Source organism: Amblyomma americanum, chromosome 5 (assembly GCF_052857255.1).
Source record: "Amblyomma americanum isolate KBUSLIRL-KWMA chromosome 5, ASM5285725v1, whole genome shotgun sequence".
In the NCBI taxonomy this organism is placed as follows: Eukaryota; Metazoa; Arthropoda; class Arachnida; order Ixodida; family Ixodidae; genus Amblyomma; species Amblyomma americanum.
The window spans coordinates 41850672-41922760 of record NC_135501.1 but is presented as its reverse complement, the minus strand read 5'-3'; the positions used below and the strand labels follow the sequence as shown (position 1 = coordinate 41922760).

General features: G+C 46.9%; 2 protein-coding genes across 2 annotated transcripts; one reads left to right on the top strand and one right to left on the bottom strand.

Moving 5' to 3' along the window:
- Positions 1 to 10461: 10461 nt before the first annotated feature.
- LOC144134647 (peroxiredoxin 2-like) lies at positions 10462 to 17807 on the top strand. The gene is made up of 5 exons (XM_077667511.1): positions 10462 to 10595; positions 10762 to 10878; positions 11497 to 11619; positions 17441 to 17571; positions 17667 to 17807. Exons 1-5 carry the CDS (start codon positions 10462 to 10464, stop codon positions 17750 to 17752), a joined length of 591 nt encoding a protein of 196 aa, XP_077523637.1. The 3' UTR covers positions 17753 to 17807.
- An 11160-nt stretch (positions 17808 to 28967) lies between these two features.
- Positions 28968 to 60582, bottom strand: LOC144133798 (xaa-Arg dipeptidase-like). Its single transcript, XM_077666895.1, has 6 exons — positions 60474 to 60582; positions 51489 to 51634; positions 51207 to 51356; positions 46217 to 46358; positions 29706 to 29948; positions 28968 to 29332 (listed from the first exon to the last, which is right to left on the bottom strand). The coding sequence occupies exons 1-6, from the start codon at positions 60580 to 60582 to the stop codon at positions 29001 to 29003; spliced, it is 1122 nt and encodes a 373-aa protein (XP_077523021.1). The 3' UTR covers positions 28968 to 29000.
- Positions 60583 to 72089: the final 11507 nt, after the last annotated feature.

The window sequence follows — 72089 nt, the reverse complement described above, 5'->3', positions numbered from 1 at the left end:
CGGCGGACACCTGATCCGCGCCGTAAGGTTAGAGATAAAGGGGGAAGTGAAAGAAGAAAGGAAGAAAGAGGTGTTGTAGTGGAGGGCTCCGGAATAATTTCGACCACCGGGCGATCTGTAACGTGCACGAACGGACGCCTTTGCGTTTTGCTTCCCTCGAAACGCGGCCGCCGAAGCCAGGTTTTAATGGAGGCAAAATGCACAGGCGCCCGCGTGTTGTGGGATGTCGGTGAACGTTAAACTTAGCCTGACTTGCACGTAAAAACACAAGCGAACATAAAACCGCCACATTGGACCGTTTACCCTCCCCCTGCCCGGACTAGTGCTCATATGTGATCATTCTTGTCCGCACCGCTAAGGACTGGAATGGCTTGCCCAACGCCGTCGTACTTCCCTCCGACCCATCATCATTCAAACAACCCATCGAATCATCTAAGTGCCCTGAATTCCACTCTCTCATGCAATACCCCTTTAATAGGGTCTTTGAGGTCGTAATAAATGAATAAATGAATAAATAAATAAATAAATAAATAAATAAATAAACAAATTCAGCGATGTGACCGATCTGAGATGTTTGTAAGTCGAGCAAAAATGCGTCAAACTTGCGCATGACGTTGGAATAGCCCTGAGATACAGAAAGCAATAATGGGGAGTAGCTGTTAGTTTTATGCCAAGGTTCACGGTAACGCCCACCTGGCTGCTATGTCTTTTTGACCCAAGTTTCGAGCAGGTCTTTCCTCTCGGAGCGAGATTCCCACGGCAATGCGTCTCTGTCTGCGCTGCGCAGTGCGGTCTCTTAGTACTCAAAAGAGGTTGACTCCCGCTATTCTGACGACGCTGTCCCCGCCCCTTCTCATAGGGCAGTAGTAAGATCAACACGGACTCTTTGTGTTTCCTGTTTGACGCTGACTCCGGTGTTTTTTAATACAATCGGAAACGAATGTCCATTCGCCCCGAAGTGTCTCGACACGGAGCAAGACAAGCCATGCTGACCACAACACTAAGGCGCCAGTCGGCACCCAGAGGGTTCGAACATAGGCCTGTACAGAAGGAGGCTGTGACATGACGGTTGCTTTTCTGGAGCTGCTCTATTCTGAAAATGCATGGTTAGATAGCAAAACTAAGGTGATATTGATATTTACTGAAAACAGGCTGTTACATAATTGCATAATTCAATAAATATAGCAAAGAATTTAGTCTGCGCTTAACAATCGCTGGCTTGCTACTATGCGTCGGGAAGGGAATTTGGGTGGTAAAGACGGAAGGAGAGCCGTGCGGGAAACGTTAAATGAAAGAAAAAAGGAGAACATAAAATGCGGCCATTAAATGCCTACAAAGGTGCATCGGTGAGAAATTATACAACAGATGAAATGATGGATTGCATATCTGATAAATGGCCTAACAAAGTTCAATGCGAGGAGAATGCATGGCGGCTACATGCAAGGGGAAATTAGTGCTTGTCAGGATGTCCAATGTCCTTTAAATACTGAAACAAAAAGTATTGCATGTCTCTGTTGCCGGGGGCAGGCTAAGGGATCTAAAACACTGCCATTGCTAGAGACACCGGGGAAAGCTTTTCGGTGCACTGTTCATAGTGCGCACGCTCGTTCCCATATGCAGGGAACTCAAGCAGGATGTGTTCCATAGATTCGATCGAGCCGCAGTTGTCACAACGCGGGCAGTTTATTTGACCGAAATGGTATCGCAAGCCGTTTTTAAATGCAGCGTTCAGGCGATATCGGTGATAAAGTGTTTCCAGATGGCGAGGAATCCTGCGTGGGAGTCTTGGTCTGAGATGTGGATCGACTGAGCAAAGAAATTGATATTGATGTGTGGCAAGCTTCAGTGCCGATTCATTTCTTCTGAAGCAAATCTTTTAGTCATTTGGGACATGCGCATCATATTTCGTGAAGAAAGCCCGAATGTATCTGTGATGTTGGCGGCCTTTACGGGCCACTTCATCTGCTTTTTCATTAGCCAGAATGTCACAGTGTGTTGGTATCCACTGAAATTTTATGCAGTTGCCTGTGGCATTAACCAAATGATGTAGATAACCGATGTCAAGGGAAATAGGTTGCTGATTGCTTTTCTTCAGCAGATTGGACAGGATATGCAGGGATGTTTTGGAGTCGATAAAGATAACCCATCGGCTGGGGTATCGGCGCAGGACATAGGAAACAGCTTCTTTATTAGTGTGTAGCTGAGCTCCGTAGAGAAAGTCTTCCGCTACAGCCGGTATGAAAGGATATCGCTTGTTGAGGGCACATAAATGCCACAGAAAGAAGGTTCTTGAGCAGATGAACCGCGGGTGAGGATGCGGGTATGCTTCGTATATTCCTCGGTTAAGTAGGCGAAAGTAGCCTGCAGAAGCGCTGCCTGTGACATGCTGCTCTTTGCATGCACACCTGGAATGAACTTCACCTTTAGGGGCTGTAGTGTCCAGGGGGGAAAGGTCAGAGGTAGACGTTTCTGTGGCTGATTATTAGTAGGGAGGAGTTGAAGCTCGAAGAGAAGCTAACCACCACTGAGAAAATACACTGTCTTGGTAAGCTGAGTCGGGGAAAGCATCGCCCAGTTATCCTTTGGATTGGTGATTTTAGGAAAAAAAAAACAAAGGTTATGAATAATTGCTACAAGCTTAAAGGAGGAAAAATAAGCATTTCAGAGGCTTATTCTTAAGGAGTTCATGATATTCGAAAAAACATCTTGGATTGCACTGTAGACGAAAGGAAAAACGGGGACAAGGTAAAGATGGTATTCGATAAGGTATGAAAGTGAACAAAATCCTTTACCCCTCGGACGAAACTATGAAAGAAGGGTACAAATGCCATATCCCTTCTAGGAGTTGCGATCCGTGCTGGAAAACAGGGTCAAAACCGTCCGAAATCATAAATGTGAATGCCAGAAGCATACTAAATATACCGGTCGAATTAGAAAGCGTAATCATGAAATATGAACCTCGCATAACAGTAGTCACCGAAACGTGGCTGCACAGGGATATACTCGACACAGAAGTCACTCCTCGATCGTAACTATAATATAGTAAGAAGGAATCGAGAAGACAGAGAGGGAAGGGTAGTTGCGTTAATTATCAAAGACAACGTAGCATTTTCTGTACTTCCAGATGTGGATGGCCTAGAAGCGCTATGGGTCAAGATAAAATTAGGTAAACAAACAGACTTCATTGGGGGTGTTTACAGGGCCTCAAATTCTCCGGTGGACGTTCTGGTAAATGTACGAATATTTATGGATCCTTACCTGCCTCAGGATAGTAGGACCTTATTAGTTGGAGGTTTCAACCTACCCGTCATTGACTGGTGTTCGAATTACCTGGAACACGACATGTGTCTAGTTGTGTGCAGTTACTTAATCTGGCTTTTTTGTCATAATTTAGTTGAAGTTGTATCTGATTACACAAGGTTATGCCCTACAACATCATCCATACTGGATTTGATTTTTGTTTCCGAACGTATACAAACTTCTGTCTGCGAATGTGAAATCCTGGAGGGCTTGTCAGATCACAGGATAGTTTCTTTGTCCTAAAAGGCAACACGAGATGTCAGAGGCACTTTGTCCAAAAAATTTTCTTTAATTTTCGCGACGCTGATGACGCTGCTGTGATATACTGTCTCGATTATTCATATGCAGATTTTATGCTGCTGTACGACTCTGATGCTAGTACGGTCCAACTATGGGAATTCTTTTCGGAATTGGCAGAACGGGGCCTTAATCACTTTGTTCCTGAGAAAACTAAGCATAGCTATCAAAGGAGTCCTCGGATAACTGGAGACATACTTCATCTCATACGAAGACTTAAACGCAAACGTAAGGCTTGCTCACCAAACCCAAACTCCTAAAATGAACAATGTATTCGCCGCATGAGCCAGGATTTAAAGTAACTTCTTAAGTAATCAAAAGAGATTCTATAACGTGACGCTCACGAAATTTCTTCGCGAGTCGCGTGGTGAATTCTCGCGCTATATAAATCCATCTAAAGTTCTGCACCCTGCTGAGACCGAAGAGAACGTCCATAAGCGTGCCCAAGATTATAGTTCATATTTTTCATCTGTTTACATACGTGATAACGGAATACTGCCTCCTTTCAATGCTCAAACTGAAAGACCTCATATTTCTGATTTAAAAATTGTCGAGCAAGGTGTTCTAAATCTGACATCAAGAAAAGCCAAGGTCCATATTGTATACCTAACGAGTTTTTATATATGTACGCTGAATGGGTATCTAAAAACGTGACAAAAATGTTTATCTTCTTTTAGTAGCGGATACGTGGATACTTTTCTTTTAGTAGCGGATACGTGGATACTTTCCAATTGACTGGAAGCGAGCAAACGATATTATACCGGTTCATAAAAGCCGAAACGATTCTCTTAGCAATTATCGCCCGATCTCCCTCGCTGGTACAGTTTCGAAGTTGCTTGAACACATCATATCCAAACACCTGCTCGGCTATCTCGATCAGCATGATATCCTGTATTATTTATAGCATTGCTTCCGAAACTGTCCACAATTACTCAACTGATAGAAATAGTTCATGACTTCGCAGAAACAATAAATTCACGTGTTCAAAAAAAAACAATATATGCATTGACTTTAAAAAAGCATTTGATAAAGTTTCACACCAATTTTTTTTTTATGTGAGGTTAATGCGGTCTTTAAAAATCAGACACTCAGTGAATGGTTTTCTGCGTATATATCCTCTTGTGAACAGCATGCAATTAATTGTTAGAGGTTGTCAGTCCAACATTCTTCTCGTTGTTTAGGGTGTACCGCAAGGCAGCGTCATAGGGCCACTACTATTTTTTATCTTTAGTAATGATTTGCAAAGTAGCATTGATGTTTTATTAAGACTTTTTGCTGACGACTGCGTGATGTACAGTAAGGTAAATACAACTGATGATCAGATGAAATTAAATTTCAACCTACAAAGAAGGGCGAAATGATGTAACGACTGGCGGATAGAGTTAAACTTTAAAAAACCAGTGTTCATGTCATTAACTGGAAAGAAAACTATTCTTCATTACAATTATCAATGGTTATATGATCGAAAGATTCGATGAGTGTCAGTACCTAGGTATAACATTTACATCAGATCTACGCTGGAATACCCACGTGGAAATATTCATTTCTCCATATTTCAAAACACTATGGTATCTGCGACGCACCATGCACAGTGTTACTCCGGATGTAAACTGCCTCGCTTGCAAAACCCCAAAACCCTAGACAGACCGATAATAGAATATGCTAAAGTAATGTTGGATCCTCACAGAGCAACTAATTTTCACAAGCATGATAGTATTCAGCGACTTTCTGCAATGTTTATCTTTAATAAATACCGCCGAAACCATTTCTCAACAGATCTCTGCTTCCAATCCCAACTACCAATGCTAGAAACCAGAACCAGGTAAGAAAGACTAAAAACTCTTAACCTCATTGTCAATAATTGTCTTAAAATAAATAAATCAGATTACTTTGAGATCAAAACTAGTGAAACATCAAGACATTGTGATAGTAAGTTTATCCCATTTCCGACTATAAAAGATATTTGTTTCAAGTTTAGTTATTGTCCCGAGCTTGTAAAGACTGGAACTCTCTTCCATATTCCACTGTTCGGTCGTCATCATGAAGTGAGTTTCTACGCCACTGATAAAATTTCATCTATGGCATTAGCACAGGGCGATGAGGTCAGATTGCTGCTGTATAGAATGGCTGTTGTTTTGACTTCTGTGTGATGCATTTTTGTTATGTTTGCGTGTGTATTCAGAGACGATTTTTTGATTGACTAATGTATAACTATGGTTTTCAGCATGTTCTGTACTTTTATTTTGCTGTTCAGTTTCGTGTTGTTTTTTCCACTCCTGTTACAGTATTATTTATTAATTATAGATACCTCAAGGGTCTTTGGGTGAGGGATGAGGGTTTCATTCCATTAATAAATGAAATGAAAATAGATGAGGTGAAAGGAGCTGCACAGCTTGGCCAAAGCCAGAGTTGCAGTGAGTTAGGTGGTAACACTGTAGGAAGTGCTTCTTCCCTTTGATGACATTGCGGAGGTGGGTGCGCATAGTTTCCTGGGAAGCAATCACATCTAGTGGGAGACAGCCGGCTTCCGCTACTGCTCCTGATGCGCAGGAACCTTCTGGGAGGCCAAGGCGTATCCGCAGGCAGTTGTTCCGCGCAGCCTCGACGATATAATTCAATTTCTTCGTGCTGTTTACGTGAAGACAGCACGCCCGTTGGCGGGTCCGGACCGCATTAGCAGCGGGACGTTTTCACTGCAGTGAACACGTTGGGGAAAAAACTATGGGAGCACTTCAATATATTACGCGTGGGGACTGCGATGGATTCGAATCAGCGAATTTTATGGGCAGACCACAACGCTGGTATTTTTTCTTAATGAGGCTTCTGCTTGCTGCGATGCAGTTAAAAAAGGGTGCGGCAGGTGGCCCATCACGTGACCTGATAACGTCATAATTATATCGACCAATCAGCGAATGTAATTACTGGTCAGAATGCTGCCTCGATCGATCCGTGAATTTTGACGTACCACCATGCAGTATTTTTGCGTGATGTGGCTTCAGTTTTGGGCAAGGCAGGTGGACGAGTGGCGGGTAGGGGAGAGAGGGAGGGGGGAGGAAAGTGGCTGGTGTAGAAGGTGGCAGGTCACGTGAACTGATTACGCCATAGCTGTCTCGAAAAATCAGCTAATTTTATGAGACCACAACGCCACGTTTCTTTTCGTTATGAGGCTGGTTTGCAGCGATGCTGGTGGATAAAGGGGGAGAGCAGGAAGGTGGCGGTGAAGGTCATTTAGGCAGGTGGCGCATCACTTGGCCGGGTGACATCATACCTGTCTCAGCCAATCATATAATTTTATGTCAGAGCACAACGCCCCGTTTTCTCTATAAATTAGCTACTAATGTTATCGCGTAAAAACAAGTCTGTATATAAAGCGAGGTGTGCCTTACCGGTACACACCTATGGGGCAGAAACATGGAGCCTAACAAAGAGGTTCAATGAGAATTCTGGTCTGGATTATAGTTGGCTCATTGTTTTTCTTCTACACATGAGCTATGGACTACAGACACGAAAAGAAGGCACACAAGACAGGACAGCGCCCGCCCCGTCTTGCGTGCCTTCGTCTTGTGTCCGTGTTCCATAGCCGTTTATTAATCTGTCCATTAATAACAAAGAGGGCTCGACTTAAACTGAGAACAACGCAGCGAGCTATAGAAAGGAAAGTGATAGGTGCAAAGTTAAGAGACAGGAAGAGGGCAGTGTAGGTCAGGAAACAAACGCGGGTTGATGGCAGCATAGTCGAAATGAGGAGAAGAAACCGAGTACTAAGAAGAGAAAAAAATTTGGCTACTTCGACGAGTTACGTGCACTAGAGAGGTCTCTCTCTCCGCAAGGTAATCGAAAGCACGCTTTTGTTTGCGCGATTTAGCCAAAATTACTTGAGTGACAGTGCCAAGGGTAACTGCGTTTCCTCAATTCTGAAAACTGATGTGGATACTGTTTACGCTGGGCCACATGCCTGTCAATAATTAAGGAGCCTAACAGTAATAGTTAAGAAGTTAACTAATCAGTATTAGTTAAGCAGCCTGCTAGACAGCGCATCTTAGCTGTATTCTGATGTACTATACTGCTACCCCTACAGCGCCGTCATCATCGCCTGTTTCACCTCAGTGAGTGCGTAGTTCCATTCTAACCGCAGCTAGCGAGCCGGTCACAGGGGCAGTAATTACAAGCCAGGCTAAGTTCACTAAGAGAAAAAAGACTTTTCATCCTTAGCCTTGCTCGACCAGCGGATACCTGATTCCATGTCACATCTCACGTCACTCTCTGCTACCCCCGATACTTTCAATGGATTCTGACCTCAAGTCGGCCCAAAGACGAAGACATCTTCGGTCCAGCGCTCCAGCTCAATTTCACTCGTGTTCCTGACTATTTACAACAGGTCTCATTTTTCCCGTCCACCTGATCTGCGAAGTGGAGTAAGACAGGGTTACTATATCCCATCGCATAGTTTTCTCCGTGCGCCTTATCCTAATTGAAAGGCGTTCCGTCCGAAATCTGGTTTCAGCTCGAACGATGCGTACCTGAAGAATTCAGTGGTTACAAATATTACTGCGTGAGCATTAAAGCGGCAATCGCAGGAAAAAGTGCTCGTTTATTCAGGTCGCCGAGCAGTGGGGAAAGAAACAAACAAAAAATTGCTGGTGGTTTAGCAATGCTAACTACGATATATTGCGCGCAAGCAGGTTCGCCTCGCATGCGGGAGATACTTGGTTGGATTCCCAGCGCAGCCGGGTACTTACCGGTGATATAATGGGTACGAGCTTTCCCGTGGCCTGGTGCTCGGCTTATTTAGGGTGAAATGATTGAAAAATGGGTCTTTGGCCCCACCTTGAGTAGAAGAAAAAAAACCTTGTGCATCGCGCTCTTTGGCCACCGATGCCCTTGGGCCATAAAAAATCATCATCATCAGGTTTTTGCAGTTGGATACCACGCTTAACGCACAATTGAAAGCGCGTTTCTTTTCCTTTGGTGAATTTTGTGCACAGATAAAAGTTCATGAAGGCGACGACATGGAGTGCACAGCGCGAGAGCCGTACTCGGCTGCGGTGATATCATACTGCTCTCGCGCTGTGGCCAGCGAAGCTGATCTGTTCGCGCCACCGCGGGTTCGAAACCCAGTCGCGGCAATACTTATTTCTCCAGGTTGGCCAAGAGCGCCCTACGTTCAAAGTCTCGTTTATTTGTCGCCATTTTCTGCGTTAACTATCTTGAAAGGCTTCACCACACACCGACATTTTCCAGGTCATGATGGCTATAGTGCTTTCGAACTATGACAAAATAAACTTGCAGGCAACAAGATTCAAAACTCACAACATTTGGCTCCGTAATAAAGCGCGCATCCCACTAATCCGTTACACCTTTTTTTTTTCATCGCCAAATCAGGAAAAAATGAAATAACGACATACCAAGGACACATTTGAACACCAAGCGTTGCAGCAGCTCGGAAAGAAACCTAAATTTTAGTAACGACTTTAAGGCTTCCAAGCTTGAAAACCATTCTGCTTGAGGTTCCTGCAGCTTGCAACATCTCAATGACGTTGTTGATGGATTCTTGATCGAAGGCCCAACATCCTCATCCGCGTTTCTAGCTTCCACTCTTGATCAATGCTATGAAGGCCCGGCAGCACTATCGTTTCTAGTGGCATGCCGACATAATCTTCCACGGGCGGAATCATGATTCCATAGCTGTCTGTTAGGAGTTCTTTTTTTCAGTGTTTGTTCAACACAGCACAGACAAAAAAGAAGCAGTGGTGGCCAAGTGCTCAACGGCATCATATAAGAACTTTTCTTTTGCACCGACGCTGACTCGAATCGCGTTCGAGGACGTAGTAAAGTAAGTTTTCTTTTTCAGACGGCTACCAATCTGGCGCTAATGCTCGCTCATTGCCGAATTAGCTCGGTTTCATAACCCGCTTCACTATCGGCCTCAGGCTCGCTGAAATTTATGTACGACGCTCGTCCCAATCTCTAAAAAATGGTAATCACTGGAGCACAGTGAAGACGTAGAGAGCCAAGTGGATCTGGTGGAGTTCTGAAAATTCCATTAGAAGTTTGCCATTCAGTGTGAATGTGTAAACTTCAGTACAAACCCCAGATGTGCAACGAGATCAGAGGGTTCTTGGCAGGCTCTTTGCCTTGCGTGGAGCCCATCTGGCAACGCATCGTTCTGACCGTGAGCATACTTTGGCTTTGTATTTAACTCGTATTCGCCACTTCTCTCTCACCCCTCACTCGTGGTGGACCTATTTGAGTGCAGTGAACAATTAATAGCCACTGCAGGCCGCGGCACTGTGCCAAAGTTTAAACTGATGTGCCATTTGCAGTGATCAATACGCCGACACGGGTAATTCCTGAATGGAAGCGCTTTGAAAGCCGTATTTCGACAATTTCTCTTTAACTCCCATCATTCCTAGCTCTCCTGTGCCGCCAGTATCCCCTGAACTGCTGTTAAGCTTGGCTTTACATTGGAGAGCTGTATATTTGGTGTCCCCGAAACCGACGCGTAAGTCTGCCCGTGAACACGTGACCACCCTGCATCCGTCACTCGCATTCGGGTGGGATGCCAGCTCACTCTCCGTCGCCGACAGAGTTCTTCCCCGTTATTCGGGGACAACCCTGCGCACACAGCCCAAGCATCGCGCATCGTGCTGTCTTCATTGATCTGGTGAGACCCGTGCTAGAAAGCCGTCCCCTAATCCTTTGAACCGCCTCTCAGATGAGACGCATCTATGTTTTTCTGAGTAGAGATTGCCAGTAGGCGCATCACACGTGCCCACAACCATATCGTGCTCTGCATTAACGCTTGCACTTTCAGTCTACAGTCTTAAACTAATATTTCAACTTTATTCATCATTCTCCAGAGACATGGCACTGCCCAAGTTGACCAAGCCCGCTCCCGACTTTTGCGGCACTGCAGTCGTCGACGGACAGTTCAAAGAAATAAAGTTGTCCGACTACAGAGACAAGTACCTGGTCTTCTTCTTCTACCCTCTCGACTTGTAAGTAATGGGCAATTAGTATGCATCTCCGTAAGCATGTTCACTGGGAAAAGGACGATGTCATTTACGATTCACGCACATCTGCATGTTTTGCTTTTGTTATACTCAAAATACACGATGTCATAATTTACATTTGAAATGCAACACGACTCTATCCTACTTTCAGCACATTCGTCTGCCCCACTGAGATCATTGCCTTCAGTGAGAGTGCCGATGAGTTCCGCCAGAACAACTGTGAAGTCGTCGGGTGCTCCACTGACAGCCACTTCTGCCATTTTGCATGGTTTGTCTACTGAAGTCGTTGCCACATTTTCGTCTTCATCAGCTTTAGTTGCGGAGCAGAATAGAGCAATGTAGCGCACAAAAAGAAAAAAAAGCACTTTGCACAGACGCTTTTATGTTATTTTTTAACGCTACGTTTAATTATGGTACCTCAACTTTCTGTACGTATAAGTAAATATTTGTGGACCCTCGTAAATTCAGATTCTACCTCCTTTTTGCATGTCGAGAGATCGCAACGATTTCTGGGTTCAACTCTTTCTTGCTAACTGGAAAAATATAATGACTCGCTTCTTTTCCTTCTTTCGTAACATATTCGTGCCACGATTCTATTTCACCCCGCCGTGGTGACTCATCGGTTACGGCGCTCGGCTACTGAGCAGGAGATGTAGGGTTCAACCCCGACCGCTGCGGCCGAGCTTTGGTGCGCGCGAAGCGTAAAGGGATTTGCTCTGCGATGTCAGCACACGTTAACTTCAAGCGGCCTAAACTCACCTCCAGCCATGCACTATATGCACCTCAAACAACATGTCTCGCTACGGCCCGTTAAACTCCAGAGTTTAGAATTTGCAGTTTCCATTTCACAACCCGAGTGGCTGTTCTTTCTGCTGCCTGTATTCAGGATCAACACTCCTCGCAAGGAAGGCGGCCTGGGCCCGATGAAGATCCCTCTTCTGGCTGACAAGACAAGCAAGATCGCAAGAGCTTACGGTGCCTTGAAGGAAGACGACGGTGTCCCATTTCGGTTGGTGGCTGTGCTCTGTATCCCACCAAACTATTCCGGACAAAAGCATTTTTAAGAGCGTTGCCCCTTCTTCATCACCTTTCTCGATTTCTTGGGGCCTGTTAACGCCTTCCTTCGGCGTGAAATTTTCGAAGTCCGAGGAATTCAAGATGGCGGGCCACATAGTAAATCGATATAGCAATTCAAATGGTGGTTAATTGATGATGTCATTAGTCTATAGAATGGTTGCTAGTGGCTATTTATTATTAAACGACAATGAAAGGAAAACAGTTGCTAGCCGCGGCATCTGCCATTGAATCCTGAAGCACCTGAGCTGCGACTAGGAGGATTAAAAAAAAATTCAGTGTGGCACTTTAGTTGACCTGAAGTGAGGTGAGGCGAAAGCCTTTAGCGCGGTGTTGCTGCTTGTGTCACTGATGTGTGGTTAAGATGTCAATTAAGAACACAATTGTTTGTGAATCTTAAATGCTGGAGACACTGGAGGGCATTTGGGAGGCATCCGTCTGATCGACGCCTTTCCGCAAACACTCTCCAGCGTCCTAGACAAGGAGAACTACATATGCGTTGGCGGGAAGTATCATAGTCGTCAGCACGCTTGGCTGTGAACGGGAATATGGTGGTTCGAATCCAGTCGTGCACTAAGATTTTTTTTTTCTTATCGAGTCTAAAAACGTAACGGACTGACGGACGGTATGACGTCACTTTTGTTGTCGTGACTTCCGGTTCGCGATGTAACGGACGGGCAGGATCTCGACCGTGAGTATGGGCCATTAAAGGCTTTCGCCCTGAAAGAACAGAAGAAGGAAAGAAATGTGGAGCGATAGTAAGAAAGGATAGGGGTAGGGGGTAATATGCACTATGTAAAAATACAGAATATCAGTCTACTGAACTGGTAATTCATTGCTGAGGTCACTGATTCTGTGGCGTCATAACTAGTCACGTGACTATGTCTAAGCGCTTATAACTCAGTAATTCATGAGGTCATCACAAAACGAATTACATATTTGGAATCCCCTAGATGATTGGACCATGTTATACACCGATATTAACTAATCCAGTTAAAATTTATTTATCATTTGACTTTAATGTAATTGCTTATAATTAACTAACCGAGGACGTCATTACCTAACTAATGGTATATTCGTAACGGGCTCGATGAGTAGAACATTAACGTTATCAATATTGCCTACTTAGGTTAATATTTATTTATGGTTAGTCTTAACTTGGCAGCCGGGACGTCAGCAGTCGGCAGCTCAGCCAAGGAGGCAGGCGCCCGCTCGCCGTGGGGTTATGAAAAGTAGGCTAATCATGTGGTAATACATCGCATGGACGATAGATTGCGCTACCAAACAGCTCACTCTCATTGCTTCAACGTCTTCCAGATGGTGGCAGTATTTCTTAACACGCAAGACTTTATAAACGCAATTTTTTCATATACTGTTTTTTTATATATTTTTTCATATACGCCTCCTCTAACGATGCGAGGCAGACGGCTCGCGCTCCCATTGTTGGCGTTCCGCCGCGGAGTTGCGCGCTTTCACCGAGTGGTGGCGCCATGCTCTGACACTGCCTCCCGCGGCGCTTCGATCGGTCGGGAAGGGCCGTTCCAATGGGCGGGCGGGGGGAGGTGGGGGGGGGGGGGGGGGGCGCAGCAGCGACTTTTTGTTCAATATTTCGGACATTATAATTTAACCACTGGTGGTGGCTGCTAGCGGATTATCACATGTAGATGTTAAATGTATTCTTCATGAGTGCCAAGTATATTATAAAGAGCTTGCAGTACCGCCGCGGCACCATGCAGGAAGAAGTGCGATCGGTCTGTTTCGATAAACATGCAAAAATGAAGGACGCCGCGTAGTAGAGACTCAAGCACGCGTATAAACTGTGTTTATTTCACCCTTACCGGGGCCAAGTAAAATGATTACGCGTTGTCTACTTCGTCATGAAGAACAACATCACGGCTTCACAGAGTTTACCGAGCTATAGCTTCAACACTTTGCGGGACAATGGTTTCCGCTCAAGAAGCGTTGTCTCCCTGTTTCTGTCCGTCACTACAACGGGATAGTTCGTGAAAATGGGCTTCATAAACTTCTTTGCGATGAGATGCATAACCATCTTTCTTAGATTTTTATCGCACTTTTCGCAACGGAGCACACGAATTTCCATGAGAGCCCGGGCGCTTCTTTCGACGCAGACTTCTAACGGCTTAGCAATAGAGCTTCTGTTGTTGAGCACAGTATCAGCAAATCTCCGAAGCCCTCTCAGAACATTTACCAGCTCCTCGCTTGGGTAGTAAAGTCCTCCTCGGTCCTGGTGAGCAATGAGACCGTGTAGGGGAATGTTGCTTCTAGGTGCCTGCAGGAGCGAAATGCAATTTCCGCATGGTATCGCTCACATGCTGCGCGAACGATGAACCCTCCTATTAAATTTGCACTGGCCACGTCCGGATTTTAAACAAGCGGCATTAAACTGACGCAATGGTCATGCAGTTTCTCCTCTGCTACATTAAGAATCTTCTCCGTCCCTTCATTGAGCGGGTGGCAGCGCTACATAGCTGGTATTAGTTTTCTTAGCTGAGAAAGAAGATGAACTCTGCACGTTTCTCTCACTCGAAGCATCTTGAGCATCTTCTCCAGCCCATATACAGCCCTTTTTGCATCCAGCGCATTATTGCACCCGGCACTTCTGCGCAGGAACCCAAACAAGGATTCAGTTGGATCACTTGACCTTTTTCTCGTCAACACAAACTCGAACTTTCTGACAAGAAGCAGATGTCGAATGCACTCGACATTCGACTCCGTTGTTATCACGACTGCTTGGTAGGTTTCCTTTGTGAGAAAGTTCTCAGGTTTGCTCTTCTTTCTGAGTTGTTTCATGTAAGCAAGAATTTCGAATTCAAGCCATCTCAGTCTTTCATCATCAACTGATGTGAATTGACGTGCGTCAGGATCATTTCGATGAATGTGTTTCTGACAGTTGCTCACATCCATGAGAGTAAACCACTTCTGTGTGACTTTCATGAAGTATATTGTTGGCCCTGCTGTAGCGCACTCTGCATCACAGGTACAGCCAGCCTCGTCCTTCAGGTAGCCTAACGCTGCTGTTACTGGAGCGCTGAACATCTGCACGGCTGACCGCACGTTCATTTTTTCAATGTTTGAGCGATACAAGTGCTTGCGCGTAAGGAACCGTATCGGCCGTATTGTTGAGTGCTGTTGCATTCTGTGCAACGTCTTCAAATACTTGGAACATATTTCTTGCGAGCCACCAATATCTTTCGCCAGGAATTGCGATCTTATATTTTTCACAATGTGACTTTGGTCGAAGCCAAGGAATAGATGTTTGGTGGGATTACAGGGATGAGGAGCAAGTGCTTTCGCCTCCTCTTTGCACATCATATCCATCGCAACGGCATTGATCCGGTGGTTGTCGGTGACAAGACGCAAGACATCAAATCCCGCATCTTCTACTCTTCGGATGACGTGGCGAATGCAAGTGGCGAGCTGTTCGCCGGTGCATCCCTTTGTAGGAAAGTAAGCAACTGGTATTTTGAAATTCCCATGCAGGCCGAAAAGCCGGAAGCACAAGAGAGAATTAGCCAGAGTGCAGTTTTCTGATTCAGAAACAAGGTGCTGTAGGTCAGAACTGAAATAAACTTCCCCAACAAAAGCGTCTCTTTGCCTATGATATTCCAGCTTTTGTTGGATATTCATTTCATCCACAACAAGTCCACATGTTTAAGCCTCCAGGCTATGTAGCGATTCAAGTTCTCCTTGTAGCCGAGAGCGCACGAATTCACTAAATCTGATTTCTCCAGATATTGTGCCAATATATTTCTGCAGGGTATTTCGAAATGGAAGCTTCAGCAGCTCCTCGGACCTTAGATGTTCATAAGCCTTTGCAGATAAGTTTTTTTAGAATGATGCAATGCCTCACTGTTTGCTCTGACCACGGTGGCCGTTTCGTCTTGTAGCTTTTATCTGGTCCAGAAGAAACGTCGCCTTCATATTTCTCTCTTCCGCATCGGATGCAACTTCCAAAAATCCGTTCACGTAGCTTTCCTCTCTGAGTTTTTGAAGCTCTTTCTTGTAGGAATCTACAGTCCTCTGAAGCATTTCATTCCTTTTTTTGAGCGCGCGCTCTCTTTCCCTCCATCGTTTCCGTTCGACAAAAACGCTAGAAGAGCATGCTGTCGTGGATGTCTGCACACCGTAGGAGCGTGTTGCATAAACCTGCGGCAGTTCTGTAAAACTTGAAAAATTAGCATCTGCCTCTCCTGTGTGCTTGCGGCTGCCTTGAGCGTGCACAGTGTCCGGAGTCGCTATGTTGATTGAAGAACACCACGCTGCACTTTTATCTCCGTTGGTCAAGGCACACTCATATCCAACTTGCCTTCCGTTGTACAGAGAACGTCCACTTTCGCTGCTTATAGAGGCAATGCTTGATGTAGCCGTTCCGCTGGTACTCCCGTCGATTGAGCATATCCTTGACGAACCGTCTGTTTAAGCCTCTCGCTTACGTTTCCGAATGCTGGCATCACTTCTTGTGGTTGCGGGGAGCCTTTCTCATGTACGAATGGTAGCCAGAGAAAATGCTCGGCACAACGCCGGGTTTCATCTGCTGGCTCTTGCAATTATCTTTGAAGTCCGATGCGTGGAAATGCAGGCTGCACACTACCGAACAACTAGAAAGTAGAATTTGGCTGCCAGTTCTTCCTGGAAATCGCTTTGAGCCACTGTGCACGTGCGTTGAGGTCGGCGGGTATCTCGTGAAATGAGACACCTGGCTCCTATTTACGCTGACTCTGCGGTCACAATGGCACGCAGCAATACCGCATAATTGCAGTGTTTGGCATTCGGGAAGCCTCGAAAAGCTTGGAACAAGCAAGTGCACACAATAAGTACACCGCAGCACCACGAGGGAACGTAGTGTAAGACATCATCGCCGCTAGCGGCCGCCCTGAGAGGGTTCGGCAGTGCTCTCGCCGCCCGTTTGACTGGCATTTAGTTAAAGGAGGCGTTGTTTCAGTATAACAATTAACATATCCACCGATCTCCCTTCGGCAGGCATGCATTTGCTTGCTATTGTCACGAAGTGGTGACTGAAGTCCGGAGAGCAGAAAGGCTGCGAAAATGGTTTCTGACCAAAACTCCTTATTTGGGTTGACTTGCGCGCACAATGGACTGAATCACTCGGCGGCGGCGTAGCAAGAAGCGTGCCCGGCTGTCGTCGAACAGAATCCCCGCCGCTGTCGGCCGTGCTCAATTCGAACCTGATAGCGAACTTTCGAGATAAAGCGTCCAAAGTTACTAGAATATTCTGCAGGAAGAACAACGTAGGATCAGCTCCGCCAGTATGCGATAACTCGAGATAAATCTCGTCGCGTCTCGCATCGTAAACAAAGCGATTAGGCAGCGTTCCGGCAGCTATGAAGAATGAACAAACACAGCAGAGATTCGCGCCACTATAACGTTTTTGATTTGGCCAGAAACTCTCCCTTTTGGTTTTCAATGCCAGTCTTGACTACTCGATGCTAGCGATGGAATAACTTTAGTGAAAAAATATTGCTATACTTTGGAAGAATGGACCTTTACCTTCAATATTCCTATAACATTACCTTACACTATTGCCATTAAAATTTTTTATCCAAGATATCTGGACATGGCCACGATTCTGCCTCATGAAAAATGTTTTGCGGGACAAGCTTTGCTGCAGCAGTGAGTCACTGAGCAGACGTTTGGCGATCATTCCTTCATTTTTCATCGTAATTCCTCCGCATTCTTAGTACTCACGCTGTGTTACGTGCCGTTGTAAATTTCAGTGCCCTCTTCATCATCGACGGCAATGGTATGCTGCGCCAGATCACTATGAATGACCTTCCAGTGGGTCGCTCTGTTCAAGAAATACTGCGCCTTGTTCAGGCTTTCCAACATACAGACAAGTATGGAGAAGGTATATTTACGCTTCGTGCACGACCCCTAAAAATCTGTACTCCATTGGCGGGCTGTCCACTCTTGGCACAACCCTTTTTCTCTGCTCTTGTCCAGTCTGTCCAGCCAACTGGAAACCTGGCGGTGACACCATGAAGCCTGACCTTAAGGACAGCAAGGCCTTCTTTGCAAAAAGCAAATGAGCACCCACTACTTCGATTTCAAGACAAAGCCAACTGCCGTTTCCAGGGGCCTAGTGAGAATGGAGATGAGTGGTACTCCTGCAACCCGTCCTGGAAACAAATAAAAGAGACATAAAGGCTTTGGCGGGAACTCTCTGTGATAAACATGGTAATATTTGGCAAGCCAACGAAGTTAAAGTAGCCCAAACCAGTACGTAAAGAACAAATACTAAATAAAAGGGAAAACTCACATTGCTCAAAGCCTTGCATGTGGTGTAAAAAAAAAAGACGCGACGCTTTTTATAAGTGAAAATCAAACGTATGCAAACTGGTGGCTAAAGGAAAGTACACTGTGAGAACTAGTCCCAGCTTCAGTGACTGACCACCTGGGCGGAACAAAAGGTAATGCAGTCTACACGTGGACGCATGTTTTTCAAACTCATAAAGACGTTCCTAAAGAAAAGTTTCAGCCGAAACCTACGTGGCTATATACAACAGCGTAGTATGATCAAGGTAAGCGTCTATGCGTTATCTCTTTAAAACTTTGGTCGTGCAGTGCTTGTACCCTGTGCAAAACTCGTGAACGCAACAGCAAGCGACCGAAAAAAAAAGAAAGATTAAAATTGAGAGCATCAAGCAGAATGCGCCCAGAACGAGCTCTTCCGTGACGTCGCTCGCCGTACTGCCGGCTGTGACGCTAGGGCGATAGCTAGCAAGGAACGCCCGCCGCTGTCTATACGGAAAATAGAGCAAGACGCAAGGAGAGAATTGTTAGATATAACATATCAGCACACCAACATGAACAGAGCAGTCTCAAAGTACATGACCAGACGTTCATTTCTTACTCTCCCGTCCACCAAAATGCCGATCTTCGTGTATTTTAGTGGTGATTTTGAGGCGCTGACAATTGAAATTATACACCGCGCATTTGAGTGCACATTTGCGGCCGTTTTGAGATTCTTTCCTCACTGAGTCTTGTAATTCTGCCCGCTAATATTATCGATTATGATGAAAAGGAATCGAGCCCAGAAGGATGTATTTCTACAATTATTCTGAACTAAATTTTAGCCCTGCTGCAGCCGCGTCAAGTATATGTCGCTGTGAAAGAGGCTTAACTGAAACATCGATGCCAATTTTTAGGCAACGGGGAGTCAAACTACCCAAAATGATGGCAGGTGAATTGAGACAGCAGTACCTAGGTAGAGAGCATTTTTAGCAGGGCCCGTTCGCTGGACTTCAATGACCAGCCGCTGGTGCTCCTTCCTGCGACACAGCTAGAAGCGCGTGGCGGCACAAGATCGCCTTTTCCTCCGTGGGCGGAAGTGACAATGAACCGACGACTGGGGATAGCTGATACAGACCTTTTGCAGTAGAAGCGCTTACTTTGATGGAGCGATACAGGGACGGTGAACAACGCTTACTTTAAGGTTTTATTTTTCAGGCGGGAAAAGCTTTTGCAGAAATGGAACAGAATAGGCACACTTAGTTATGACAGTTTTGATATCAGATAGGCGTGTTCTTTCCTGGTGGGTTTAACGAATGGGCTCCTCACATAATATTCTTTCATTGTCATCAATGTGATGACAATCTCACTTTCTTCTCTCTCATTCTTTCTCTTTCGATTTTTCAGTAAGTTGTTTGCTGAACATTGGTTTGCATGTTTCCGTTTTCTCTTTGTTTTCCGGGGGCACTAACTCATGTGCGCAGCCAAGTTGCCGGGTTGCGTAATGTTGCCGCATGCATGCTTGTGCTCATTCCGCCTCTCATGTAGTCATCTGCCTGTCTGGCCCAGGTACACCTTCTTCCATGCCAGTGGAATCGTGTTCAAAAACACTTTCGTTTGGGCGAGTTCTGCATTAAATCGACTATACTTGCGCAAAAATGGGGCAGAACAGAGACGTGACGACAGGACAGAGCGTAAACTTCCAACTGGTTTTATTCTTGAGACAGGTTTGTATATATACCCGGGAGAAATTACATTCATTCACGAGTATCCGCAATATACACGTGCGCACGCAATCAGCATCACCGCGCCCAACAAAATATGATATGGCCACATTTAAACATTGCTATGAAGAACAAACCAGAGGTTCTTTCCCGCACTTAAAAGGCCGCAGATGAGGAAGATGAAAGAACTAGACTCTCAAACACATACACACAAACACACGCAAGCACGGCTGTGCGCGCGCAGACACCCATACACACCTACACGCACATATGCACACGTGCAGACGTAACATTCTTTATATAGCAAAGCCAAGTGATATCTAGGCAACTAATAACAACGCAAAAGAAACAGTCGGCCTACAGTACGACCGATACAAAGCAAGTCAAAGGGCTGAAATAATCTCATTAAAGCAAACAAAATGTGGGCAAAAGCCGCGTCAGTGATTAAGCACGCAACCATTGCTAAGCCATACGCGCGTGTCATACGGCAGATCACACATGTCCTTCTAAAAAGGTGGTTTCTTTGTTCGGAGTGCCAAAGAAGTTACACTGATACATTAGTCACCGGTGTTCCTTATCAGAAAGGAATCATTCTCTCGCCACTTTGATTCTGACACGTGGTAGAATAGTAGTGCCCCTACACAGTAGTTTTCTTATGTCAGTCACTGTATAATCATGCAGGTCGCCTCTCTTGTAGTTTTGTAGCGGTAGCTACATTACGGTAGCATTTCGAGCCTTCAGCGTGGCGGTGGCGGGGCGGCCACCCTGTGGCTGCGCCGCCACCGCCATGCTGTCACGTGGTTGGTCACGCGGTGCGGAGCAGCTGCCGGTGGTGCGGCACCTTGGCTGATAGCGTGGTTCGTCACGTGACCAAGTTCCACTCTGCCAGCGCTAGCTATCGCTTCACTCCAGCTTTAACGAAAGCTAAACCACCGCCAATTTTTTTACATTCTTTTTGCGTTCATTCAGTAAATCGTTGACACACCTTCCGGCCTGTCCGATGTATATGCACCCACAAGGAACAGGCAGGCTGCATACGACGTTGGTGAAGCATTCAACGTACTGTTTTTCGTGCCTCTTTTCACATTCAACGCGTTTCTTGGGTAGGGCTGTGGAGATGCTGGATGGCTTAGTAGGCGCATAAAATAAGGTGTATCGCAAGAAATGAGTATGAAATGGTAACAGAACATACCAAAGGTGCGGTGGCAAGAAATAAATGAAAACAGTACACTGCAAACACAACAGATACATAAGTTCACTTGACATTAATTCCTGTTAGGAACGAGGTCAATGACAGAGACGTTAATATTCTAAGGATTCAGCTCCATTTTTCTACTTTTCGCAGAAAAAAAGTGCATTTGAAGATATTAGTACGGGCGAAGTGTGGCTTAATGTAAAGGTTATGATGACTCCTGCTTGATCAGAGAATATCTGGAAAAATATAGAGACCACGTGACACGCGATAAGAAGGATTGACGATGTAATGCAGGAATTTCAGTGACTCGATGTTACGCCCCATGGATCGATGGGTTAGGCTCATAAAATACAAGTCACAAGTAGGTGAAAGATGTCGATCATAGCGATTATGTATGAACCTGATTCATTTCCTTTAAATGCCTTCAATGAGGTTAATGTCGCAATATTTGTCAGGGTTCCAAAAAGATGATGCATAATCTAGTACCGGACAGAATAAAGGTTTATACATTAATAACTTCGTCTCTTCTGGAGTTTCTGAAGTTCGTCTCAGAAGTTGCGGCTAAGTACCAAATCTTTATAAGCGCTTTAGTGCAAATTAAATGAATACATTTCGACCAGGACCCGTTAGATGTAAATAAGACGCCAAGATACTTCCAAAACCTTGCGCAGTGATGCGTCATTGAAAGAGTAAGTAAACAGTAAGCGACATGGGCTGTTAGTGAAAGACATCACATTAGCTTTAGTAAAATTTAGTTTCATTGGCCAGGTACTGAACCAAGAACAAAACCTCGAATATGAAGGATTTATTTTCAGGTGATCTGGTGTGTTAATTATCTGATATAATACGCAGTCATCCGCATTGAAGAATATGTGGGAGGTGGCACTGTGAGGTAAGCCATTAATGTAATGCAACTGTGGTTTCCGGTGGCGCCCGTACAGACGCCGAAAGTTTGGGACGCTCTCGCGCCTTCAATCTGGGGCTTGCAGAACAGCTCTTGTCTTTGTGTCTGCCTTTTGTCTTCTCTGAACTCCCCTGTTTTCGTTAAAGCTGCGGAATGCCGAGATCTCTTTGGAGGAGCGTGCTTTCGCATGTTATGAGAACCAAGAAGACATTTTGACATTTTCGCCTGAAGTCTGTCATCGTATCTTCCAGGCATATATCAGCCTGGATCGACGCGAACGGGCAGAACGCATTCTGCAGTTCCCAATACAGATGCCAACGAGTCAGTCATGATGTAAGTAGAGGACATGAAGATCTTTCGACGAGCTGATCCGGCCATGTCTGAAGATAAAAACAGCGCCACCTGATGCGTGGGGTTAAGGGATGCGTGGTTAAGGAGCAGCTTTTTTCTAATCTTGTCCAAAGCCCACCAGATACTGCTGGCGCAGTTTTAACCATGGCGATCCCAACGGACAAAGTTCTCCGCCAGCGCTTGGCTACCTATGACAGACCAGCCTTTGCCGCAACTGCTGCCGAGCCTGTTCCAGCCGTCGCAGGAAACAGCGACATCCGCCGTGATCTTATTCGCCCCATTGTACGCGAAGAACTTCAGAAGGTATGTGGCGAGTCCCACCCAGTTGGTAGTTCTCTCGGTAATGTCATCCGCGGAGAGGTTCAACAGGTCGTGCAGCCATTACTACTCGTTGCTCAAGCACCAAGTGTCCCTGGCCCTGAATGTCCTCGTCAGACTTACGCCGACGCCTTCCGAAGCCCAGCTCCAGTTCGAGCTTCGTTGTCTGCCTTACCCCAGGTGCCACTAGTACAGTGCATGCCCCTCCAGCAGCCTGCGCAGTACGCTCCACTGCAGCAGACAACGCAGTACCTGCATGCGTCCACCCCTACGAAGAACAAACATCTGGCGGACCGCCAGCAACTGGCACCTTTGCGACCACTGTGGGGAATCTGGTCACGCTTTCCGTTAGTGTCCATATCCAGAACTCCGGCTGGAGGGTTTTCCTGCTGACGGGCCTAGACCCGTGTTCGGTCAACGACCCCGTGCAATTGAAGATTACCTCGCACAACAGCGCCTTCCAAAGACACGCCAGGTCACCATCCCGCTTGGTCGCTCGCTAAGCCCCCGCCGGGGAAACAAATTCGAATAACCTCCGGGCTCGAGGCCGCTAAAAATCGATGTGATGAAGTCTCCCAAATTTGAGCTGACAGATTTTACAGCAGCGACGACAGTATCTGACTTACTAGACCGGCTGCCGCTTGATATCTCTGTTTGTATTGATGGTCACAACGTCAGCGCCTTGGTGGACACCGAAGCAGACTTCGAACTTAAGTGGGAAAATGGCCAAGCTTCTTGAGACGGCTATAACACCATGGTCTAGCACACAGATGAGCGCGGCTGGTAGGGTATGTGTTTACTGCTATTGAACAGTGCACAGCTGGAATCAAAATTCGTATGTCTACGTTTGTTTCAGCTACGTCGTTCCCCGGGAATGTTCTCGTGATTTGATCATTGTTGACGACGACCGGCGGGAATACGGTGTCTTCATCGACCTCGGTGCACTCGGCGCCATCATCGAGGCAATCAGGACTGAAGTCAAGGACATGCTTAGTGATGGTGTTTATCAGCTGTCTAAGAGTCCATGGTCGTCGCCGGTGGTGCTGGTTAAGAACAAGGATGGCGCGTTATGCTTTTGCATCGATTACATGAACGTGAATGACATCACACAAAAAAGGACGCATATCCACTGCCCCACATCGACGACTCCCTCGATCGGCTTTGCAACACCAAGTCCTTCACCTCTATTGATTTACAAAGCGGTTTCTGGCTGATGGAGGTAGTCGAACGAATCCGAGAAAACGCTGCCTTTGTCTCACCCAGTGGCTTGTATGAATTTAAGGTGTCTCCTTTCGGTATGTGTTCTACAGCATGGAACCCCTCCACACGCAATCTCTTATCGTGGCCAGGTATTTATTTATTTATTTATTTCCTTGTTTATATGAGAGATACTGCACTCTCGGAAGACAAAGCAGGTGGGAGCATATAGATACAAATTTTAACATACTAGTGCTCTCACAACCATACTTGTAACGTGAGCTTGGTTCAAGGGAAGCATGCGCTAAAAAAATGGCATGCACAACGGCTTATCAAGAGCACAAAAACACATCATGAAAACAAAATTATGATAAGATTATATATTCGCAACAAGGGCTTACGACCGAACGCGATAAATACAGTAAAAAGTTGAATAGGGAACTACGCTTGCGCAAAATATACACAATTATATCGCATAGAAACCTCAAGCGAACATCAAAATTGAAACATAGTGGTTAAAGCACACTCAAAATTTTCCGAAGAAAAAATTGTTGGAGGCAGATCATTCCACTCGTTTATTGTTCATGGAAACAATGAACGAATTTGTGCGCGCGCTCTATGGGAGCAAATTGTGGACGTGACGATGCCTGAATGAACGCGGTTGAAACGGCATAATATAAGTGTTTGAGCTAATATTCTGGCGCTTTCTGTAAATGGCAAATAAAAACCTAAATCGCGCAATTTTGCTTCTCATTTCAAGAGTTTGGATGTTATTATCTGTAAGGCCCTTTTAAATAGAATGCGCAGCCTCATATTTAATAAATATAGAATGAACTGCGTGTCTTTAAACCATTTCCAGCAATTTTTGTCTTTTATGTAGAAGTGATATCACACCACTGAACCGTACCCGAATTTTGGTATAAGAAATGCTTTATGGGCTTGGAAATTTAATTCCGAGGGTGCCTGTTTTAACTTAGGTCCCAGAAAGTCAAGTTTGCGTGTAGCAGAAGCGCAAGTGTTTTTAATGTGTGTAGCCTACGAAAGGGTGTTATTAAGTGCAATTCCCAGCTATTTATATTCGTTAACTTCCTTTACAGGGTTGCATTAACTTGGTATGAAAAGAGCCAGGGACGTTTTTTTTTTGTGACACTAAGCATCACTGTTTTTTCGGAGTTTAATGTCATACCCGACTTCGCACACCATTCATAATTTTTGCCAAACCGGTACATAAGTTTTTCTGATCATTTTCGCATGTTATAAGCTTATAAGGAAGGTAATCATCTGCAAACAGGCGGATGTTAACATTAGAATGAATTTCAGTAGTTATTTCATTAACGTATATTAAGAAAAGATTAGGCCCTAAAACCCTTCCCTGGGGAACTCCCGATGAAACTGGCAGCGTATTGGACGAATTCCCTCTTATATCAACAAACTGGGTGCTATTTGAAAGGTACGCGTTTATTCAATTTGTTATGAATGGAGGAACACCGAAAAGCTCAAGTTTAGTCAAAAGCTTGCTGATAGGGACAGGATCGAAGGCCTTGCTAATGTCAAGGAGAATGAGGTCTGCCTGGCCAGATGAATCAAGAATTTTAGCGACATCATGGACTGTGGTTACATGTTGACTGCACGTTGATAATGCCTTTCGAAATCCGTGCTGAAAGAGACAAGAGTTATGGCATTGAAGAAAATTGGTGAGAAAATATGCAATGATGTGTTCCAATAATTAACAACACGTAGAGGCTAAAGATATAGACCGGTAGTTTTCCATCAAGAGACGGTCACCTTTCTTGTGAATGGCTATAACACCAGCAACACACCAATCATCCGGTACAACTGCAGCACATAATAAGAAGCGAAAAATGACCACTAATATATGGGACACTGATTCGGCATAACGGCGAAGGAAGGAACCTGGAATGCTATCAGCGCCTCCAGCAGATTTTTCCTTAAGATTTAGTACCAGTGTCAAAACACCTTCAAGCGTGTTAAGGACCGTCTCATGAATTTATGGTCAAGACATGTTGGCTGTCTCATCCTTGTGGGAGTACACGAAATGAAAATTATTGTTAAATGAAATTAATTGTTGAATGAAAGCAACAGATGCGCGCCATTTTATTGACTGGCACCGTTTCGTCGCGTTCCAGCCCGGTGCCGAAGTGTGCGCGCGACCGCCGCCCAGGCTTGTCAGAAAAGCTTCTCAACCGCTACTTTGGACCGTACAGAGTGTTGCGCCGCATATCAGATATTACTTACGAGGTTGTTCCTGACGGTACTGGGCCAAGTTCCAGTCGTCAGCTCCCGTCTCACTTAGTGCAAGTACTTCGCATGAAGCCGTATTTCAACCACTGAAGGCCGTACCTCACATCAGGAACATTTTTTTTTCTGTGGACATGAGCTTTTTTTTTTTAGAGAGGGCGAGTAATGCCAGCTGGTGGGTTCCGGTGGCGCCCGAAAGACTACGAAGCTGGGGACGTTATCGAGCTCTTCGATCTTAGTCTTACAGAACAGCTCTTGTCTCTGTGTCAGCCCTTTTACTTTTGTGAACTCTCCTCTTTTCGTGACAGTATATTAAGCATAACAACGGACCAAGCACCGACAACTGAGGGACACCAGATGGCACGTCGACGGAACAAGAGTTAGTTGAGTTATAGTAAACAAATTGTGACCGGTCTGAGGAAAACAATCCCCACTGACGAAGCGAGAATTTTTCAATTTCTCGTTAAATCTGCATAAGAGATTATAATGTATTAAAATGTCGAAAGTCAGAAAAATCAATAAATATAGCGTCCACTTGGGAATCGATATTTACCGAGTAGAAAATGTCGCTCGCAAATTCAACTAATTGTATTGCTGTGCTGACACCTTTCCTAAAGCTGTGATGAAAATTAAAAAGCGTGTTATTAGATTCCAAAATTCTATGATCTGTAAATGGATTTATACCCTCCAACATCTTACTTGGATAAGACGTTAATGAAATAGGTCTGTAGTCAAGAGCTTCTTATTACCGGACTTGAATAATGAAAGTACCATGACCAGCTGTCATTATGATGGTACTGTGCCAGTGTTGAGCCACTCACGAATTTCCGCGGTTAGATAACGAGAAGTCCAGTACGAATAAAGCACGGGAAACGAATTTTGTATTCCACCTGAGATGTTCGATTTTTTGTCCAATATCAGTGTTAGCTTAAGTACAACATGCTCACTAATCGTAATCTCAGTAATCGAAGTTGCTGCATTGTGAGGGACAAAGGCTGAAACTTCATCGGTGTGAGATGAAAATACAGATTGAAAATAGGTATCAAACGCATTAGCTATATTTAATGGGTCGTTAGCTGCTTCATTATTGACGATGACAGACGAAGATGCAGACTCTATTGGTAAGGCAGTCAAAATTTTCCGGGACAGGTTTTAAGAAGGCTTCATAGCTATAGATTGAAAAAATTATCTTTAGCTGAATTAGTTATCATTCGAAGTTCCTCCTTTACCCCTTTAATCATGACAACATTTATTGGATGGGATAAACTTTTTGAGCATCTGAAGCGCTGAAGAAGGCGTGATGCACGCAAAATGTCAGGATCATCCAAGGCAAGTTGATATTTGTTCTTCGTTTTAGCTAGCAAAGTGTTGTGTGCAGTTACTAACAATGTTTTCAAAATAGCTGACTAATTCATCGGTGTAGCAAATGTGGCGAAGCATGAGAAATTTTTCAGAACCATCAGCAAGACTGTTGATGTTAGCGACGTCATCAGAACGAGTGAAATCAGGGAACATGGCGAAGGTGGAAAGCGGTACAAAACAGGAAATTTCAGAAAGCCGTCACCGCCTTGTGGTCCGAAATCCCATCCACAATTTCACAACAAAAACCGTGATGATAACTATTCGATCCAACGAAAACCAAATCAAGCAGTGAATCACCTCTCTTAGCTCCGTCGACTTTGTGTAAAAGACCGAATAGCAAGAAAACGTTTGCCAGTTCACGACGTATGCAAGATTACCGACAAGAGAAAGAAAACGATGGCCAGTTAATGCCTGTAGCGTTGAATTCACCGATAAGAGTCAGAGAGATTAAACGCTTGGGTGCTCAAGTAATCAATAAGAATGTGCAAATTTCGACGCATGAACCAGGTGGACGATAAAAAACACTGCCGCGAATCTTAATATTAATGCAGTTCACATTCGAATGGGCGCCTTCGCAGCTTGGTCCGTCGATATGGAGGACGAGCTGGCCAGCGCTATCCTAGCCGCCAGAGCCGCCACTCATGTGACGCCACAGTTAATACTACTCATACATTTTACATTTTGTTACTTATAAAGCGCTGAGTCATGAAATGGTGCAGAATGATTGAGTCATGCCTTTCATAAGCCACAGTAGGTTACGTTTCTTAGATCATGACTACATATTCGCTTACTTAATTGTGTTCTGACGTCGCATACCAGCGTACTGCATCACCTGAATTTCGTGCTATAGACGGCAGCCGATGTACTGAGTCGTGATATGTTGCAGAGTGACTATGAGTCATGCCTATGACTATGCGTCATGACTGCGCATGCTTTGTACAAAGTCTATACACCTTACATTAAATTAATTACAAAATGCAGAGTCACAAACTTTGCAGTATTGATCACTCATGACTATGACTTTGAATTATAATTTTCATAGGTCATAGGGCGTTCGGTTTCATTCATTACTATACATGTTCGTTCACATTCGATTTGACATCTTACAGAGCGATGTCATATAGAGGGCGACGGACGCCGGCTTTTGTGCTGATAGGATGATAGGAGATATAAAGCTTCCGCCTTAAAATAAAGAGCGGCGCGAACTGTGTACCCAGCAATAACATCGGCCGTTCAGTTCCGAGTTCCTGCTACACTGGTTCTCTTTCCCTGGCGCTCCGCTGCCACCCCCTTATCACCAACATCCTCTTACTCCAGCCCCCTAAACTTGGAGAGGAAAATCTGTCTCTCTCCACTTTGCCACCTGGCAAAACTGTGGAAGATGGCAATTTATATTATTTTATGCTTATTTTATTGATTTCAATGAATTACAGTAATGAAGGTAACTTAAATTAATTCGCTGACGTTGTACATTTGTAGATTTCACTGTATAATGCAGGGCTATATGGCTAAACCAAATCTATAACAGTTCTCCTTTCAAAAATAACTTTCTTCATTCCCTGTGGTAATGTAACAGAAGACAGAGGACCCAAAGTGACATCACTGATACCGCCCGACGGCGACCTTTATTTGCATAAATTGCAATGGCAACCAGCAACCGCCATGTCATTGTGGAACGCTTCATCCAAACTGCTTCGGGCCCCTCTTCACAAGGGTGCGTCAGCATAGCTGAGATATCACTGCTGTAGTTCTGCGTTCGATGGCAACCGTAAGGCTCTGAACTCCTCGCGTGCTTCTCGCATTAGCTGGGCGTCGGTGAGCAGGTCGAGCACAGTGAGCGCGAGTATCTTGGCGGCCCTGAGCGTGGGCGGCTGGGACGTAGCGGCGTTGGCCAGGACGGCGAAGTCACGGGTGTGATTGGCCGCACAAGCAGCCCGCGACCTCTGCTTTCTTTGGCCAATGCTGAAGACGGCGTGAAGTGTGGGCACGCGGTGCGACACGTTGCCGCAGTCCGTTGACGCGCCGGAAAATTGCAGCTTTTGCACGAAGTCTTCAGCGAAGGACACTCCTGGACGAGAATGAAAAACAAATGAAAATATTCAAATATTTGAAAAGCCTTTCAAAGGACCTTTTCTGGGTGGCTGATAAACGCAATCTTGCTTGCAAGCAACCGGTTGAGTGAACGGGAGCACAAGTAATAAGAGAACAATAAAATGCGCTTCAATAAAAATTGTACCGAGGGTGCGAGTCTGGGGATGCGATAGAGCAGCGGCGGACCGGTTGAATGAAAGACAGACTATCCTCGAAGCTTTTAAAAGCCATATCAAATTAATCTGACATTAGCTGTCAGTAATCACAACCAAAAGGCGCTGCTATACAAAAGCTGCTTCCCCAGTCACCGCTACCCCCTCCCCAACCTCACCCCGCGGCAACTGGCTCACCAAGGGCATGCCCGTGTTTGCGATAGGCGCCAGCGATGGCGCTCTTGTGGATGACGTGCATGTACGGGACCACTTCTTCAATGGCTACCGTGCAGCCCGTAGCGCTGGCAGCCGCTCGGAAGCAGGCCTCCACTCTGCCTCGTAGCTGCAGCAGCTCGGCGCTGGTCTCGGTGCGGACGATGTAGTGCAACACGGTTTCCTCGGGAATTACGTTGGCGTACTTCCCCCCTTGCGCGATGACACCTGCGTGCAAGTCAGTCCTTGTTTTCAACATGAACTAGCATTATCTTTCACTCTACGCTACCTCAGAGTACCACAGTTTCAAAGTTCGGCTAAAGTAGACGCCTCAACCAAAATTAATGAGTGTAGATTTCTGTCACAAATGTCTTCATTTGCGAAAAAAAAATCTTTCCAAGCGGCCCGACCTAGAGTACATCCTATGTTTGCGCAGGATAATCAGCTATTTCCAGAACGTTATGAACATCTTTCAGCGTTTGTAACTCGTATTTGTAGCATGAATTATTACATTACATATATATTAAGCGGGTGCACTAATAACGCAAAGTTCTGCAGGGCGCTGGCAGTGAATGCTTGCGAGCACAAGGGACGCCATTCCATTTGTTACGTGCCTGGTGATCCTAGCACTAAACAAGCTCATGAACCCGATGATTCGACAGCCAGGATTATGCCACCCTGATGCAGTAATTGGCCACAGCCTCTTATATGAATAAAGCAATTAACCTTCTGTCCCTAGCCCCCAGCTGCTGCGGAGCGAATGACCAAGGTAGCGGACAGACTTTTGATGCGTCGGAAGGCGCTAATTCCCTAGCTCCGGAAAGGTTGCTATTGGAATTAGAGGTTTACAACATATAACGCCATAACATTATCCAATGAGGCTAGTCTAGAAGGGCTAATCGATTAACTAATGGGTATTAAATGTGGTTCACTAAGAGCGTTAACGGCGGGCACAGACTATGGTAACATGATTTAGTGGACAAAGGAGAAAGGAAGGAAGCAGTTGGTTTCTTGGTTAATAAGGATATAGATGGCAACATAAGAGGATTTTTATAGCATGAGCAAGAGGGTAGCAGTTATTACGTATAATAAGAGGTAAAATTGAAGGTACTGCAGACCTGCGCCTGAACTTTCAGTGATGAGCAGGAAGTCGAATGTTCCTACGAATATATAGAATCGTAAAGAGTAAAGCAAAAGCGCAGTACACTGTTGTGTTGAGTGACTTCAATGCCATGGTAGGCATGAAGTAGGCAGGTAAACAGGCTTAGGTTCTATGGCTTAGGTTCTGGAATGGCAGGGCAGAGTTCTCTGTACAGTTCGCCGAACGAAATAATTTAAGACTCATGAATAGCTTCAATAGAAAACGAGAAAACCGGAATAGGGCATGGAAGACCTCGAATGGCGAAGAATAGAAGTGAAGTAGACTTCATATTGTGTCTGCATTCAAGCATCATGCAAGATGTGGCAGTTCTCTACAAGGTAAGACGTAGTTATATAGTACAGTCAAATCTCGAATTCGCCTTGATTTCCATAAGGAGCGGAAGAAACTAGTGAAGAGGAAGCACATAAAGAGGTTTGCGGAATAAAGTAATGCAGAGAAATTTATGATGTTGCTTCAGAACGGGTATTCTGCAGTAAACGAGGAATCCGACCTTAATGTTTAAGCAATTAATGATAATCTCTCCCAAATAATACTACGGATTGCGCAACAATAACCAGCAGGACAGCTAGACAAGATACTGGTAAACTCTCTTGGGAGGAAAAACACCTGATTAATATACGCGGAAGCATGTAAGCTTCTAACCGGATAGATAGAACAGAAGTGGCAGAGCTGTCAGAGCTCATTAATAAACTTAAAGTAACGGGCAATAGGCAGTAACATAAGCACAAAACCGACCATGCTGCAAGGAATAGATGTACAGTAAAAGCGGTCAGAAGGAAACTGGACAAAGGCAAAATTCAGATGTTGATGCCAAGAGACAAAGAGAGCAATCTCTTTACCACTCTGGATAAGACAGTAAGGTAGCCGAAGAGTACAACACAGTTATGCACCTTCCTCTCTGCCAACCATGTCAGTGGGAGATGCTGTTTACAAATCACTGAGACGAAAATGACTTCGAGCAACAGCAGGCTTGCTTCCGAAATAGGAGGATTCTCGAAAAGCTATCTGCGCAGAAAGGAACCTTGCGGGAGCTATTCCTTTTCCGCATTGCTCGGGAAGAGCTACCTGGTTCTCACAAGCCCAACCAGTCGCTTGTTGCAAAAGCACCAACAGCTTCGAATGCAACCGTATTGCCAACACATTACGTAATTAGGTGTCTCTGGGATTTCTTTAAGCACATTAGTTCCTCGTCCACCATTCCTCTCAAGTGCGTTCTCCTCGAGAGGAGCGTTTCGCAGCAGCCGCAGCAGTCAAGAGGAATTTGGCAGAGGCAAAATCAGATATGCGCACTAACAGGCAACAGGGACAAATTGAATTCCAGATCGTTAAGGTAGCCAGAATTACTAGACATATCTGTGCAGTAATCGCAATAATCAGGCAAATGACAAAAGATGCAGTAGAACACAGAAATTGGACATTCCGTCGACAATCATATAGAAAGTAAACAATGCCTTAGAAGCAATACAAAAGGGGAAAGCAGCCGCTGAGGATTAAGTAACGACATATGTATTGAAGGATGGTTCAGAGATTGTGGTATAAAAGCTGGCTACCCTGTGTACGCAAGGGCTCATAACATCGAATCGTTGGAATGGCGCTCACATATTTTTAATTTATAAGGAAAGGGACGTCAAGGACTTTATAGTCTACAGACCGATCAGCTTAATTGCAACAGTATACAGTGTGTTTACTATGCAAATCGGGCATGGAATCAGAGCAATCTTTAGTCAACCAAAGAAACATGTTTTCTACCTGAAAGCATAATCATCAACAGACAATATCCACACCATCAGTCAGGTAATAAAGAAATGCTCACAATACACCGAGATCCTGTATTGTCACGCAGTGAATAGGTTACAAGAAAGCATTTCATTAAGTGAAACTTCACCAGACTGCAGGCATTGCGTATCCTGAGTGGAGAAGAGCGATATATAAAAGTACTGTAAATATCTGTAATGGCTGCAGAGACACCACAGCACTACACCGAGAAAGTGATAAGTACCAAATCAGCAAAGGTGTCAGGAAGGTCGACACGATCTCAGTTCCATTCAAGTCTTGTTTACAGGAGGCGTTCAGAGGTCTATACTGGGAAGAGTTGCGGATAGAAGTGTCGCCCGACGTAGGATATGCGTATGGCAACTGCGATGGAGACTCAGGGTGGTAGAGTCACCTTTGTGTGGTACTATAGTGTTCTAGAAGGGGGTAGTGGGTTGAGGGAGAGCCCGCGGGTGCGCCATCGCACGTCGATAGCGCGAGATGGCGCCACCAGAGCACCGGCTGTAAAGAACCCGCGACATACCCGCGATACGCGCTGCATTCGCAGCGCCGAGAAAGCTGTGTGCATCTGGTGTAACACCGAAAATCGGACGTCTGCAGCTCCAATGCATTTTTTTTAAAACCTACCTCTCAAGGCAAAGAGACCGGAAAAGGTGGAAAGGCGGACATGCCATAAGTTTGTGCGAAGATAAAGCCGACCCGACGAGAGCAGAGACAGAGCCGCCGTACGACGATCCGGTTGCATTTCTGAACGCAGAGCTCACAAAAAGGGCTGAAGTAAAATTGTGGATGAGCAAATCGCTTAATTTTCCATCAAAATTTTCGATGCACGTCCATACGCAATCACATTCACTGTTAAAGTCAGCTAAACAATTGCAGCACGCGTACTTACGCATTCTGAACAGAGAGAACCCGAATCTACAAGGCTTTATTTCATCAAGTTCAGCTTTTATTTTGCAAAGTGCACGTTCACTGAAATCTAGAGAGATAATTCCTGCTACGGTGATGCCATTAGTAGGCGGTCACGGCGGTTCCTACAATGCGCGAAATTTCGTAATAAACATGTAAAAAAGAAAGTAGGGGAACTAACGGCAGCAAACAAGTTTATTGGTACAATAAACTGGCAGCCACCTCTTTTTCAAGGCACTACTTACGGCTGCTACGAGAGAGGCACTATAGACAACGCTTATCTTCGTGAACAATTTCTTTTGCCGCCGTTCTTGCTACGATTGGTTCAGCCCTTTTACATAAAAATGCAGCCTTGTCAGCACATAGAACTTCGTCAACTCTGTTGTGAGCGCATCTGCCTGCTGGCTGCAACCTAAGGCATAACGAAAATTTGCCTTCACAAGCAGCATTAAATCTACTATGCTGTCACAGCAGAGTTTCTTGCGACTGAAGAAAACAGGGAATATATTCTCTAACTTCTTCACTGCCTGGAAAAGTTCTTGCGAAGGATAGAAACACTCTCCCTTGTCAAATATCACTGTGAACTAAGAATTTCTGCCTTCCTTATTGGAGTTTTCCAACAGAAAGCTTTGCAGTGCTTGCATTAATAACGTTTAAGAAACTTTAGGGCAACATACCCTGCCATATAACGTATAAGCCGGTCGTCGCTCTTCTGCTCTACGTACTCTCTGTGCTCAGCAGAAATACTCTGAAGCATGCGCTCGGATGAAGCTAGGTTGCCTTTTTCGATGAGCTGGTCGATTGCAGCAACCCTGTCTCCTTTAACAGGAGCATCGCACGCACCCTGGAGAGAACTTATTTCTCCACTAAATCTATTAAGGTCAGCATTTCCTGAGCGCGCTGTCTTGGCAAGATAGTAAAACGAAAAGCTGTTGACGACAATTAGAAACTGTGTGGGGGTTGGGTGATCGTTGGACCCGCAGGATTGCCTGATTATGCCAAATATATTTTCCAATGGATCCTGGCTCAATCTGGATGTCATGATGTACTTAATCCCTGGCTAGCAATTCGGCGTCTTTCTTCATCTTTTGGCACGGTAAACAACAACGGCTGCTTTCCTTTAGTCCACTTGTAGCCGGTTTGACACCCGGGAGCTAAGCAGCGTCGTTGCTGTTGACGGTTCGGCGTTCCTACGTTTCACGAATGAAGAAGGCAGCCGGTGAACAAACTAAAATGATGAGCTGAAAAACGAAGAACAGCCAAAGCAGCAAACGATGCGTCAACAAACGTGCGAAAGGCAGCACATGGGCACCACCAACATCCAGCCCAGGCGACTACAGCGCCGCCGCTAACATCCGGGTCCCGTCCGCACTCGCGGCCTCGCCGCAATGCATATGGCGCGCCGGCTGCTGAACCCACTACCCCCTTCTAGAACACCATAGTGGTACATCAGGTACACCGTGTAAAACCCGTTTCCCCCCCTCCGTCTTGACTCGGCCGTCCATCTTCACCATCATAAGCTCCCTCTTGGGGGAAGCGGCAGCAGCGATGGGGGCATCATGTAGACGGCTACGCGGCACTCCGCGTAGCTGGGAAGAGTCACCATGGATCCGACCAGCGTCGCGAGAGGTTGTGGAGGCGTGATCTTGTCGCCTCCCTCGGCAGACGCGGGGGAAGATCCTGCGCCCTGCCGATGGACTTCTGGTTCCGGGTAGCGAAGCGAATACAGCAAATGCGCTCTTTCGCCGCATTTCCCGGCAAGTGCCCGGGATGGCATTGCCCCAGGAAAGCGGCGCGCACGGGAAGACCCGGCCGCTATTCTCATCGTGCGTAACGTTTTTCTGCTCATACCGCCGAAGTCGCATCATTACCCCAGCCAGTAATTCGGAAACCCTTAGCCTTCGTCTTCCAAGGAATGTCTCGCTGATGTTTTATAGATAGCTGGCGCGCTCTGTGCAATATTTTCAAGTATAATAAAAAGCATGTGTGTGCTAAGGTCTTGTAGTCCCTCCCTGTGTTCCAATCGAGCACGAACCCCTCCGCGGTTAGCGAGCGAGAATGCAGCATCCGCGGAGTGGCAGTGCAGGGTACAAGACTGTCCCCATAATACCACACTGGCAGCCCAAGGAGTGGCAAGCGCTTGGTACGAGAGACGATATTCAGTTCTGTTCGAGGAATTCCCGCCCGGACTTTAACAGCTTTCGGCCTGACCCGAAATCGGAGTTGCAAGCAAGGGTAATATGATATCTTTACAACGAGGTGAGCGGAATAGCCGCATGAAAAAATTGCAATGCATGCTAAGCTCTTATTCAGCAAATTTTTCTAGACAGCTTCGGAATGTACTGCCATAAGGTCAGCACATGGTCAGCAAGAGATACAAAGCAGTGACAGGGGGCGCATGCTCACAACGTCTGCCTCCTTTCTTTGTTGTTATCACCTTGCCCCATCAGGTACCAGACCAAGCCAAACGTCACGGGTTGCAGAAAAATCTAAGCGGCCAGCAGTCTTCTATGAAAGCCCAATAAACTTTGGGCCAGGAAAAACAGTCCTCTTCTGTTTTTGTTGTTCTTCGCATACCCGCCGTTTCGCAGTAAATATGGTTACACGTGGCGTGTGCTAACCGGAGCTCGAAATTCATGGCCTAGACCTCTAAGCAGCTTGCCGGCTTAGAAAAACCCCACAACACCAGACGAGGACAAGGCGGTACGAGTATGGGATATGCTTTCAACGCCCGCAAAGCAAGCACGACGACTCTACGTGAGACGCAAGAGCCGGAATCGGCGCGTAACAAGCACGTTTCATTGCGCAACCAGTGATTTGCGGGGGCGCAACCATTGCGCCCCCGCAAATCTATTCGAAGGAGCAAATGCAGGCAAACTACTCCGAGTTGCTAGAACCTTACTTCGATCCCAATAGAATCACTGATGACACTCGCGAACGCGCAATTCTCATCGCATGTCTCAGCCCAGAGATATGCGGGCGTCTTCGAAGTTGACTAACGCAGAAAAAGCAGCGGGACGAACCCTATGACGCCATCACCTAACTGCTCTAGCAGCCCCTGAACCCAACAACGTTTGAAGTTTATGAAACGTACCGGCTCCAAAACCGCGTACAGAACACCGGCGAGAAGGTAGGTGCATACCTGACGGAACATCGTAAACTCGTGGACAACCATGGTTTCTGTGGTGCGTTAGAACGGAGCCTCAAGATAGACTGATAACCAGGTTGCTAGAAGATATAGTTCAACGTGCACTGCTGTCTCAGCTGACGTAGCTTACTCTCCAATAAGCGATAGATATCGCCTCGTCAGCGGAACTGGCGATGCAAAAATGTTTCAGCGTCTACCCCACATGAACGCCTCGAAATCGGCAAGCGAGCTCAATGCCATAGCGTTTAACAACTAAACAAATCCACAGTTCAGGTCAGGAGCGCAGAAGTAGAGACGCCGCGACCGCTCATTCGCTGCGGCGATTGCTCACACGATGCATCCAAATCTCCGCATAAAATGTCTACCTGCTATACGTGTCACAAGTAGGGACATTCAACCCCATGGTGTTTCGGCGGCGGATAACCAAGAAAGCCAGTGAAATTTCAGTCTAACGTGATCAGTGTCGAAGCTTGGCAGAGCAGCTGTACTGACTTTCTTCACATTTTCACAGTACCGACTGAAGGTACTGTGATCAAACCGGCCTACATGATGATGAGAGGGGGCCAGTGGAGCACGATGTGAAGATTACTACTGATTCGCCGCCGTCCGTAACCCTAGAAGAAACACACCACTGTCATGCCAAGCGGTGGCCAGCCCTGAAGCTTACAGACAAAGAGCTACCTGTCCGCGGGATTCTTCACATAACAGCACAGCTCCGTGGATACAAATTAACTGCTTAATTGCACGTGGTGCAGTTCCCTGAGTCTGCACTATGTGGTAGAGATGTGATCCAAGGGCTACATATGCCACATGACCAGGAAGAAGGCATAGTCCTGACTCCAAATAGTAAAGTCCTAACTGTCACAGAACAACTGAAAGATAACTTCAAAGACCTCTTCGAAACCGCAGCAGGTCTGATGAATTCACCACCCGCTAGCATTACTATGAAGAAAAATATTACTCCTAGGCTTTTAAAAGCCCATTCACTACGCTACGCGATACGCGAAACAGTGGGAATGGAAATAGGCAGAATGCGCCAGAAAGAGATTCTGTATCCTGTGAGCCACACCTATTGGGCAACATCAGTTGTTCAAGTGGTAAAAGTGGACGGAATCTTCAGAATCTTGGAGATTTCAAGGTCACAGTCAACCGCGAGATTGACAGGGATCAGTATGAGCTTCCAGAAACGGAAGACATTTTCGCCACTCTCAATGATGGTCACTGGTTTTCAATGTTGGATCTATGCGAAGACTACACTGCCACATACCACTGGGCGAGCAAGCAAACAAAGTGTATTGAACACCCGCAAAGACCTATTTGCTTACTGTAGGCTACCATATGACACTGCATCAGCTCCGACCATAATTCAAGGGAAGAATGAAGCGATTTTTAGAATGATCGCCGCTGAGTTCGGGACCAGAGTTCGGGAGCCCTGAGGGTAAACGATGCGAGAGACGTTGTCTCACGGAACGTTCAGTTCCTCAGGTTGCCAAGGAGTCTCATGGTCGGCAGAAAAACCTGGAAACGCCATAAGGAGATAGTTCACATCACCGACAACAACACAGTGTATGTACGTAGGTTAGGTGGCAAAGTAAATCTTGTGGATCCGTTCCGGCGCATAGGCGAAGTTCGTGCACAGGTGATACAAGAGCGTTTATGGTTTATGGTTTATGGGGGTTTAACGTCCCAAAGTGACTCAGGCTATGAGGGACGCCGTAGTGAAGGGCTCCGGAAATTTCGACCACCTGGGGTTCTTTTACGTGCACTTACATCGCACAGCACACGGGCCTCTAGAATTTCGCTTCCATCGAAATTCGACCGCCGCGGCCAGGATCGAGCCCGCGTCATTCAAGAGAGTAGCTCTGCCGCATGATAAGCCTTGTGTAACGCAAGAGAGGTGCAGCGGTGACCGAACGGCACAAATCTGATGCACCACTAGCTGTGTTGCGTCCCGTCGTTTGAAGCAGCACTGAAGATGTATAGGACGGGTCTTCTTGGGGAAGAAGGTGTGCCGCCATGTTACCAGCGACTCCAAAGTGAGCTGGCAGCTACTGCAAGAAAAGTGTAATATCTTTTAACTGTAGTTTCCTGAGCCAGGTTACAGACCAGAGGAAAAATTTATCAACAGAAGTATATCGTTGCAGCTACCTTAGTCCAAACTTGGAGTCGGACAGAATGACGGCTCTCTGCGGCTTGCACGAAGACTGACGTTTAAGCGACTTTTCAGTGGCAGATGGTCCCACCGACGTTGACGGTACTAATCTTTGAAGGCTCCCAAGATGTAGCAAGGTGAGGCACTACAAATGCGACTGGACGTGATTGCTCAACCCTGTTCACAGAACCATCAGTGTAAACTTGCAGGTGGCCCCCGTAGACGATGTTCCGATATTCAACAATCAACGGTCTTTCTTTCGCCAGAGGCAGCGATTGTTTTGAGCTCAGGCCTCTGATGTCGAGGCGGCAGTGAATGTCGTCATAAAATCATGGCGGATCCTGCTGACACTTGTGTTCCGTGGAAGATCAATCTACTCTGCTTAGGATGTGAAGTCCCAGCACAGTCTTCAGGCATTTCCTTCGGGTGATCTCAAGGCGCTTATAACAGCAGTCTGATGACGGCATAAAATACAGTGAGTAAAGAATTTTGCGCCTGGATCGCCTATCGTAAATCAGTCTCTCCATTAACTTTCAGACGCACAAGGTGATCAACGCTGGTTTGTACGAGAAGAGATCCGCTTCATCTTTCTGGTGTTTCGAAACAGGCATCACTTCCGCATGTCACACCTGCGAAGCTGTTCACTGCGTTGAGCGTTGGCAGCGAGAAGGAAACAATGTTGGGCACCTCACTCTTCCATGTCAGCCGTGAGTCAAGGATGATGCCCAGGAAACTCGCGTGGCATGCCTGATGAACTTGGGCTCCTTAAATTCGTAGGTCTAAGCCCCAGCAGCGACGCCTTTCTTACGGGATCAGCAGAAGGCAGGACTTTTTCCTGACAGGGAGTACCTAATGTGGCCGAATGGGTGTGAATTGCAAAAAGCCGCTTGTGTGATCGCCGGTAAATGCCTCAGCTGGTAAACCGATACCAACAAGCAGCTGTCATCAGCGTAAATCGACATCACAGTGGTGTACGGCCATATCTTCGGGCGTACCTCAGAGCCGCCATAGCAATGTTAAAGAACAGCGGCAATAATACCCTTCCTTGTGGTGCTCCTTGAGACACTGTCCTCGTGCGGCTAAATATCTTACCAAGATGTACTTGTGTCCTATGGTCGCAGAGAAATATTTGAACGAAACGAATATTGCGCCATGTCACTTTCATGCAATGTACCTTAGTGTCAAAGACTTCTGCAAGGACACAGTCAGTGGCCTTGGACAGGTACTGGAACAAGGCAAGGGTAGAAGGGCCGTTTCTGTTATTGTGCTCAATGTATCTTACCAAACATAAAATGTTATCCTGCGCTCTGAGACGGGAACGAAACCCAGTCATATATATATTGTCAAGAAACGCTTTGATTCTGCCCATCAGGACTGTCGGTCGTAAATCAGTTTCTTCATTAACTTTGAGACGCACGAGAAAAACGGCATGGGTCTGTAAGAGAAAATATCCGCTCTATCTTTCTGGCGTTTTACGCACGCACCGCCCCCGCTGAAGGAATGTTTGCCGTTTCCCAAACTTCATTAAAGAAACAGCACGTGCCGCGGAAGCTGTCTATGGAATGCACGTGAAGGTAACATGGCGCAATATTCGTTTTGTTCGGATATTTCTCTGCGACCGTAGGACGCAAGCACACCTTGGTAAGGCGTTCAGCCGCATGAAGACAGCGTGTCGACCATTACGCAACTGCTCTCATGTACCCATGACCTTGCTTTAGCTATAGACAAGCGCCAAAAAATTAATGCAATTTACCTAGAAGTGTCGAAAGCATTCCATCGTGTACCGCACGCATTACTTCTAAATAATGTGCGAAAAGCAGGAATTCTTGAAAACGTGGTCCTTGGTGTTAAAGCCTATCTAGCAAACCGCACCTGGCATGCTCAGTGTGCATGTGTCCATTCAGATGAGGTGCAAGTATAATCTCGTGTACCGCAAGGAGTCTTTGCTCGGAGCCTTGCTGTTTTTTTATTTATGTAAATGACATTGCTAAAAATGTCGATGAATTTCTTGTTGTTAAACTATATGCACACGATTTTCGAATCTACAGTGCTGTTAAAGATAACCACAGCCAGAACCCACTCAATGAGAACCTCTGTAAACTTGGGGACTGGTGCGAACGGCGTGGGATGCAAATTAATTTTCGGAAAACAGTCTCTATGTCAGTCACAAGGGAAACAAAACATTGTCCTATTCCGATGACGTTGTAGATCAGCATATTCATTCAGTCTCGTCTGTGAAGTACTTAGACTTAACAATTAAAAATTACCTTAGTTGGTACGAGCACATCAATAACATTTCTGCCAAAGCATTTCCTACAATCTGTTTCCTGAGCAGAAAACTAAGGAGTGCCCTGTCAAATGCAGACATGGAAGCATACCGTACATTTTCGCCCAGTTCTCGTGTATGGATTCATTGTTTGGAACCTTATTTAACTAACGATATTACTAAGGTAGAGCGCGTTCAGCGTCTCCCTACCCGATTTATATTATTCGATTATAGAACGTCCTCCTAAGTCAACAACATATTAAACAAGCTTAAACTAGAACCGCTTCATGTACGGCGGCAGATTGCCAGACTGAGTTTCTTTCTTTATTGTACTTCAAGAAAACTGGCCTATCACGTGACCAATGTGTTTTTTTACTAGCACTTCGGTACGTGAGGCTGAATCATTCTGCAGTAATCAGGCCATATTTTGTACGGACAAGAGTATTTCAAAACTCATTATTCCTCCACACGATCTAACAGTGCAACTATTTCCCTTCCTCAATTGTTGAATGTTCTGACACGAAAAACTTCAAAACGTGAGACGTGAAAAAGCTCATTGTAAGAGTTGTTATCGATATACTGTAATGCCCTCCTGCTTGGGCAGCACCAGTAGCCAACAATATTTCTAAACAAATAAAAATAACAATGGTGGCCATCCGGCGGGCTTCTGCTAAACGCGATACGGGTAGCGAATTCTTGGCCGCGAGAAAGCGTGTTAAAGTAAAATGAAATGAGGGACCTTAAAAGAAAAGCAAGCCAAGACGCTAGCTAAGGCGTACCTCTTCTCAACCATCTTCGAAAGGCGATCATTTGTGTCTGGCGAGCAAATTGCCTCTGGGGACAAAGTTTAAGGACTAACAAATGACTATCCAAGCACCGAAAGGGGGGATTCCGGTATTTAGATTGCGAAAAAAAAATTGCGGAAAAGTAGTTTTTTCAAACAGCGGTTTTTTGAATTACATATCATCTTAGTTGAGGGTTCGACGGAAACCCGTCTGGCGAGGGAAATTCAGCATATCCAGAAACGAACACTCGCCAAAGTCATAAAAGAAAAAAAAACGTAAAAGCATTGACGTTTCGGCACCACTACGGGTGCCTTGTTCACAACAGAATGAAAACGTGATGGGCTGCTGCTTATGTAGCTACATAAGCAGCAGCCCATTTCGTTTTCATCTTATTGTAAACAAGGCACCCGTAGTGGTGCCGAAACGTCAATGCTTTTACGTTTTTTTCTTTTATGACTTTGGCGAGTGTTCGTTTTTGGATATGCTACATATCATCATCATCAGCAGCAGCAGCCTGATTACGCCCACTGAAGGAGAAAGGCCTCTCCTGTACCTTTTCAATTAACCATGTCCTGTGCCAGTCACAGCCTCCGTATCCCCGTAAACTTCCTTATCTCCTCCGTCCACTTAACTTTCTCCCGCCCCCCGCTGCGCTTGCGTTCCCTTGAAATCCGGTCTGCTACACTCAAGGACCATCAGTTATCTTGCCTTCACATTACATGTTCCGCCAAAGCCCACTTAATTCTCTTGATTTCGGCAAGGATGTCGTTAACCCTTGTTCGATCCCCTACCTACTCTGCCCTCTTCCTATCCCTTAATATTACACCTATCATTTTTCTTTCCATACTTCGCTGCGCTCTCCTTAACTTAAGCCGAATCCTTCTCGATAGCCTCCACGTTTCTGCCCCATAGGTGAGTACCGGTAAGGTAGAGCTGTAGTATACTTTTGCCTTGAGGAATATTGGTAAATGCCTTTCATGATCTGAGAGAACCTGACAAATGCCCTCTTCCCAATTCTTATCCTTCTAGTTATTTTCCTCTCGTGATCCAAATCTGCAGTCTCTACCTGCACTTAGTAGACATATTCCCTTCCCACTTCCAGCCCCTCGTTATGCGTTGTAAGCTGCTTTTCCGTCCCGAGACTGTTGTTTTGGTTTTCTGCATATTAATTTTTAGACTCGCAGCACTGCTCCACCTTTCTAATTTCGTGATATGTTTTGCAGTTGATCTCCTGAGTGACTTAGCAAAGCAATGTCACCAGCGAATCGCCGACTACCAAGGTATTCTTGATTAAATCTTATCCCCAACTGCTCCCAATCCAGGCATCTGAATACCTCCTGTAAACAGGCGCTGAACAGCATTACATTTATTATTAGTATTACATATAGTATAGTAATAACAGAATAGTATTGCATATACTTTAAACTATGTCTGAACAAAATATCCATGTTCAAAGCTATCCCAAAGTACGAAATAAATGAATACTTATAGAGCCCCGCTGCTGAAAAACGACGCGCGAGCTTCGAACTGATGTTCTACTTTACAAGATAGGAATTCCGAAACCACCCTTCGATCCCCGCCATTTTGCTGCCATTTGAAAGATCGATTCGTGTCCACTCATTTGAAACTTCTCAAGATGGCATCACACCTGCGCAGCCAAAACTGTTGGTGTTCTCTCCCGATTTGATTTCCGGTGACTAAATAAGTAAGCCGATCTCCGTTCATAATGTTAAAAATACAGTATCTCCCTTACGGGATTTTTCTGCTTTACCTTTGACAACTGAAATGAGATTGATATCAATTTATTTGCGAAGAGTAGAGCTGTGGGATGATGCTATATTACTGGCTTTTACAATGCGCAATCAATTTAATTAGTTGCTTTCCTAAATTATCAGCCGACCCGTTTTCTACGTTGTAATCATAAATTTTTACCAATGTATTTTCGTTAAGGAAAGTTTAAAGGGTCTCTGAAACACCTTCCGAGGAAAGCACATCAACTCGCTCAATCAGTGCACTATGTTGCCATGAAAACCAGAGACAAATAACACCCTTCTACACGCAGCAGAGGGCCCACAATCACGCGCGAAAGTTGGCGAGCCCTTCCCGGCGACTATTTCATGCTGGCACCCTTCTTTGTCGCTCGCACCTGCGTATACAAGTTAAGAGGCGGCCATTGGTTAGATTTTTTCAGACGTCAGGCAGCTACAAAGGCCGCGGCCAATAAGCCGCGTAGCTCCGGCGGGTCGGTAAGCTCCGCTCTAGGAGGGGGGTCGGCGAAGGAGCGCCTGCCTTCCAGAGTGCAAAAAGTGACGAGAGGAGAGGGAAAGGCACGAAGACGCGGATATTCGAATTTTGTCTACAGATAACCCAGCTTCTACAAAGCGCATTAGAAAATTTCGTGCAGGACAGTATTCGTGAAGAGGCGTGCTTTAACATCCCAGCCATACTGGAGCTTTTTAGAGCCCCTTTAAAACAGCATCACCGCACAAAATGAACCTTGAGTTATTCAGTTCTGTAGGCATTTTAAATTTAAAAAAAAAATTTGTTGCCTAATTACCAGTAACGAGGCGCCAAACTAGAATCACTAAACTGCTTATAAATCAAATTATATTTGTTCTATTCAAACTGTAATTGCTTATTTGGACTCTACACAAAAACACACACACACAAAGCGATTTTACAACAATCCTACCATAAAAAAAATTGGTTTATGACCCTCATCCTTCCTTAACTTGTCATTAGCAGTTTCTGAGGGCGATGATGTGACGGCGGAAAATGAAATCCCCCCAATAATCTTTATGTACACCTGCTGCCAGGCCTATACGTCTCTAATGGCTTAAGGCCTCCTAGGCGCTACTGTCTTCCGTCCACCATATAATCTTTTGGTCAAGGTTGACGCAGGCTATAATGTATACTGCTCTGGAGAAAGTCCTCCAAGCAGATACGGTGGTATGAGCAAGCTAGGCAATAAAAGAACAAATATTAATGACAGAGGTACCATATGGAACTAAACGTAGCCTCGACAAGAGAATGATGCTCTGGTGATAGATTTTTATGGTGCAAGGGAATCTGTGACTAAAGAGCGCCATGGCACGAAATGTTTTCAAGTACTCAAGGTGGGATTAAAGACCCTTTTCCCAAGCATTTCATCCTAAGGAAACGAAGCAACAGGCCAGGGGAGAGATTGTACCCATTGTATCACCGTTGGGTGCCCGGCTGCACTATTGATCGAACCCCGCACTTCCCGCATGCGAGGCGGATCCTCAACCACTAGGCCACCGCTGCGGTAGAATGAAGTGCAGTTACTGATAACCGAAGTGTTAAAAACGTAAAGAAATAATTTCGTGCGGTCACGTAACGCAAAGATAAAATCACTGATTCTCATTTGTGATAACCCAAAGAATTCCAATGGAAGGTTAAGTGTAACCTTGGGCAGTGAGATGTGACGTGGAGAAGTGTGATCGGTAAGTCTGCTACGACAGGGGGCCGCGGTTGGCGCAGGAGAGGGCTAATTGGAGATTTGTGGGATGTGTCCTTATGCTGCAGCGAAAGCAACCTGGGTCACATTGACGATGACCTTTACAACATGGGCATTGTGACCGACACAATACTAATGAAATAAGCTGTTTTCTGGCGATACATGAAACACCCGAAGGCTGGCAACAGTAATACCACCAAGGTACAATCGGCGGCAGAAGTTTACGGGATGCTGGTGTGCTGGAAAAAGTTTATTGCGGCGCAGTCACCCAAGGCAGCCACCTGAAATACCTAAAGGTATGTGGAAATATACATGCTATAAGCTAGTAATATTACCAGGTGGCTGAGACCTGGAGGGTGCTAGAATAATTTCATGAATCCCGTAAACTTCTCCTGCCGAATGCACGCGGAGTAGTTTCACGTCGCGATACTCTGGTAGAATATACCGAATAAAGAGAGTAAAGACGATACGGTCACTTAAGCAAAGGCGCCAAAAATTTCAGGCTATACAGTATAACGAGTTAAAAAAACAATATGCAGCGACATGAGTTAGGTTGGGCTGATTAGATGTCCCTCTTGGTGAAATCAACACCAGGAAAACCTATTGCGGCTGTTATTTCTTGCTGTTTCCTGCGTGAATGTTTGTAAAATATTTTTTCGGTAACAACATCGCTCGGAAAAACTGCCATAATGCGTTTCTTTCCGCAAGGAATGAGGAATATGAAGCCCTACATGAAATACACGCCTAAGTCGTTCAACATAACTGTGAACGCAAGGAGAGCTAGGCAATCGCGCAAGTTAACTCGCGAAACTCGGCGCCCCACCGTTAATCCTCCAGCTTGGCTTGCATTGCTGCCGGAGAAGGCTGATATTGATGTAGGATGCGACCGCAGCATCCAAGGCGTTCAGTCCGTCCCACGAAGACGCTGCAGCGTGAGGAGACCTGCCCCGGAAGCGTATGACGAGCTGCGGAGGTACAAAGTGCCGCAGATGAGTATTTTAGGTAAGAAAGGGAACGGTAGGGTATATTGCAAAGTTTGGGAATGCTTCTAATTCTGAATGGAGTTCACTCCATATTCCTGATATATTCTTCACAGTCAGTGAGAGAGTGCTGTTCACTGTGGGGGAAAACCTTGATGTGATGCCATCGCATGCACCGTCGACAAAAGAATATCTACTCTATGGAGCGCTGGCTGAACCACATAAACTTCCAATGACCGTTGGTTTATCGAAGATGCCGTCGCCTAACCAATAACCATCAGGCGTTAAGAGCGGCACGTGTGTGTATTGATTTGGAAATGTATTAGCAGCGAATTTAAATGACGCATAGTGAATTTCTGTTTCCCTGCTTTACGCACATTGTTTGAGTGCAAAGAAGCAAAGGGGCGTTAATTCAGCGTGCGCCAAAACAATGCGCCAGTCCTGATTTTGACACCTGCTCTAAGTCTAAGGAAGCTTCTAGGATGCAGCAGGAGAGTTTTTTTTTAATTATATGCTGTGTAAATTGATGTTCTTACAGGTGTTACCTCGGCTATATTCTTCTTCAGCTTCATATTAAATTTCTGTTTCTTCCACCTCTTAATAAGACCTCTTAATAAGCTAAAGAAGAAGATAGCCGAGGTAACATGTCATGCAGAAGAGTACGCAACACACTTAGCCAGGCAAGGGTGGCAACAGTTCAGCACTTCGCTGAATGGAACACTCAGCACGGCCAAAATGTGGCGGATTCTAAAGGCTCTAATGGATCCTACAAAGACTAAAGCAGAGAGCGGAAAATCCCTACAGAGACTAGTGCACCAATATCAAGGAACAGACGAGCAGTTCCTCGATGAAGTCAGAACCAAATGCTACGGCGCAGATGAGCCCAAGGGCTACGAAGGAAACTACCTTGGAGAAGAAAATCCAGATATGGACAAGCCCATCATCAGAGAGGAAGTCACCGCGGCAATGAGAACCATTACGAAAAACACAGCGTCAGGAGCAGATAGAATTAGAAACTCTCTCATAAGAAATATAAGCGACGAAGCGGTGGGCCAGTTGACGGCCTACCTAAACAGACTATGGGAAGTGGAAAGATACCAGCTGAGTGGAAGCATGCCGTAGCAGTCATGATCCCCAAACCAAGCAAGAAGCTGCAGATCGAGAACCTCAGACCAATCTCCCTCACTTCTTGCCTGGGAAAACTGTACAAGAGGATCGTCACCAAACGCATCCAGCTACACCTAGAAAACAAGAGACTCTACCCGGACACTATTTTCGGCTCCAGGGCGAACCTCTCGACGCAGGACGTACTTCTGCAGCTTAAAGCAGAAGTCCTGGAGACAATGCCTAAACAATGAGAGAACGCAGTCATGGCACTCGACATAAAAGGTGCCTTTGACAACGTCGGCCACGCCGCTATAATGGAGGGACTAAACAACACCAACTGCGGGAGAAGAATCCATGATTATGTCAAAGACTTCTTGACCAACAGAACGGCCATGGTGGGACTAGGGGAGCTGAGGAGTGACGTCTTCACCACCCCAAGCAAAGGAACACCTCAAGGCTTGGTCATATCGCCCATACTCTATAATGTGGCGATGATCGGCCTATAGCGAGAAGACTCAGCAGAATCCAGGGCATCCAGCACGCCATGTACGCAGACGACATCACGGTCTGGGTGAACCATAGATCCCTGGGGGAAAAACCAGAACTACTCCAACGAGCAGCAAAATGCGTTGAAAGATACGTGAAGAAAAGAGGACTAGCCTACTCTACAGAAAAGTCCGAACTATTGAGGGTAGGAAGACATCCCATAGACGCGAAAGCTACTACAAGACAGCTTCGGTGGTAGTTGATAACGCAGACAGTCTAATCACCTGCGCAACAACACGTAGCGTCAGGATAGCGGAAGCGGAGGAGGTCGCTGTTGCGCTGGCAGCGGCTGAGGGCTATCGAAATGACGAATCGTTGGTCATCCTAATGAACTCAAAAGAGACATGCAGAAACTATACGAAAGGTAGAATCTGCAAGGCTGCCTAGGCTATCCTCCGCGAAGCAGTACACCTCAGAAAAACAGCAACGCACAAATTAATCTGGATTCCGGCACACACGGGAATAGAAGGAAACGAAAGGGCAGACAGCTTGGCTCGAGAGATCACGTACCGAGCCGAGCTGCCATACGCCCTCTGACAGCACTTCACCGTGGATGTTCAGAATACCTAAACTATCAGAGGCAGGAGAATTAGATACTCCCCGCCACATAAGGGCCTAACACAACAAGAAGCAGCTAGTTGGCGGAGGCTGCAAACGGGAACATTCTTTAACCTACATATACTTAGCAAGATGTATCCTACACAGTATAGGAACACATGCCCGTGGTGCGGGGCAACCCCCACGTTTTACCATATAACCTGGGAGTGTAAGCGAAACTACACATTCCACCAACACAAAACCCCGAGTGCGGAGCAGTGGTAGAGCCGGCTCACCAGCTGCGAGCTCGCCGCCCAAAGGGCAAATGGTGCAGCACGCAAGCGAAGCAGCGCGACTAAGTGGAGCCCTGTACTAAGGGCCCAACCCTGCTTTGAAGGTCAAGAGTCTGCAGCGATGCAGAAGAAGACCGAACGCTAAACCCTTAATGGACCAAATAAAGTTTTTTTTCTCTTTCTCTTACAGGTGAGCATACACAACCACGTACAGGTGCCCGCAAAATTTTTCGGAACATAGAGAGGTAAACAAAAAATTCGGCACAGACACTTAAGATTGCTTACATGTGAGAATGCAAAAACATTAAAATGCTGAGTCACATTATTTTGTTAAATGACTGAGTCATGAAGCATGACTAGGGCTATGAGGCATGCTTATGCATACTTTGTACCAATTCCGCACTTTACATTACGTTACTCGTCAAGTTTTGAGTCATGCTACGTTGTAGAAATAGTGATGAGTCATGTGTCATGACTATTACTAGTTCAATTACTACGCTAATTCTAAAGTTCTGATTCATGACTGTGACTAAGAGTCATGATTCTATAGGTCATAGCATGTTGCATCTTATCGTTCATGACTACACATCTTCGGTTGCATGTGTTGTGACATCGTACACCGTCTTTATGACATCATCCGAGTTTCGTGCCATTTACGGCGGCGGACGGCTCTTGTGCTAATAGTAGATATTATGCTTTCTGATTAAAACTGCCAGGCGATCACGCAATCAGATCCAACAGATCTGAGATCGGTGGATATTTGCCGCGATTCTGTTTCGTGTTTTCTACGCCTTGCTTATAATTTGGCTGCTTCTAGGGCTGCATCTTCGAGTCTTTTCCGCTTCGGCTTCCCAAACCCTGAGTCCTGGCGGTCCCAGGATAGTTCGCACCGGTCTCCGCGCAGAATCACGTCCATGCCGCCAAACGGCAACAAACAGTTGTCTATGTCACGCAAACATTTGCCGATGCAATCGAGCATGTCGGCGAACATCATGTTGAGTTCGTCGATGACGGCCGATTGTACGTTGCGGAACGCCGACGTAAATGTACTTAGGTCACTCGTGCTTTGGCAACGGTCCCGTGTCATGGTCGGCTTGAACATAGAGTGCGTGGTCACTTCACCCCAAGGTAACGAAAGATTTACCTGTGGTGGCACACGCAACTTATGCATTGGCATTCGACCCACCGCACTGCCTCCACCGTTGTAGTACTTCCTGTAAACACCCATGACCAACATCCCTCCCCCCGTACCCTTCCTGGGTACAGCATGTATGAACACTTGCAGTGGCTCGATGCCGGAGTTCGCCCATCCATAAATGCGTGGCACGCCAGTATTGGGCGCTTTCGTCACGCTCTAGCGCCCGCACGCACTCCAGGGGGGTACCCACGTGCTTAGAACGCCCCAAGCGGACCACGATGACTTCGGTTAGAGGGTTCATAGCCCTGGGGCAATAAAACCCTAATTTCCAGGAACTCCTAACACGCAACCTCGAAATGTAGGGTTCTCTTTGCTTTTCTCACGTGACGAAAGCAGAGCCAGTAGGCAGCGAGGAAATTCAGGCTTTTTGCAATTGCGCCGAAAACCTTTCTGGTTGCCAGTACATAGAACTGGCATTATGCAAGCTGATGAGCGAAAGAATTGTATGTATGTATGTATGTATGTATGTATGTATGTATGTATGTATGTATGTATGTATGTATGTATGTATGTATGTATGTATGTATGTACTTTTCCATCGCTACGGTAGCCATACAGTCTTCCCGAAACCAATACGGACCACCACCAAACCACCAGGCCAGAACTGAAAGCACCAAATGATCATCGAAAGAAGCCGCCAATGTCAGTGCTTCCTGCACTACATGTATCTCCATTCGCTTCAGAAGATCATTCTACCTCTCAGGTGCGCATAACCCATCTCTATTATTAGTATGACCGCTCTTATCTGCCCGGCTTTGGCGCTGTAGCTGTGATCGCCCAGCGTGTACCTCGGTTTCGCGCTTGCTGTCGTGCTTACGGTATTCCCATATGGTTTTCCAGCCAGAGTTTGTGTCGATACAGTTTTTAATCGTAATAGATCGACTATGCATCGCGACCTGACTAAAGAAAGGCTGCGGCATACGTTAGAACTCCATGATACACATACTGCTGCACACGCTCTGAGACAGAACTCCGCGGCTGATATGAACAGAGAGCGCTGCAGAAATGCTGTCTGCAATGCGATGAGGCGAGGCTGGCGGTTGCAACAGTAACACCAATCTCCCAGAGAAGAGGGCGCCGATACAACCCTCCATGCAGTATCGATGAATCCCCCCCCTCCCCCAACCGTCCCCCTAACCCGTAAATGCTGACCTGTTGTGACGCTGCAAAAGGCGGCCTCAGGGCATCCGCCGGCGACGGGTGCGACATGAGTGCCGCATCGATGCCGTGGAGTGCGCCTCTGCTGAGGAGCAGTTCCTTGCCGCCGAGGCTCTCCTCTGCTGGCGTGCCCAGGACTATGAGCTGATCGATTAAGGCATGGGTTGGAAAAAAAGAATTGACAAGTGTATGCGTTGTGCGAGTCGTGATTTAGTAAAGGCAAAACATTTTGTGCAAGATCTCAACGTATTCCACCCGACCCACTTAGTTTCTCACCTTGCCGTGGACGTCGCTGTGAGTCTTCATGGCTTCCTGCACGGCGAGTGCAGCGCCAATGGACGCTTCGGCGATCAGGTTGTGCCCGCAGGCATGGCCGATGTCTGGCAGGGCATCAAACTCGCAGAGCAAGGCCACACACAGACCTGCACACGGTTATCATATTTAGGCGCGCCCAAGATATCTCACACAATTATTCAGGCACCTCGTTTAATTTAGTTGAGCACCCAGAAATGCATTTATGTAACTTTGCTCGGAGGTCGCACATGACTAGAACGCTTTACCCAAGCCACCTGAATTTTTTTATTGTGGTATTCTGTGCCATCTTAATTTTCCCTATTTTTCACAACCATCTATGTTGTGGTCGCACTAATTAACCTACTTGGAACATATAATCTGTCCGCAAATTAGCGTGCGCTAATAATAATGGTGCTCTCCACGAGCAATCAGGCTAGCGTGCACTTCTGTTCTCAGTTCATATGCCACATGCAAACGCACTGTAACTAGTAGAAAGAGCTCAAGTTATGTGCAGAGTTATAGAAAGCAATGATTCACTTCCGATTATATTCTTTAAAGTTCCGTCGAGGCACACAAAAACTGCAGTTAGGCACAGCTTTAGCCTAAATACACCGGACAAGGTCTTGCCAAATTTAGTGGTCTTCCTATCATTGTTACCGCTGCATATACAACTAGCTCAGAGTTTGAAGTAGACTGCAGAAAAAGCATTGCTTGAGAAATATTAATTTTGGGTCTTCTTTTGCGGTCTACTACATAATGTTTTTCTGAAGCGCTCCATTGAAACTGTATATAGGCGTTCCATTCAGGCAGCTTGATTAGACTCCTGAACGCATATATTCAATACTTTTCCACCATTATTATATGACGCAAATGTAAACTAGCGATATTTCTCATTTGTTATTCGTTTTGCGGCTTGTGTTATGCCTTACACGGCCTATTTTTGATGCGCATTTTTGGCGTCCTCGTTTTCTGCAAATTAAAACTGGACCTTCTGTTGTTTCTCGGATCCGCAACTAGGTCATGGCTATGGATTCAATTGGAGCTTTGCTGTTGCATAAACGGTACAAGATGACTAAAAACTAAAAAAAAAAATAATTCATGCTCGAGATACCAGAGAGCCTTTGGTGTTGACAACCTGGAAAAGTTTTCATTCTTCTTATGTCCGGACTATCTGTGTTAAACTTTTCCCCTTGGTGAGATTGAAGGTTGGGGCACAAGTTAGGTGTGTTTATGCCTCTTTCGCCTCTATGAATGCGGGTTCCACTGCGGGAACCTATTGTCTGCAGGTCGTAGCCATCGCCTCTCTTGAGCAGACTGAAGCAGGACTGACGTCTTGGCGCTTTGTCAAGTACCGCGTTCCCGTCTGCTCACTCTGGTAGAGTTTCTAATTGAATGCCGCACAACTTTTTAAAGTTTTATGGCGCTAATTTGCTACATTACGGCGAGCTATATCAGCCGCCCCGATCGCGACCAGCAAATGGTGGAGAGGAAACGCTTTGCAGGATTTAAATAAAGATTTCTTCTCTCTCCCTCACTGAGCTAGAGCGTGTGGATACGGTCTTGTGAGTCACGTGTCAAGGGAGACTAACGGAGTCCAGATATCGGCTGCTGGGCTCACGACACCACTACAGTTGCAGGATTTCTTTAGGTTCATTATATGATGCACGTTGACGGGCCGGGATTTATTTATTTATTTAGTTAAAATTGCTGCAGGGCAATGCATGGAGCAGGTTTTTTGCGTGCCATAAGATGGAGAATTGAGTGGGACCTGTGTTTAAACAATGATGTCCCACCCCATAGAACTTCTAGTCCAAAACTAAATGCCCAGCGTGGGTGCAGCAGCGAGGTAGGCCTTAGAAGCAGCTTTATTAGGAAAGCTAACGTGGTGAGCCTAGTACCGAACATCTTCGACTGCATCACAATTTCAGCATAGTGTCCACAGTGTTGCGAGACCAAAGCAATGTAAACACGCGAGCATACGAGGAAATTTAAAAGCCTGTCGGTAACGTCACACAACTGCATCGTTCATTGTAGCCTTTTACAAAATAGTTCAGACCACGCCCACGCCTGAGGTGCAGTAGCGTAGTGCTTAAAAAATCATGACTGAACCCTGCTCACCCTACACCTCCAGGATTGCAGTGATTGCAAAGCAACAAAAAATAAAAAGGTGGTAAGTATTAACACAGAGCGGATTGCCGAACACTTTGTATCACGAAGACAGGCTGTTGCTCTGAACGGTTATTCTTCGCAATATTTACCACTTACCTTATCTCAAGGCTCAGTGCAAAAAAGCTTTCATTTTGTCCTATATATTACATTTTGAGTTGGCACATAGGTAGTAAGTGCGAATTGTGATTCACAAATCTAGCAGGGTGATTTAGACATTATGGCAGACTGGTGTGTGCGTTGGTATATATGATAAAACATAAATAAAACTACTCACATCACTAAAACAAGAAAGTGCACTAACCATGCACCTAAGAGTTTTTTTTTCATTTTTTTTAGAGGCATTCTGCTAGCGTCAGCACTAGGCTTCTGGCGTGAATTGGCATACAAGTCATACATAGGATCAGAAAGAACTACGCACTTAGGATAATAGAAAGTAACCATAAAGACAAACGAGCTGCACGCCAGAAAGCAGCGAGCCGTATAGAAAACAAAAAAACACATTTTGCAAAAAGGAAAACATGAAAATCAGCATAAAGGCAATTTAACTTTACGGCACGGTCTCAAACAAAATACCAGCAAATAATATTGCTAACGCATTTCGACATTAAGGATGGCGCGCGAGAGAACGATGATACACTTGTACATTGAAGCGCACCAGCAGGTAACGCGACCAAGGAATAGGGAAGCCTCAGGGGGCTTGGCAACGTTTCAATAAGAGGACATGCCTTCCTCCAAGATAAGTCCTCATGTCGAAACGTTGGCAAGCGATCTAAGGCATCCCCTTCCCGCGTTCACATTGTGTTGTCAAGATAATCATTAACCAGCCCTCTCTCTGCAGGGGTCATACAAGGTATTCTACTGGAGAACCGCTCAACGAAAGAGCGATTCTCTAAAGAGATTAGTTTACCGTGAATATTGTTTAACCTTTTTAGGGTAACAGCAACGTTTTGCGCGCGGTTTAGTTATTTCAATGTAAAGTGTTTTATCAATTCCTAACTGGTTATTGTACAGCGAGTAAAGTTTCATCCCCTCCTGGTAACGCCTTGAGGTCCGGTTTTCCATTTCCATTTTGTAAGAGCTGAGCTGGAGATGCGTGCCATTCACGAGCGTTATAAATTAACCTTTGCGATTTATATTGTACCTTTCCCAATTCAGTTATGTTTGTGTGTATGTAGGGCTTCCAAATAACTGCAACTTATTGCGCACCAGTGTTTGTGTCGTCCCAGTGTTGTCTCAAGTCATTTCAAGAGCGCAATTATGTTCGAGCTCGATAATGTACATTTTGTCTGCTAAAAGAGTTCACAGGTAACTCAGTTTTTTCATTGCCTTTTTTCGACGTATCCTATGTGCTATTTCCATCTCTGGCCATTTGTAGTAATTAGTTCAAGATATTTTTAACTTGCACTGTAGGAAAAGCACAGTTTGTGAGGCAGTAAGTGACCTGTAGAGATTTTGTTTTTGCGAATTACTGCCATTGCTATGGTGTTCACGCGAGGGCGTTAGTACCGCCATGTCGGAAAAAATTGTCTGGCGCCGGTTCTGGCTATCTAAAGCCGAGAATTACCAATTCCGCATATATGGGCGTTACCCCGGTAAGGCTATCGCGTTGTACAATAGACGGAGCTTAAGCCCCTCTAGTTTTTTAGGGGTAATTTATAGCCATTCTTTATGTGGTGCACCACAGAATAGATATTTCGAGCATAAGCAAGGAATTTAAACATGGGAGCATCTTTTTTACATAACACCTACGGCGGAGTAAGCATGTTAACTTCTTCGGAAATAATGCAGCGTCGGTTTTGGTTTATCCCGGCGGAATTTCAGTCATTTACCAAGTTATTTAAAAGAGCACTATTTTAGTCACGTGCGATGAATACTTCGATATGGATGTGTTTGTATGGACCCACGTACATTTCAGCTGATAAGTTAATAAGAAAAAATTCAAAATATGGTAGTCAGGCTTACTCTAGAAAATAACACCAGGGAACTTATTATGAAAAAGAGTTCCGTAACGTAGAAAGTTTGGCCAGTTGGTAACTATCAAGCTAAAAACTACGCAAAAAAACACGAAAAAACACAAGGAAAACATGACAAGGCAAGAGCAGACTAGCAACTGATGCGTGGTAGAATAAACACCTCTCACTCTATGAGCATGCGCCAGGAAATGCAGCACAACATAAAAACCCAAATCAAAAACAAAACGTAGCTGTACGATAAACACGAGGAATAAACTGAGAAAAAAACAAGACAAAAACCTAAACACATCGGGTGACCGAAGCACGCAATCAGCACATGTAAAAGGCTACAACTGCATGAAAGCGCTACAACTTCGGCTGTCAGATACCGAGGAACTTCAGTTCTTTCTCCAGCTATAACAACTATGTAAAACTGACTGTAACCACTTCGCGCACATTTGTATGCGCTCCCAGACACCCTTCGAGCGTCTGGGGGTAGCGATCTCGGTCACAAAGGAGAGGCCCTCGACACAGCGTGGCAAGCTCAGCCGGAGACCAGCTACCAAGTGGCAAGGGGGTTGGTCGTTTGGTGCCCAGCTTTCGCCAGTAGCAAGCCAGAGAATGGGTCAGAGCCAAATGTTCACAAAACAAAACAAAGTTTATACAGCGAAGACACGATACAAAGGATTTCACTATCACTCGTACGAGCAGATATGAAGTGATTTACAAATACAAAGCAACTCATGCAAAGTAACAATCGAAAGAGATTACAATTTAACAGAACCTTTGCACCTAAAGTGCACTAACACATAGAGAGACAAACAACCAAAACACGAATTGTTTACCAGGCACTGCGATAGTCCGACGACCTGAAGAGCTCGACGGGGCCGTCCCGCAGGTTGGCGCCCGTTGCCTCTCTGGTCCGGGCTGGGCGAGTGGTGTTCTCCAGGGAGTCGAGCAGGCGGGCTTCTCGGAAGCTTAAACGGCGGCTCGGGCTAACAGACAGTCGTTGCAGCCCCGCATTTATAGGTGCAGCCAGCGTCTGCTTGCTCTTCGCGCCAAGGCAGGCGCGCACATACACGCAGCTTCAACTGCACAAACTCCTCCTCCTTCTCGCGCCGGGCGCGCGACCCCATTGGTCGAGCACGGAAATCACCGTCCAGAAAAATATAGGTCATTCTCGCCACGCTGAGTCTTCGGCGCAGGAGCGAAAGGAAGAGGGTATCACTTTAGAGCGGACAAGGTTTCCCCCTTTCCGTCGACAACGAGCAGAAACTTCTCCGACATTCTAGAGAAATCGACGCCGCGCGTGGCTATGTTTACTTTTGCGCCCCGCCGGCGAGCTGAGTGAAAAGCCCACGCAAGGTTTACGTGCTGTCCAGGGGTCCTTGCCCGCTGCTTTTTTTTTTCTTTTACCGCACGCGGGTGCGATTGCTTACACGCAGCGCGGTTTTTTCGAATATGCGCCGAATTTTGTGACACTGTTATTGCTGGAAAAAGAACTCAATTGCCTCGGTAGCTGTTAGCCGTAGTGGTAACGAAAGATGAGTCTATTTCTGAGAGTGGGTCGATTACTATTGGAGTAGTGCTCCGCTGAAAATTAGTTTTTGCCCCCTGAGGCTTCCGTGTGAAATGCACGGAAATTTTGGTGGAAAATCGCTACCGCAATTTTTTTTCAGTCTTCACTGCACTTACACGCCAATTGGCGGCATTAGAAAGAGGTCGTGACGCTGCCACGGGGGCCTAGAAGCCGGTCTGCGAAGTTAGGAGAAGTGACACGAGACTTTAACTGGCTTCAAATGGGCCTCATAGGCAAGACATGCTCTTGGTTTGGTTTGGTGTTTATTTTCAAAATGAAAGGGAAGCCAAAGCAAAAGGCAGCAAGCCTGACTAGGCACACAATCTTCAGCAAAATATGAGACAGACAATGACACTAAACAATATGACATAAACAAAGCATGAACTGAATCGATTTCGTGATAACAATTCGAGCCAATCAGAAAATACAAATAGAGTAGCAATGCGTACACTTGTTGCTAAGAGAAGACAATAATGCATGTGCATCAGTGACATAAATTTTATGCCACAGAACGTTTACACAGAAGCAAGACCACTAGTCAAACACATATATTACAGCGAGTATAGGCCATGAAGCTACACAAGATGCTCATCTACAGATGTTCTTATATATTTTTAAATACCTTCGAAGATGTAAAAAGTGCCCCTCTCGTGAAGTGTGTCTCATGACAAATGGCACCCAAAAGTTAATTTCTGTTTGCCGTAGTTAGTCTGAGTGACGGGTACAAGTTACCTACGTGTTCGCAGATGGTATTAAACGGCAGGCCTGTCTACCTGACAGGCCTGCCGTAATTGGTTTATTCATACAGCAGGTGCTAGCGAACTACTACACCAGTAGCGGTGGCTCAGTGGTTAGAGCACTCGGCTACTGATCCGGAGTTCTCCGTTTCGAACCCTACCGCAGCGGTTGCGTTTTTATGGAGGCAAAACGCTAAGGCGCCCGTGTGCTGTGCGATGTCAGTGCATATTAAAGATTCTCTGGTGCTAGAAATTATTCCGGAGCCCTCCACTACGGCACCTCTTTTCCTCTTTGACTCTCTCCTTTATCCCTTTCCTTAAGGCGCGGTTCGGTTGTCCGCTGAGATAATGAGACGGTTACTGCGTCACTTCCTTTCCTCAAAGACCAATTATTATTATTATTATTATTATTATTATTATTATTATTATTATTATTATTATTATTATTATTATTATTAGATCAGGCCTCACCCCAGACCTGGTTACGCAATTCCATCAACACGCGGAGTTTTTTTTTTAATCCGGTGGAGAATTGTGCAGCTCCCGGATTCGAGCCCCGGTCCTCTCGCACGCAAGGCGTACGCTCTACCTCTACGCCATCGCTGCATCTTCAATGCCATGGTGTGCAAATTCAAGCGAACATTAGCCCGCACCTTACGACAGGCCAAACCTCTCGACGTTTCATATAGAAGAGCGCTTTTTCGGCACAGCAATTGCAGCTGTGTAGTGCATACGAATGCGGCTAATACGTACTAATAGCACGCTGAATAACTAGCACCACCAAGATAACTTTTAAACTATTACTGTTAGTCTCCTTTTTTATTGATAGGTGTGTATCCCATCGTAAGTAATATCCATATCAGTTTTCAGAATTCCTAAACCCGAGTTACGCTCGGCACTGTGGTCCAACAAATTCTGCCTGCATGGCTCCAGAAATCCATGCACTTGAGAAAAGCTTGCAGGCAAAAGCGACCCCTCCAGTGCACGCAGCACGTCGAAGTAGCCGAATTTTTTTTTGGGGGGGGGGGGCCGTAGCGCCGACGGTAATTGCTTTTCATAAATTCTAAAAACTAATATGGATATTAGTTACAGTGGGCTACACGCCTTTCAATCGATAAGGAGCCTGATACTAATAGTTAATAAGTTAAATATTCGGTATTGGTTTTAGCAGCGTACTAATTGGCGCGTCTTAGCGGTATTCTGATATACTAGGACGCTTTTAACGCATGCCAAAAAAAGCGCTCTTCTAACTCAAAAAGCCTATTCCAAAAATTTACAGAGCATCTTAGGTGACACACTCGGTATACTGTATTATGTGTTCTGTAGTGTACTGTTTTCTGGTTGAGAAATGGTGGAGCGTTATCGATATAGTTTCAGCGCAGAGTTTATTTCCCAGATGTAAGGATGCGCTTCACCAACGCGTACATTTTTCTTTAATCCCTTGGCTTGCGGTCACTGCGGGCCTCCGGTATACGCTCCTCCCCCCCTACACGTGTGCCTCCCCCCCTACCCCCGCAAGCAGTGGCAAAGGCGCAGGAGGAACTGGCTGATTGACCACTGTGACGGCCGAAGACACCTGGCTTTGTTAAGCGCGCCAAGAAAGCATGCAAGGCGCACACAACGAGCACGTGGCGCCGCTTGGTCTCAGGCAGCATTCCCACTGCGGCAGAATGCGGACCACCTCGCATTCCGCGATGGGCCTCTTTTTTTTTCTTCTTTTTTGGCATTCTCGATGGCACCGAAGCGTCGCGGTTCTCCGCCGTCTGACATTCCTGCGGTGAGCCAGTGGATCAGTGGTAACGCCAATTAGCTGAAAAACAACTTTTCTTCCTTCGAGAGGCGACGTGCGGGTGCGGCAGGGAAGGGGAAAGCATCAAGCAAAAAGGACGAGAACTCCCCCCCCCCCCCCCCAGGGGAGAGGGTTTTCAGAATGTTTTTTGTATGCGTTTCTTTTTCTTTTTAGCCAAGCCCTGGGCTCGAAGTTGGGCCTAACCTCAGGGGCTGTGGCTACCTCCATTGGTTATCGAAGCTTAGGCCGGGACTCGATATATGACCGCCCTAATTTCTTTGTTTGCAAAAGCTTTAAAATTGCATGTAGAATCATTGGAGGGCCGTCTTGTCTAGTTGAGCTAGAGCCGCCGGCAGAATTGTGTGCACGTGGTTCTGCTGTGTGCCGTGGACTACAAGTGACACGAGTGCGCGGCAAACTTCACGACGTGAACTTCTGCGACATCGCTGAAGAACCTTTTCAGTGCAATCTAGTCATGTGCATTCTTGTCATATGCGTTTGTTGTCATGTGTTTTTCTCAAGTGCTGTTTATTTGTACCACCGACGACTTATGTCGTTTTTATGTCACTGTTTGAGGGACGAGAGTCCCTGCTTGTTCTCAGTCCAATAAATTTCTCTTGAAAGGCACGTTGAGCTTGAGGCTCTAACATCCACCAGCCTTTCGTAGTGTCAGTGCTGGTTCCTGGGAAGAACGTTGAGGCACCCGCCGTACGATCCGGACAGGAGCCTGCGCAGTGCTACGTTTGTAGGCCACCTTGGGGATCGCCGTCCTGGCGCCGTGCCGCCCGCCGGCCGCCCGGGAGCCGTTTCCTGATCCGGTGGAGCTGACTGGCGCTGCCCGAGCTGCCATCATGCCTCCTGCCGGTCCTGCTGCTGTTCCGGAGTTCCGGGCGCCTCCACCTACGCCGCACTGTTTCCTGTTCGTGCTCAGTGCTGACGCAACGGCCGACGACGTCGTCGACGGCCTGGAAGCAATAATCTTCCCCAAAGAGCTGGAAAGCCTCCAGCATCAAGGATGATTGAAGTTCTGTGTCGCCGTGCCCTCGGCCGCGGCGCCACAAAAGCTGCTAGCGGAGGGCGCCTTCACCGTGAATGGAACCTCTGTGCCTGTCGCCTGCGTCGGCCCATCCATGGTCGTCGTGACGGCGTTCCGAGTGCCGCTCTTCGTCGGGGACGCCGCGCTAGCTGCAGCACTGAGCGCCTACGGGAAAGTCCTGTAAATCACCCACCCTTCGCTCAAGGGACGCCGTCACGTAGGAAACGGCCAACGCCTCATCAAGATGGAGATGAAGCAGGCCGTTCCAAACTTCATGACAGTGCAGGGGCACTGAGTCATGTTCGACTACCGGGGAGTGCGGAAAGTGTGCTCCCGCTGCAGCCAGGATGGACACGTGGACGCGGCCTGCCGGACGCCACGGTGCGCCCGCTGCGACGTCTTCGGACACGATACGGCTGGGTGCGAGGCGACCTGCCGACGCTGCTCCGGAAGACACGCGACGGCCGACTGCCTTCGCCCGCGCTCCTACGCGGCGGCTGCTGCCTCCGGCAACGCTCCGAAGAAACCCGACCTGCCTGCGGCGCCCCAGCCCGAGAACCCTGTTCCCGCTTCGACGCCGAAGGAGGTTGCAGTGCCCGCATCGAGCCAAGACACCGACACGCCTGCTACAGAAGCAGACCATGCTGCTGAGAGCCAGCCCGAGCCGGAGCCTACCGCACCCTCGGGGGAGCAGTCGGCAGACACCGGGGACTCGACCGAGTCTGTCATGTTCGCTCCGAACAGCGACCTCCCGCCGCTCTTCACCTCAGGATCGTCTAGCGATAGCGACTTGTGCAATTGGGCGGAGGAGAACGACACAGCATCCTCACGCCAGGCGACACTCCGCCTGACAGGGGACCTCCGCTGCGAGCAACTCCCACGACCCGGCTTGGCGAACGCAGCAGGTGCGTCTCGACGACGACGGCGGCGCCGGTCGCCATCGGACACCCCAGACGAAGCCACCCTGGAATCCAAGGACCACGCCCTGGTTGCGCCACTGCCTACCGACACCGCCCTGCGTGACTCGGTAAGAGACACCACCGACCCGCACTACAACAAAGGGTCAACGGCCAAGCATGCACTATCACTGGCCAAAGACTCCGATGCCACTCCCGAAGGGGCCTCTCGGTCAAAACCGAAAAAGGTTGCGCGAGCGGACAACTCCGCCAATGGCGGAGATATCTAGAATTGTAAAGAGAATGTCGGCGGCCTGTTTATTCGCAATGGCGGCCGTGCATCTCCTCTCCCTGAATGTTCAGGGATTTCGATCACTAGACAAACAGAGGGAGGTGATGCACTTCGCCCGCACGCAGGGCGTCGACATTCTGTTCCTCCAAGAATGTTATTTCCGTGACCCACGTGATGTCACCAACTTTGCGGACCGCTTCCTCGCGCCCGCGTTCTTCTCACTCACTGACGCCGCTTCGTGTGGTGTCGGTGTAGTGTTTCTGAACGGCTCCCTGCGCTCTGGCGCGCACTGTACGTACGGGATCGACGGCCGCACGCTGGCCATCGATTTCGCGCTAAACGGCAGACGTGTCAGGGCGTTGGTGGTTTACGCGCCGGCACAACGGAACGATTCTTCGCAATTTTTTGAATCACTCGATTCTTTTCTCCTCGATACCTACCCCACTTTCATGGTAGGTGACTTTAACTGTGTACTCAACCCCTCGCGAGATATGCACGGCCCCGGGCAAGGTCGGCCCTACGCCGGAGCACGGTCACTGCGGGACCTCTGCGTCCAGTTTCATTTATCTGATGCATGGGTGTCCCAGCACGGCGACACCTTCGGGCCTACCTGGGAAAGAGGACAGTCCGCCAGCAGACTAGATAAGTTTCTCCCCCCTCCCCCGAGCTTGCGCGCTTCGTCACCTCTTGTAGTGTGCTCGAGTTCCCCAGGGCCACTCCGCGCATCTCAGACCATCGACCGCTGTCAGTAGTGCTGGACTTCGGCGGGTGCGCCCCACGTGTGAACACGTGGCGAATGGACTCCAGCATACTGACAGACGCGTCGAGCGTCGCTTCGTTAAAACGTGCGCTGAGTGCCAATGGCGCCCGTAGTGATTCACCCGTGCCCTGGGATGAGCGGGAAGCCGAGTGGCGCTCCCTCCTCATCGGAGAGGGCCGCCTACGAAGATCACGCATCGCGCGAGAACTGAATGAGACGCTGACGCGCATTCGTATCGAAAAAAGAGGCGCGCCGCTCACCTTCGCTATGAAGGACTATTTAAACCTGCTAAAGGTGCGGTACGGGATGCCGCTGCGGCAGTCGTCGCGTGCAGCGAGCCAAGCTTTCACCCAGGGCAGGCCCATAGCAGACCCCTTGGTCTTGCGCCAGGTACGCGCGGGCGCCCTCAGCGAAGACTCCCCCGCTTTAATCGAAGAGGCCGTCCTCCCCGACGGGGCCAGGAGCAGCAGCGCCACTGACATTCGTGACGTATTTACACTCCACGTGTCACAGCTGTTTGCTTCTGGCGTCGAACGGGAGGGTGGCCCGTAGTTTCGCGAGGCGATCCGTGAGTTTTTCCGGGACCTTCCCGTAATCCCGGAGGAGCTTTCGGCTCGCCTCTACGTGCCGGCGTCGCGGGACGAGCTCCGCGCCACGCTAAATGCAACGAACACCGCCTCGGCCCCCGGCCCTGACGGAATCCCGATCAGTTTTTACACGCGATTTTATGAGCTGTTAGGGGGTCACCTGTTCGACATGGTGAACAAGTTGGTGACAGATGGAGCCAGACCGGACTCCTTCCGGGAAAGCAGAGTCGTGCTCATCCTGAAGCCTGGCGGGTGCCCATCCGACCCGCAAGCGTGGCGCCCGATCACTCTGCTCAAAGCAGACTACAAGATCGCGGCGTCACTGCAGGCGAACAAGTTGAGCGCGACTCTGCCCACGCTCATCAGTCCTGCGCAGACGTGCAGCGTGCCGGGCCGCTCGCTGTTCTCCGCTCTCGCACTCACTCTTGACTTGTTCACGTTCACCTCGAGAGCGAGGATCCCGGGCTGCTTCGTCTCGTTGGACCTGGCAAAGGCGTTCGACCGTGTCGAGCACCGGTACCTCCTGGGAGTCCTAGAAGCCTTTGGCTTCCCTTCCGAATTCATTGAAAGAATTAATCTTCTTTAATCGAGGCTTACAGCCAATTGAAGTATAAATGGAGCGATTAGCGCTTCTTTCTGAATCTCTCACGGCATTAGGCAGGGATGCCCACTGTTACTCATGCTTTTCGTACTCTGCATCGACCCATTGCTACGTCGCATAGCCGACAGTCCATCACTACGCGGATTTCCCCAGCCTGGCCAAGGCCAGGTTAAGGTCTCTGCGTACGCCGATGACGTGTCCCTGTTTTTGCATGACGAGGACAGCTACGCGGCGTCTTTACGGCTCTTTGAAGAATACAGCGAGCTGTCCGGCGCCCTGCTGAACAGGGGCAGGAGCAGAGCGCTGCACTTCGGCGCATTCTCATCGGATCTGCTGTGCGACCTGCAGTGGGTCTCCGCCGTAAAAGTATTGGGAGTTCACTTCCTCGCGTCCGGAAAGGCGGGCCGAGAAACACGGACTCGGCTCAGAGCTACCGCAGAAAGACGCTTGACCGTAGCGGCGGCATTTCGCCTCTGTCTCGCAGAGCGCGCGTTTATCATCCGCTCAACGGTATGCGCCTCCCTAATCTACGTCGCCCGAGTCGCCTACCCTCCCCGCAACCTCACGCGACGCATGTCCACTCTATGTGGCTCGTTCTTTTGGGCAGGAAAGACGGAGACAGTAGCACGCGCTCTGCTCAGACTTCCTACAGAAATGGGGGGATTTAGCCTCCCTCATCTACCCACATTGTGCAGTGTCCTCGCCTTGCGAGGGATCCGCGACCTTGTCGACAATGCTGACTACCCGGGAAAGGGGCTCCTTGCCTACTTTCTCGGAACGTCGCGCCCCCGTTTCTTCTCGGAACACAGTATCGGCCCATCAGCCTTGCAGCCCCCCCCCCCCCCCTGTTTTTCCTGAAAGCCTGCCGTGCCCTCAGGTCTCTCACCGCAGCCCTGCCTGGTGTGGAGATATTCGCCACGCCACCCACACAGGTATGCGAGCTCCTCGCAGCTCGAGAAGCAACACCGGAACAATTGACAAGGAGAGGGCAGGCGCGGTGGCGAGACCTGAGGCATTCATCTCTCCCTGCGCAGGTGCGCGACTTTGGCTGGCTACGAGGCTGGCGGGTTTTACTTACGGCTGACCACATCGCAGCATGGGGCGTGGAACCCTCCGCCCGTTGCCCGCAGTGCGGTCTAGTAGAAACATTAAAGCATGCAATGTTCGAATGCGTAGTAGCCAGAATCTTCTGGCGGCTCATGTCACGCATGTTTAGGGCTCGTCTCGGCTCCAACACAAGATCGCGTGATCCATTCGTCCGCATGCTGCTTTGCGTCGGCGCATTTGTACTATGGGGGCAGAGGGGAGCTGCGGCCTTGCGCGGCCGACGACAAAGGGCCATGTACCCCCTACTGCAGTGTGTACGTGCACGCATGCTAGAGCAAGTATGCGAGGACCTTGTGACGCTAGAGGAGCACAAATTCCTTCGGCGGTGGTCCACCCGCTTTATCGATGTGCGTCGCGACCGTGTGGCAGTACTGACTCTGCCGTTCTAGCCGCCGGCAGAATTGTGTGCGCGTGGTTGTGCTGTGTGCCGTGGACTACAAGTGACACAAGTGCGCGGCAAACTTCACGACGTGAACTTCTGCGACATCACTCAAGAACTTTTTCAGCGCACTCTTGTCATGTGCATTCTTGTCATGAGTTTTTTGTCATGTGTTTTTGTCATATGCGGTTTATTTGTACCACCGACGACTTAGGTCGTTTTTGTGTCACTGTTTGTTTGAAGGGCGAGAGTCCCTGCTTGTTCTCAGTGCAATAAATTTCTCTTAAAAGGCACGTAATTCTACAGACCTAGACTCTAACCTCGGGTCGATGAGTAAGGTCTTGTCGAGTTTCTCTTTGTGCGATCTTTTCTTTTAAGTTACAGTTCGACTGTCTGTGTGACTCAACTTGTAACGCAGTTTGCCAATGTACATTCTGTAAATATATTTTCTTTTTGTCTCCATCATCTGGCATCAATCATCGTCTGCTCCTTCAACACCGTCGAAATAACGTTTGGAGAGGTCCTGTGGCCCTCCGAAGAAACGTAAAGAACCATCTTTGAATTTTGTGGCGCAGTCACGACAGAATTCGGCACCCTTCCAAAAGCAAGCAAGAACACCTCGGGGGGCAGCAGCAACCAAGGGACGGCTGTGCGAGCCACCTTCGAGGACGACCAGTCAAGACGTGACATCCGGGCTCTGGGATACAACCTGCAGCGACGCTGGTGCCGGGTGAGTGGGATTTCTCGCGTCTGGTCGAGGTTGGCTTGGCTTTTGTTAGAGATTTGAGGGTGCAGGCGTTTAGAATCTCGAGATGCATGCCGCAGCGAGATCGAGTTCCCAGTATGCTTTTGCAGATACACTCGAAGTTGAAATGTGGCGGCTCGAATTAGAAGAAATTGAAATGCAGCGGCTCGAATTCGTATTCGAGCGAAAGAAACTTGAAATATTGCGGGAGGAAGAGAGAATAATAAGGGAAATCAGGCGGCAGCTGGAGGGCGGCAGGCAGGCTTCCGCTGCGCCCGACTCAAAGGCGCAGCGCAGGTCAGACCTAGGCCCGGTTGGCGTGCGCTCTACCGTAGGCGGCAACTTGTCTTGCTCCCAGCCAGAGGCACAGAACGAGCGCCGGCAGAACGTTAGCAGCTCATCCTAGAGAAGAGCAGCGGCTCGCGGCGCAAGGCCGCAGGCGCATTCGAAGAGCTCAGTGGCAAGGGGTGCAACACAGATAGAGGCCGTGACAGCACTCGAGACACATCATGGAGGCGGCGGGCAGTCCAGCGTTGCATCCGTAATTAAGGAGCAACGCCTAGCAGACCTAGGCCCCAGGGCATATCCCACTAGTACGGTAGATAGCGACCCTTCCCGGCATTCGATGAATGAACAAAGTCAGGACGAGCGGAGTACGCTCAGCACTTTGCAGCGATCGACAGCGACTGACAGCGTAGCTCCCCAGGCTCAGCTCGAGCAGCCAGCGTCACTAGAAGACGAGCTGAACTGCGCAATCAGCGCAGTGGCGCAAATGGAAAATCGCGAGGAACTGGAAGAGGGTTCGGAACTATTTCCAGCGATGCCGACCCACCAGTTGCCGCCGTCCTTTGCAAAGAAAGTCGACGATGATCTAACCGCGGTGAGCGCGGAAGAGCAAAAGCCAGGAGCGAAAGCGGGCACTCGGGAAGAGAGCCTCTTATACCCGGCTTGTCGCTCAAAACCTTGCAACGAAGGGCAGCCGTCGGAGGTTGGCGGGAGCGATGCAGACTCCGCTGCCGGCGGTTATGTTTATGCACAGCGAGCTGATAAGGCAGAGGGAATGTGCGACGCGCCATCACTTGAGATCCGCGCCATAATTCCAGGAGAGCAGAACCAGATCGGGCAAGAACGCGGCAGCGGGATACCACATGCACCAGAGCACCCTATTGTGCTGCAGCGCGAAAAGCGCGGCGAGTGCGCAAAGTCGGTGGGCCGCCGCTTTGCACGTGAAAGCCAGAACGTAACCCTTGTCGGGTACTATGATAAACAGCTTTACCAGGCAGCATAGACTCGCGAGCTGCCGCGTAAGCCGCGCACGCCGTACCGCAGCACCGGAAGCCTTGCGATCCGTATTTGGGACAGATCGCGAGGCATTGCCAGGCCAGCCTCGGCCGGAGTGAACGTTCCCGCTCACCCAACGGGGGACGTGCACGGAACTGTTCAGCGCCGCCAACAAAGACATTTGCACGTCAGTGGACTTTGGTGTGCTTCGTGTGCGTGGGTGTCTGCGTGTAACTGTGCTGTGCGATTGTTAACGGACTTGTGCGCTGCTACCAAATTGTTTTTTTTATGTTTGTGTGTTGCGTGTCATTTATTCTGATGTGACATTTTTGTGCCATGTCCGTATTTGTATGCCGTCATGTTCCAGTGTTGTGTATTCCTTTCTTTTTGTTAGTGTGTGTAGCTATTACCAACGCACCAGCGGATTTGTGTGCCGGTGTGGCAAGAAGTTGTTGTCGCATGAGAAGCTAAGCTTGCAAGCTTAGGTTAGTGCGGCTTTTATTTGGTTTTGCGTAAATGAGCGGACTCCAAGCTCATTTAGCATCTTAGGGGAGACGTGTAAGGCCGCGCTTCACCAACGCGTATATTTTTTTTATTCCCTTGGCTTGCGGTCACTGCGGGCCTCCGGTCTACGCTCCCCCCCTACACGCGTGCCCCCCCCCCCCCCCCCCCCACCCCAGAGGAACTGGCTGATTGACCACTGTGACGGCCGAAGACACCTGGCTTTGTTAAGCGCGCCAAGAAAGCATGCGAGGCGCACACAACGAGCATGTGGCGCCGCTTGGTCTTAGGCAGCATTCCCACTGCGGCAGAATGCGGACCACCTCGCATTCCGCGATGGGCCTCTTTTTTTCTACTTTTTTTGGCATTCTCGATGGCACCGAAGCGTCGCGGTTCTCCGCCGTCTGACATTCCTGCGGCGAGCCAGTGGATCAGTGGTCCCGCCAATTATCTGAAAAACAACTTTTCATCCTTCGAGAGGCGACGTGCGGGTGCGGCAGGGAAGGGGAAAGCATCAAGCAATAAGGACGAGAACTCCCCCCCCCCCCAGGGGAGAGGGTTTTCAGAATGTTTTTGTATGTGTTTCTTTTTCTTTTTAGCCAAGCCCTGGGCTCGAAGTTGGGCCCAACCTTCAGGGGCTGTGGCTACCTCCATTCGTTATCGAAGCTTAGGGCGGGCCTCGATATATGACCGCCCTAATTTCTTTGTTTGAAAAAGCTATAAAATTGCATGTAAAATCATTGGAGGGCACTCTTGTCTAGTTGAGCTAGAGGCTCCGTGCAGTGGCACGTAATTCTACAGACCTATACTCTAACCTCGGGTCGATGAGTAAGGTCTAGTCAAGTTTCTCTGTGTGAGATCTTTTCTTTTAAGTTATAGTTCGACTGTCTGTGTGACTCAACTTGTAACGCAGTTTGCCAATGCACATCCTGTGAATATATTTTCTCTTTGTCTCCATCATCTGGCATCAATCATCGTCTCCTCCTTCAACATCGTCGAATTAACGTTTGGAGAGGTCATGTGGTTCTCCGAAGAAACGCAAAGAACCATCTTTGAAATTACTCCAGATGTACAGCATTTGTACGAGATATGGTAAAGAACATGGAATAAAAATGTCTGAGGGCACTTAAGTCTACTTACGTGCAGGAATGCGAGAGCATAGAACTTTCTAGAACGTGGATTTTTTTCCATTCCGCCTGTGGCCATTGCAATTTTGTTTTCTATTTTCTTATTTTCTTTTTCATTTCTTTACCTTCTTATTTTATTTCTTTTCTTTATTTATTTTATTTTTACTTGGTTTTAAATTTTTTATGTTTATCAACATGTATATAAACATCTGAAGGTCCTACAGATACTGTACATCAACACCTGAAGATCCTACATATACTGCATATCAACATCTGAAGGTCCTACAGATGCCCTACTTCAACACCTCAAGATCTTACAGATACTGCATATCAGCATCTGAAGACCCTACAGACACTGCATATCAACACCTGGAAATCCTACAGATACTGTATATCAACATGTGAAGATCCTACAGGTACTGTATATCAACATCTCAAGATGCTAATCGTTACGTTGTTGTGGAACGTGCCACAGTTCATGATGGCGGGGGCAACAAGATGACGTGTTCGTATTTAGGCTGGCAGAGGCCCGTAACGCTCTTCAATCTTGATCAATTTCCGATTCAGGGACACCAAAAGCTGCTGCTCCTAGAAAGAATATCTTGCAATCCGGAATTGGCGGAATAAAGCGAAAGTGTGGGCATTGTGCTGGCGGTTGGCAACTACAGGCCTTGTATTTCTGTCCTTTTTTGTTAGGATTGCTTGAAATGAATGTTCTTTAGCTATTGCATAAACATTCGGTCTTACCCTTAATCTGCCGTTGTTTATTGAGCTCCACACGATAACTAAGGAGCAAGAAATTTATTGGCAGCGAAATTTACTAATTTACTGATATTCAACTGACTTGTAGGAATTTGGCGTCCTGTTGTCCCAAAACATATTAGATTTAATTCCCGTGCTGGCAATTACCTTCCGGTTAACTCGTATCGGCAGAAAACGTAGGGACGAGACACATCGCTATCTTGTCCCTTTTCTTACTTTGGCCTCATGACGCTGCGCTGTTGCACTACAAATCATGTCTGGCCAACGTGCCCACCAGTTCATGTTGTACAACGTTTTCATGTTTTAACAAAAGGGCTTCAATAAAGTATCCTCTCTTATTTAACTGTTACATACTTTACAAAGACTCAGTAAGCAGTCAATCTAAACTCAAGGAGTCTTTTAATAATGGAATACTAGTGTTTGCTTCAATTTTATTTAAGATCATCACTTTTTCATGAAGTAGACACGTCTCTGTAAACCAACCTCTCTAGGGGCCATTTTGCGATGTTGCAATAACAGGATACAAAACAGGTAAGGCTTTTGAAGATTATTTTTACGCCATTTTTTAAGGTGATGGAAAGATGACTGATAAGATGACTGATTTTTAAGACGACTGATTTGAGCCTATATTTTCCTAAGTTATGTTTCTCAGCACTAATAAAGCGGAAAGAGGAAGCAGTTGATAAACCATGTTTGAATGTACAAGTTAATTGGAATGTAGTCCAAAGCTCGACGAAAACTCCCTTGGCGAAAAAAAAATACGGCTGTAAAAAGTAACACACACCGAAAAGAAGAAAATGGGCTAAGAACAAATTTTGCAGCCCATTTTCTTCCTTTTGGTGAGTGTTAGTTTTCACAGTAACACTTACAGAGGATGCCCAGCGCAATACAAGTAGGGAAAGATCAAGAGACACCACACACGAAAACTTACAACTTTCAATTATTTTTGTTTCTTTTTAATATCGCAAGTGGTCAGACCGTTTCACAAAAGTTTCTCGCCACTTTTGTGAGCCAGCATGCGTTAATTCTCTCATGTGTCAACTCTAGGACTATAACACCAAGAAAGACGAATCCGCTGGACCACATTTTTATTCCACCGATAAACTTGTATAGGATTTTCTTAACGGCAGCAAATAGAAGACTTCGCGATCACTTGTTCCATTCCAAACTAAGGGATGCTCTAACGGGGCAGGCAGATATTGCAAATCTCAAGCATCAAAAGCGCTCTCCACTGCTGACAAAAATTACTGATTACATTTATTTCCTTCACGGCAGCAAATAGAGGACTTCGCGATCACTTGTTCCATTCCAAACTAAGGGATGCTCTAACGGGGCAGGCAGCTATTGCAAATCTCAAGCGTCAAAAGCGCTCTCTACTGCTGACAAAAATTACTGATTACATTTATTTCCTTCACGGCTGCAAAAAGAGGACTTCGCGATCACTTGTTCCATTCCAAACTAAGGGATGTTCTAAAGGGCAGGCAGATATTGCAAATCTCAAGCGTCAAAAGCGCTCTCCACTGCTGAGAAAAATTACTGATTACATTTATTTCCTTCACGGCAGCAAATAGAGGACTTCGCGATCACTTGTTCAATTCCAAATTAAGTTATGCTCTAACGGGGCAGGCAGATATTGCAAATCTCAAGCGTCAAAAGCGCTCTCCACTGGTGACAAAAATTACTGATTACATTTATTTCCTTCACGGCAGCAAATAGAGGACTTCGCGATCACTTGTTCCATTCCAAATTAAATGATGTTCTAAAGAACAGGCAGATATTGCAAATCTCAAGCGTCAAAAGCGCTCTCCACTGCTGACAAAAATTACTGATTATATTTATTTCCTTCACGGCAGAAAATAGAGGACTTCGCGATAACTTGTTCCATTCCAAACTAAGGGATGCTCTAACGGGGCAGGCAGCTATTGCAAATCTCAAGCGTCAAAAGCGCTCTCCACTGCTGACAAAAATTACTGATTACATTTATTTCCTTCACGGCTGCAAAAAGAGGACTTCGCGATCACTTGTTCCATTCCAAACTAAGGGATGTTCTAAAGGACAGGCAGATATTGCAAATCTCAAGCGTCAAAAGCGCTCTCCACTGCTGACAAAAATTACTGATTATATTTATTTCCTTCACGGCAGAAAATAGAGGACTTCGCGATAACTTGTTCCATTCCAAATTAAGTTATGCTCTAACGGGGCAGGCAGATATTGCAAATCTCAGGCGTCAAAAGTGCTCTCCACTGCTGACAAAAATTACTGATTACATTTATTTCCTTCACG

Bases quoted from the DNA above. Each gene is read 5' to 3' on its own strand.
- LOC144134647 (XM_077667511.1), top strand. From the start codon at position 10,462: ATGGCACTGCCCAAGTTGACCAAGCCCGCTCCCGACTTTTGCGGCACT. The intron at 11,620-17,440 runs GTTGGTGGCTGT...TGTAAATTTCAG, and splicing joins GACGACGGTGTCCCATTTCG to TGCCCTCTTCATCATCGACG. The intron at 17,572-17,666 runs GTATATTTACGC...GCTCTTGTCCAG, and splicing joins TACAGACAAGTATGGAGAAG to TCTGTCCAGCCAACTGGAAA.
- LOC144133798 (XM_077666895.1), bottom strand. From the start codon at position 60,582: ATGGCAGCTCGGGCAGCGCCAGTCAGCTCCACCGGATCAGGAAACGGC. The intron at 51,635-60,473 runs GTAGCACTGCGC...AACCGTGTGCAG, and splicing joins CCCCAAGGTGGCCTACAAAC to GTCTGTGTGTGGCCTTGCTC. The intron at 51,357-51,488 runs GTGAGAAACTAA...TTAATCGATCAG, and splicing joins ACAGCGACGTCCACGGCAAG to CTCATAGTCCTGGGCACGCC.